The sequence below is a fragment of the Lactuca virosa genome, chromosome 1 (assembly GCF_052849685.1).
Source record: "Lactuca virosa cultivar CGN04683 chromosome 1, Lactuca_virosa_CGN04683_v6, whole genome shotgun sequence".
NCBI lineage: Eukaryota > Viridiplantae > Streptophyta > Magnoliopsida > Asterales > Asteraceae > Lactuca > Lactuca virosa.
The window spans coordinates 149,358,794-149,430,882 of record NC_136426.1 but is presented as its reverse complement, the minus strand read 5'-3'; the positions used below and the strand labels follow the sequence as shown (position 1 = coordinate 149,430,882).

The window sequence follows — 72,089 nt, the reverse complement described above, 5'->3', positions numbered from 1 at the left end:
TTCAAGGCGTTGCAAACTTGCGCGCTCGCTTTTGGTTCGTTTCTTGTCTTCCCCATCCAATTTCACAATCGGATTCAGAATTTCTTTTTAGCGATTTGGTTTTTGGTATGCTGCGATTCAAAAAAACTCTGAATAAATATTTCATAATCGCTTTCGGTTTGTTTCTTCGCTCTTTCCCAATTGAATTTCACGATCCAAATCCCATAAGCTTCTTAACAGGACCCTCACTTTTCATATCATTTTACTTATGAAATATTTATTCAGAGTTTTTTTGTATGTTGTTCAAACTTCAACCTTCTCCTTTCTTTGACCTTTAATATCCATTGATGAGTTGTTAAAGAAAATATGAAGTATATCAAGCACACCAGTTTTGACTGTTATAGGTACTAAACACACTGAAACTAAGTTTTAGGGATGATAATGCTAAAAATGAAACTAGTGCACCTTATCCATAAAAAGTGATATCCACACTCCCGATTTTTGTAGTTTTATACTTATTAAAGTACTTGATCGAAATCTGTGGACAGGAATAAAGATTCAATAATTATCTTTTACATATTCAGGTCTGAAAAAAATATTTATTATAATTAGAAGAAAAGTCCACAATATATGACTCTTTTGTTTAGAAGAAAAGTCCACAAGGTATGACTTTTATCAAAAGTAGTTGACTTTGGATTCCTATATAAAAGCCACTACTTACTCTTTAATGTGATTGTAGTCTTGTAGTCTCGTCTCAAGTTGCTCATCCCTTCCCATCACCCATAATGGTTGTTCTTTCTGAATATATTGAAGTATCATCTACTTCATCTTCTAAAGATCATAAATATGATGTATTCTTAAGTTTTCGGGGTGTTGATACTCGATATGGTTTCACTGATCATCTCCATAAGGCCCTCCTTGATGCCAATATCTCCACCTTTTTAGATGATGAAGAGATTGAAACTGGAGGAGATCTGAAACCGGAATTGGAGAGTGCGATTAAAGAATCCAGAGCTTCTATTATCGTGTTGTCCAAAAATTATGCTAATTCTTCATGGTGCCTTGATGAATTGGTATTGATCCTTGAGCAACGAATGACATCCAACCAAATTGTTATCCCTATCTTCTATCATGTGGAGCCCACCCATATTAGAAAACAAGAAAGTACCTTTGGACTTTCAATGGCTGAACACAAACTGAAGATGGATGCAGAGATAAATGAAAATAAAAGAAGTCATTTGGCTCAAAAGATTGACCGATGGATTAAAGCACTTACTGAAGTTGCTAATTTAAAAGGGGAGAATGCAAATGGCAGGTAACCACTTTCTTGCCTATATTTCCATACTCCAATTTTCTTTGATTAGCATAATGAAAAATCAATATTATCTTTTCTTTATGTATTTCAAATTTTCAATAAGCTTCTTTAGTATCATGAAATAGACATCAACTTACTATGTTTAAATTGGATACAGAAGATGACTAAAATTAGATCGAACTTTTCAATAATGTGATCCAATTAACTCGTATAGATAAGATTATACATCCTGATAACTTTTTGCAGTTATAATGAAATTTTGAACAATTTGCTCTGTATTGGAATGTAAATATTGTACATATGCATTAACCTAGTTTTAGCCCATGGGCCCGTAGGGTTTCATATGTCTAGGGATCCTGCCTCTTTATATACCCTGACATCTTCTTGTAATAAGTGTACAATTAACAAGGTTATTTTCACCCTAAATATATTTATTAGTTTACATGGTATCAGAGCGAGGTTTAGGGTTGGAGGGTTTTTTGCATTGAGAGATTACTGTTCACGAAGTACTGTTCATCGAGCACAATTCTGGTACTGTTCATCAGTGTTCCAGCACCTTGTGAGTGCACCGTTTTCTGATTAGGGCATCCTGTGAGTGCCGTTCTCTTTTTTTATTTGTTTCTAGTTCGTAAAGATGTCCGGAGGAGACGAATCATCTAGCAGCAGTGGTCCACGAGTACCTGAGTTGCTTCCGGTAATTGCTAGACTCACCGACAACAAACTTAATGGCTCCAATTTCTTTGAGTGGAACAAAACTATTCGGATCTACCTCCGAAGCATGGGAATGGCTTCTCATCTCACATCTGATCCCCCCAAAGGTGATGGTTCTGATTTGTGGCTACAAAGTGATGCTCGTTTGTATTTGCAGATTTGTGGCTACAAAGTGATGCTCGTTTGTATTTGCAGATTGTCAATACTATCGAGCCTTCTGTCTCTTCTCTGGTTAGTCATTGTGAATATGTGAAAGAACTTATGGACTATCTTAACTTCTTATATTCTGGACAAAGCAACATCTCACGAATCTATAGTGTTTGTAAGTCCTTTCATCGTGGGGAACAACAAGATCGATCACTCACCACTTATGTCATGTAATTTAAGAAAGTATATGAGGAGCTCAACTCCCTTCTTCCCTTGAGTGCTGATGTCCAAGCTATGCAAACTCAGAGAGAACAAGTGGCTGTAATCAGTTTCTTGATTGGTTTGCGACCAGAATTCGACTCTATCAGATCTCAGTTTTTGAATGACTCTGCCATTCCTTCCCTTCAAGAAACATTTGCTCGTGTTCTTCGAAATGAGAATATTCAGTCTCCACAACCTTCTGATCATAATAATGCTTTGGTTAGTCGAGGAGGATTTCATGGTGGCTCCCGAGGAGGATCTCGTGGGGGTCACAGAGGGGGTTCTAGAGGTGGTCATAGTGACCGAACTACAGAATCACGGGTTGCTATCTCAACTTCTGATGACGTTGAGTGTTATTATTGTCATGATTTTGGTCACACCAAACGCACTTGTAAGAAGCTCTTGTCTAGAAATCAGAAAAGCTCATCAGCACATGTTGCTTCTGCATCAGACAACACTATTACCATACCCGCAGAAGAATATGCACGCCTTTTAAAGACTGAGAACTCCACTGGTCCAACTGCTGCATTTGCTGAAAAAGGTAACCCTAATACATGCCTATTATCTTCTGCCTCAAAATGGGTAATCGATTCAGGTGCCTCAGATCACATGACATGACAGGTAATCATACCCTCTTCTCTAGTCTTGATAAACACACATCTTCATCTCATGTCACGATCGCTGATGGGTCTACCCCACATGTTCTTGGTTCTGGCACTATTGAACTTACGCCATCTGTTTCCTTATCCTCTGTATTGAGTCTACCAAATTTCTCGTTCAATCTATTATCAGTTAGCAAAATTACCCATGCCTTAAAGTGTTGTGTCTCATTCTTTCCTGATTATTGTGTCTTTCAGGATCTGTCGACGAAGAAGATTATTGGTAGAGGACGGGAATCTGATGGCCTATACATATTCGAACATCCAACACCTTACTCTTTGGCGTCATCCACTTCATCCCCATTTGAAGTTCATTGTCGATTAGGTCATCCGTCTCTGCAGAATCTAAAGAAGTTGTGTCCTGAGTTTTCTTATTTAACGTCTTTACAGTGTGAGTCTTATCAGTTTGCTAAACACCAACGTATTCATTTAAGTTCAAGAGTCAATAAGCGGGTTTCATCCCCATTTGAATTAGTCCATTCTGATGTTTGGGGACCATGCCCTGTTACTTCAAAACTTGGGTTTAAATATTTTGTTACGTTTGTTGATGATTATTCACGTACTACCTGACTTTATTTTATGAAAAATCGATCTGAAGTGTTTACACATTTTTGTTCATTCTATGCTGAGATTAAAACACAATTTAAAACCGCCATCCAAACCCTTCGTAGTGATAACGCAAAAGAATATTTGTCTCAAACATTTCAGTCTTACATGCTTCAAAATGGTATTCTTCATGAGTCTTCCTGTGTTGACACACCAGCCCAAAATGGGGTCGCAGAACGGAAAAATCGTCATCTTTTAGAGGTGGCTCGGGCTCTTCTATTTCACATGTCTGTTCCTAAAACTTATTGGGCTGATGCGCTTTCTACTGCTTGTTTTCTCATTAATAGAATGCCTTCTTTTGTCTTGGATGGTATGAGTCCACTCTCGGTTCTATTTCCTACAAAGTCATTGTTTCCTGTCGAACCAAAGATCTTTGGGAGTACGTGTTTTGTTCGTGATACCCGACCACACCTAACCAAGTTGGATCCGAAGTCCTTGAAATGTGTCTTCCTTGGTTACTCTAGACTTCAGAAAGGCTACAAGTGTTTCTCTCCTACACTCAATTGGTACATTGTATCTCGAGATGTTACATTTCATGAAAATATACCCTTCTTTCCTATGACCAATCGTTCCAACCCAAGTGTGTCTGATGATCAGTTGGTATATACCATACCTGCTCCTGAGTCTCCTAGCCCATGTAACTCCACACAACGTGAAGAGCATATTAAGCCACCAATTATTCACGTATATAGACGCCAACTACCTACATCAAATCCCGATCCAATACCATCTTCTTCTGCAGATCCAAGTACTGATGAGACTCCTGCTATGAGCGATTCATCACCTTCCGATACACGGGAACCTGATCTTGATGTTCCTATTGCCCTAAGGAAAGGTAAGCGTTCATGTACGTACCATATAGCCTCTTTTGTATCCTATGGTAAACTGTCTGCAGCTTCACGCTCTATGATCTCTACACTTGATACTATACATGTTCCTAAAACGGTTGGTGAAGCCTTGAACCATTCTGGATGGCGGGATGCTATGATTGATGAGATTAATGCTCTTGATCATAATAATACATGGGAGTTGGTAGAATTACCTGTAGGTAAAAAGGCGATCGGTTGTAAATGGGTATTCTCGGTGAAAGTCAACCCGGATGGATCTGTGGCTCGTCTGAAGGCACGGTTGGTTGCTAAAGGATATGCTCAAACTTATGGGGTTGACTACTCAGAGACATTCTCTCCTGTGGCTAAGGTATCTTCCATCCGCTTGTTCATTTCATTAGCTGCTACTTATGGCTGGGCCCTTCACCAACTAGATGTGAAGAATGCCTTCCTACATGGTGATTTACATGAGGAAGTTTATATGGAGCAACCACCTGGGTTTGTTGCTCAGGGGGAGTATGGCAGGGTTTGTAAGTTGCGTAAATCATTGTATGGTTTAAAGCAATCCCCTCGGGCTTGGTTTGGACGGTTTAATGCTGTGGTAAAAGAGTTTGGCTTACGAAGAAGCTCTTATGATCATTCTGTGTTCTTTGCTTCATCTTCTTCTGGATGCATTCTGCTAGTGGTGTATGTTGATGATATTGTGATTACTGGGAGTGATGGAACTGGAATCAAGAAACTGAAAGATTTTCTTGCATCTCGATTTCAAACCAAGGACCTAGGTCCTTTAAAATATTTTTTGGGAATCTCGTACTCGAAAAGGGATCTGTTTGTCTCAACGAAAATATTGCTTGGATATTCTGAGAGATTCTGGGATGATTGAAACAAAGCCTTGTGAGTCCCCAATGGTTCCGAATATGAAATTGAAAGCAGACGATGGAGATCCACTTGAGAACCCAGAGAAATACAGAAGAGTTGTGGGAAAACTTAACTATTTGACGATTACACGTCCATACATTGCTTTTCCAGTGAGTGTTGTAAGTCAGTTTATGTCGTCACCTCGAACTTCTCATTGGGATGCGGTTACTCATATTCTAAAGTACCTAAAGGGTGCTCCTGGTCATGGCATCCTATATCAAAATCATGGTCATCATGTCATTGAAGGGTTCACAGATGCTGATTACAATGGAGATCCTACAAACAGACGGTCTACCACAGGTTATTGTGTATTTGTCGGAGGGAACCTAGTTTCGTGGAAAAGTAAAAAGCAAAATGTCGTTTCACGATCAAGTGTCGAATCTGAATACAGGGCTATGGCTCAGACTACATGTGAGCTGATATGGGTACGAAATTTGTTAGGTGAAATTGGGTTTGCTCAATCAAAACCAATGAACCTGTATTGTGATAATGAGGCGACTATCCATATTGCAAACAATCACGTGTTTCACGAAAGGACTAAACATATCGAAATAGATTGTCATTTCACTCGTGAAAAGCTAGAAGATGGAACCATCTCTACTCCTCATGTTCGAACAGGAAACCAACTAGCTGATGTCTTTACCAAAGCTTTACCTGGTTTGCAGATATCTGCAATTTGTAACAAGCTGGGAATGTATAACATTTATGATCCAGCTTGAGGGGGAGTATTGGAATGTAAATATTGTACATATGCATTAACCTAGTTTTAGCCCATCGGCCCGTAGGGTTTCATATGTCTAGGGATCCTGCCTCTTTATATACCCTGACATCTTCTTGTAATAAGTGTACAATTAACAAGGTTATTTTCACCCTAAATATATTTTCTAGTTTACACTCTGCATTTGTTATTGGGCGAATTTTAGGATATAGCAAGGTACTTTTCCTGTTTTTACCAATATGGGGGATTTAATGGCAATGTACTTCAGTTTTTACCCATAGTAGCAATGTACTTACTATTTTCTACATTGTTCGCTCTGGTCGTATTATACATACAAATTACGACCTCATGCATTAGATGGTTACATGGTTAGAACTGAAAATATAATATACTTTTGATGCGAAAAATATTAGTTAAGCATAATAGCTTAATATACTATAAGTTTTACTTGGGTCTTTGGGTAAATTAAATATCTGAATCCGGTTTGTTGGTTTTGTTAGTTTGTGGTTCTTATTAAAATAATGTTTCAGGCCAGAGACCGAGTTCATTGAAGAAATTGTTAAGGACATCTACCGTAGATTACGTATATACTCACGGATTCCTTTGCAACAACTTTTCGGGATGGACACTTCCATCAAATTCGTCACTTCATGGTTAAAAGATGCATCACATACGACAGACGTTCTCACTATTTTAGGTATTGGTGGGATCGGGAAGACGTCTTTATCCAAATATGTCTACGGGTTACATTCTCATGAATTCAGCACAAGCAGCTATATTGAAGATATTAGTAGGAGATGTGGTCAAAATTTTAATGGGTTGCTTGATTTACAAAAACAACTCTATGATAACATTTCAAAGAAAAGTTTGATTCAAGTTCATGATGTTTCTATATACACCTTAAAGATAGAGAATGTGGTAGCTCGTAAAAAGGTGTTTCTAGTTCTTGATGATATTGATAGTCTCGATCAGTTGGACGCATTACTTGGAAGCAAACCTTTTCATCCAGGAAGCAAAATCATAATAACAACCAGAGACGCGTGGGTAACAGAGAGTTGTGCACTATTCAAAACAGTTGGTAAGCCCATGCATGCAAAACACTTGCTTCAAGGCTTATGTGAGAATGAATCACAAAAACTTTTGTGTTTTCATGCATTCATGTGCAACGATCCCAAGGTTGGTTATGAAGAGGTGTTAGAAAAGCTTGTGAAGTATTGTGAAGGACATCCATTGGCTCTTGAAGTTTTGGGTAAGTTACTACATAATCGAGATGTAGCTTATTGGGAAGGGTGCATAGAAGGGCTAAAGAAAGAAATCGGTTCTCGTATAAGAAATGTATTGAGAATGAGCTTTGACTCTTTGCCATCCAAAAACGATCAGGATTTGTTTAAGCATATTGCATGCTTTTTTGTTGGGATGGATAGAGATATTACTGAAACAATATTAAGGGCATGTCGTATGAACACAAGATCTGGGATCCCGAATCTCATTGATAGATGCCTTCTTAGTATCGGATGGAATAATGAATTCAAGATGCATCAGTTGCTTCAAGAGACAGGAAGATTCATAGTACATCAAGAATCGCCTGACAAGCCATGGAAGCGAAGTCGATTGTGGTGTCATGAGGAGTCATTCAAAGTGTTGAAACAAAAAAAGGTAAGAGGCCCTGTATGCATGTTTAAAGTATTTTTTATTTTTTAAAGTATTTTTAAGACGCCTTGTCTAGCATTTAAATTTTTGTTTTGACATTTTGTTTTATCTTAGGATAAGGGAAATCTTCTAGGCCTTGCACTTGACATGAGAATGCTTGAGAAAGAGACGTTGCGTGCATCGTTTGTGCTGAAAACAGATGCATTGAGTAACATGGATAATTTGAGGCTACTCCAACTCAATTATCTGAATATTAGTGGGTCTTACGAGAATTTTCCAGAAGAACTGAGATGGTTGTGCATGCATGGGTTCCCTTTAAAGTCTTTGCCTTTAGACTACCCGATGGAAAATCTGGTTGTTCTTGACATGTCATATAGCAATATTGAATCATTTGGCATTTATGATAGTAATCCACAAAGAGCCGAGAAGAGGCAAAAGGTAACTTATCAGCATCTATTATTTTTCAATGCCAAGTTGATAAATGTACTAATACTCTAACTTATTCCCATTTCAGCAGTTGACTGAATCATGCTTAAAAGACAAAAGGTTGCTTGGATCATTAAAGATTCTTAATTTAAGCTTTTGTGAAGAGCTTCGTAGTTTGGGAGGCTTTGAGGAATTCCCGGCACTTGAGAGGTTAATAGTTACAAATTGCATTGGTTTGCTTGAGGTTTGTGAATCAATTGAAGCATGTGTTGAACTCTTCCTAATTGATCTCAGCTACTGCAACAACCTTGAAAAACTTCCAAAAACCATAAATATGCTAAAGAAGGTTACAACACTATTGCTAGAGGGTTGTAATCTCGGTGAATCTCAAATGGAGATTATGGATATGGATTCACGAGAAATAGTCAAGGCTAAATCCTCTTCCTCCTCCGTTGTGGAAGCTATACCAAGTGATTTGAAGTTCTTTGCGGTTTCTATACCGAGCTCTTTAGTAAGGTTGTCACTTGCAAATAATAATTTTTCAACTGAATCCTTTCCCCTGGACTTCAGTTGGCTATTTATGTTGAAGGATTTAAATTTAGATGGCAACCCTATAGTTTCCCTTCCCAATTGTGTGAGAAGTCTTCCTAGGCTTGAGATGCTTAGTATGAGTGAGTGTAAATTGTTGACGTCAGTGGAGCATCCTCCATATACAATAAAAGAGTTGGACCTCGGTTTTAGCTCTAAAACTTTGCTAAGAAAAGTTGTTTTTGATCCAAAAATGTTACCACTCAAGTTGTCGATACTTTCAGATCACTTAGCACTTTCGTCGATTGAAATTCAAGGCATGATTAAAATCCAACCGATGGTTGGTGTTGAGGAAAAGGTATTATGTAGTTTGGGCTGGACTAATCTAGATTTCCTTAACATAATGCGTGTAGGAACTTATTTTCGGGGTAGAGGATCAGAGGAATCTGAAATCCAGGTTTGGATCTTGTTAACTATGTCTGTGTGTGTGTTTGTATATATATTATAGTGACTAATTAAGGTGGTTCTGTTTTGCAGATGTATTATGAATTTGGAATATTCAGCACCATTTATGGGGGAAAAGAGATGCCGAATTGGATTAGTTGTAGAAGCAAGGGGCCATCAGTATCATTTACTATCCCATCATCTCCTAACAATCTTAGAGGATTGAACTTCTGCTACGTGTACACGTTTCCATTTCCATATGACCAGTTCATACTTTTGCCAATGATCACAATTAGTAATCTAACGAAGAACTGCACCTGGATATACAATCATTATGTTTACAGAGTCAATGTACGTGAAGAATGTGTAATATTGTTAAGCCATTGGATGTTTGGGATGAATGAAATGGAAGGCGGAGATCAGGTTACTATTACTACTGTAACAGAAGAAGTAGAACAACTTACAGAGGAGTGTGGGGTGAGTTTTGTGTTTGATGATGGAAAGATGGATGAAGAAGAAGAGGATGTGTTGGGTTATTACAAGTCATGGAATCACATCATTGGTGGAGATCTCTCTTCTTTTCAAGCAACAACAGGAGAATACTACCTAAGCAGCAGGCGGCATCTGTGGCATGGTGGCACTGGAATGGTTCCATTTTATCGTGATGTTGTAAAAAAAGACAGCCCCAGATATAAAGGTAAATACTATATATTCTTATTAGATGTTATTTTGTTGTCTCTTATGTATTACTTATTATCTAGTATAGTAGTATTTGTAACCAAGACCATTATACAACCAACATTGTTTACTAATATCAGACCTGGATTTTATTCAAGGAGGAATACTTTTCTCCTTGCATAACAACAATATCCACTACCAATATATATGCTATGAATAGGTTGTCCATGAATCCGGTTGAACTGGATCTAGTACCAAAATGATCTGAACTATTAAATAGAATGATCATTAACCTAATTATTTTTAGTATATTGATCATGACCAAAGTCTACCTGTTTATTATTAGTTTATTGAATTCCAAAAAAAAAAAAGTTACTTTTTGTAGGATATGAAAAATAAAATTCATAGTTTATGTATTCAACGAATCAACCGAGCGGATCTGTCTAAATGGATCGATTGGTTGGTTCACTTAATCAAGTTTTATGATATATTGAATCACATAAATATACCTGATCGGATCTAGAACAAGACCCAATACAACTGCTTTGTCTAAGTGGATGTATGTGAATAGTAGTTAATGTATTAATTCTTATCTGTTTTCATCAATCATCAGAAAAGAAAGGTTGCTTTAGAGCTTTATCCCGAAGATAGTCCGACATATGTGATCACACACGTGAGGCATACTTTTTGACACCTAGAACTTTCTATATACTTGGTCACACACTTTGAATCATTAAACTTGAAAACTCTTGATATTTGTTACAGGGACCTGCAAAAAGTTTGGAAGAGCCAAAAGGTGAACTTTAAAGCTTATACTTCAATCTTTGTTCTTCTTCTATATTGCGTTAAGGCACCTAGCTGAAATTTTTTGTAGTGCTTGTATGTAACATGTTTCGTTTAATTATCTATATTTCAACAGCTGAATTGGTCATGGTCAAGAAACATAAGGTTGCTTGGATCGTTGAAGATTTTAATCTCAAGTGTTCTGCAGCTGATAATCATATTGTTGAAAAGGAGGCGTGGGATCACTGCATCTGTCCAACCCAGAAATAGATGGCATGATCAAGTTCAGAAAGAGGTATTGGTGGAGAATTATGGAGTTTGTAAAAAATCAGGAGGTGTAAGATGATGAAAACATGGGAGAAGATGCCTTGAGTTAATTACAAATCATGGAAGTCACTGGTGGAGATGTCTCTGGTTTAAAGCTAATAATATAATAAAATGCTCCCTATACAGCGATTTCTTTTGGGAAGATAACCTCTTCAATCTAAATGACAAAGATGCTCACTATAAAGTTATATGCCTCTTTCGATAAATATTTTATATGATGCTTTTTGTACCCAGCAGATATCATCACAACCAATTTGCAGTTTAAGAGTAACTAAATTGATAGGCTAAAATCCCCATACACAGCATCCATAACTTTTTTTGATAGTGTTATTATGATAAATAATTCATGTTTTTGATTATTTGAAATCATTGTCAAATCTTTAGTGTTTTTTTTTTCTCTCATGAGATGACCAAGTTCACTTTAGAGCATTATCTCATAGAACATCTCGTGTACCTGAAGGCCCCTAAGATACTTTTGTATCATTGAGATCCTGTCCTTTTCTCATTACATAAATAAATAACAGCACAACTTAATCGTTACATGCTGGTCTCCAAAATGTTTTCACGATGGAATGAAATAGAAAGATTTACAATATTTCAGAACCTCCTTGGGGCCAATTTAAAAGAATGTATCATATCCAAATTAGCAGAAATTGAAGCATTAGCACACTTAAGAAATCTTAACTATCAATAATTAATGTGAGCGTAAGGGACAATATAAGTTCTGACAACTCCTAGCATTTCTGAGGAGGATGAATATGCTAGCAAGATATATGAATGAGACTGAGTTTTTAAAAAGAAAAAAGACATATAAAGGTATGCCCTTTTGATAGTTACTGTTCTTGTGTCTTCTACTTAAGATAAAAAGAGATTATCTGGAATTTGCATATTTGAGAATAAACTAATTTTCAGTCATAATTCATAAAAACATATGTTCGTCTCAAGTTGTCTCCAATGTCAGGTTAAAATCATTATAGTATATTAGTAGGAAGTACGATTGTGGCTCATCCGGCCTTTGGTCATCTCTACAGCTCTGTGATTCTAAGCAGTCTTGTTTTCAGTTGGTTTTTATGTTTTCTAATGGAAATGAAGGTGCCTTTTGTCTTCGTGTTTTGTTGACCTGAAAAGTTATTCGAAACATTTGTGTTTGAAATTTATCCAATAGTGGGTTGGATCTATTTTTACCAAGACATATTGATCTCTTTTGCCAAAAACACAGCATATTACACATGAGATGATACTGTGACACATTTTTGTGCTAATAATCTCGTCTTATGCTTAAAATGTAAGGATAATGTCACTGATGCCCAACAAACTTTCTCGAATTGGTTAAATGGTCACTCATGTTTTTGTTTTTGTTTTGTTTTTGTTTGTTTTTTTTTTTTTTTTGCTTTATAGGAGTATAAAGTTATGTCGACATGTTTATTTGTTCCTCTTAACCTGAAATAATCGGTTCTATGTGCCAAACAATCAATTGAAGATGATGTGGCTCACAATGTTATTTACAATAGTCAAAATTGAAGAACTCAAACGGTAGAAGGGGACACATAAACACACATCCACATATACACCGACTTACCCCAACCATGGTTCATGCTCCGATCGTCACCCACTCTTTCCCAATGTTGTTACGCGAGAGCACAACCCCCTAACAAAGATCGGCTAGAGATCATGGTTGGAAACCGAAATCCCATCATTTACAAGCTTGAGTCAACATATGTAAACGCGAACTCAGACCTCCAAAAGTTGCTTATGAAAATTGTTCAAAATTCATTATCATAACCGAAGACATTGGTTGTTTTACAAATCTAATAAATCATTAAAAAAAAGTAAAAGGAGCGGGGGGCGGAGCAACAACAGTTCATTTGACGAAGGTTTTGATATGAGAATCGGCCCCGGAGCTATAGGAGGTCCTGACATTGCTTAAAAGCGGACAAATGGATATGCGCATCTTCATGAGCTACTATTCATTCCCGTCGGTGAAGATATGTTAGAACCGGATTATTGGGATAATTATGATGTGGATTTTCGTTTTGATGTCATGGGCATTTTGCTCCTTTTGATGATATTTAGATTTGTGAAATATTTTTGATATGTTCTATGCATTTGTCTTGTGTTTTGAAGCTATAAGAATGTCTTATATTGGTTTAAGAATGGAACAGAACTGAAAGATATGAGTTTGGGTTTGAAAGGCATTGAAAAAGGAATGAAAATGTTGTTTCCATCCTCATCACAGTGCGGTGAGACGCTTACACGACGAGGTGAGAGAAGCTGTGATTTGGGACTTTCTCTGTCGTAAGTCGTAGGCAACGTACTTTGGCTATGCGGTGTAGTATATGGGTGCCACAACGTGGTGGGAAAAATAGGTTGCTATGAAGAATAGTCGCCACAACGTGGCAAAAGGAATACCATGGTATCATTTAACCCACTGTGGCGCGATGAGGTATTCGTTACGACGCGGTTTCGAGTAGTGATAAATTCCGAGTTAGAGCTCATTTGTTGAAAATTGCTCACCAAGCCCTTGAGGGATGAGGTCCGAAGCTCTTGAGTTCTAAAAGACATCAAAGGTCGACTTAACTTTATTTGGACTAGGAAAGTCTTGGGTTATGAGCATTCTAACACTCCTAAGTGTACATGCAACCCTAAATACCTTGGATCTATGTTTTTCTCTATTATACATACAATTATGAACATCCAAGGTATTATCCTAATCTAGCATACAAAATAATAAATATAACAAGATAGAATACATACCTCTTTGATGTAGAATGTCATCATGAAGCTTGAGTGCCTAGTGCCCCAAGTGTAACACCTCAAATGGTTCACACAACACCAAATGCACATGGAATGACTTGAGAGAAAAATTGAACACTTCTTGAAATCGTGTAGCCCTCATACACACACACACTAGTCCACGATTTCTTGAGCCATGTGATTCTTTTATATGGTGGCTATTAGGGTTACACTATGTAACTCCTAACTTTACCCATTCCTTATGCTCCATGGATTTTAACCTCCATGGAGTATCCATGGGTCACCCCATGGACTTAGTCCAACATAAGGAATCTTGGATCACAAGCCCACATATATAAGAATGAATGATTTACACAATCAACCCATATATTTAATTAGTCTTCTTTTGATCACTTAATTAATCCTAGATTAATTCTTGATCAATACTAATTAAATAATCTTATTAATATATTAGAACTTATAATATATTCACAAACCTTAAGTGTTATTTCTCTCATTATAGTCTATCCAAATGCATGATGCCATGCAACCCAAATGGACCATGCCGAGTCGGGTCAAGTCTTACCAATTATAGTTATGGACTTAGACATTAATCCAACAGTCTCCCACTTGGATAAGTCTAAAACTATTATTGCAAGTATGACTTCAAGAACCGACTGGCAATCGTAGCTCTCAAAAGCTTCTGTCGAACCGTGACCTTGCCGATGATCTCTGACCTTTGTCAATGACTTGTCCAATAGATAAGGGATCATATATTCCTCCATTCTAGATATCATATGGACTGAGACATGGATTATAATCATTCTCTCTGTCCATTTGTTGTTTCCCGATTTCCGATTTATGACGACTGACTAATTGAACAAATCAAATCAGTCCTGGCCCAGCCGAGCACTTACATTTGTCATCACCAAATCATCGAGGGGCCCACAGATATCGCTTTTATCCCAAAGGTAAAAGGAATGGATAAACTTCGACTCATATGGCTTGTTCTACTACTTGTTGAATCATACACAAAGGCACGTTTTATAACATCGAGTTACCAATGCTTTTTCGTGCAATCAATGTATAACCAACTCATAGTAACAACTCATATCTCTAGGTTTGAAGAATATAAGATATTATCGTCTCATGATCACTCGTGATAAAATCCATGAAGTGATTCCAATGAGCGCGGGTTGAATCCAATACTCAGAACTTATGAGCACTCATGAGTGTTGTAGCCCTTTGTCCAACATCTTAGACCTCTACAAGCCAACCCATGACAGTCTTGATTCATATCTACTTCCAACATATGACCGACTGTGGATGGTTTGAATAACTTAGTCCATCAGAACAATGACCTAGTTATTCTGGAAGTCAAAACATGCAAAGTGAAACACAATAATAATCGAATCCAATATGGTCTCAGAACTTATGAATATAAATAAAACACCTTTTATTTATCACCATATGATTACACATTATTCATTGTATACTGTTTCACCTATCAACTTTATTCTTGAATTTAAAACAATAGTTGTCCCATGCTCCAAGCATGTACACTATGTTTTTCTAAACACCAGTCATGCCATACACCAAGTATGCATACTATGTTTGTCTATGATCTTTACTTTGTGAAATAGATCAATTGAACATAACTCCAACGATTCTCATTTCATATTCCCAATTCCTTACTGCAAATGCAAGAATTCCAAATTCATGCCATTTACTAAAATCTGTTAGATTCTAAACTTATATGCATTGATCCTCTTGTAATGATTATGCACAAAGTCAGAAAGATTTGACAACAAACATTACAGAGCATTCCAAAGGAGATCAACTCCTTGGAAACATCCTTCTTGCATTAAGTTTCCTAATCTTACACAGATTTATTGAACAATTTCTAACTTTGAAACATTTTCATATTCCATTTTGACTATCACTTCTGAACAAGAGTTGCCTCCTTACAGATTATGTCAATATGGTCCTTCCAGAATTAACATTATACTTCCAACTGTCCTTGAGCAACCAATCTTTGGTAAACCTTAGATTGTCCTCGACAATTGCTTAATCATTTTAGTCATATCCAATTCTAGACCTTTTTCCTTCATAATGCCCCAGGCATTTGGAAAATTTTAGAAAGGATAAATATAGCACATGTAATCGATCCTATATCCGAAGCATATGGGACACGATTCATGATGTCTCACATAAAGACTAAACCAGTCTTTTGCTATAATATTTCCATTTCAATTTGCCAAGTTCTCAAAATTCAGATTATGAAAAGGGATGCCGTAATCATAATCGAATTTTAGAACGCAAATAATGGACCCATATATAGAATTTCCTTATGTTGAGCCATTCCAACATGAAATTCATATATATATCCTTGATTAAATACGATTAAAATCTCAATCTAAGCTTTTAGAATTGAAATGAAGTATAATTTCCTCTCCCTTAATTATAGCAAAACAACTTTTTCAACCCCTGCAGCCTCACGAATTGAAACTTTTGTTTTCTATAATTAACATTGCTAACTTGCAACCTTTGTCATAATTATCATGCTCCCACTACCATGATGATTATTAGCATAACACTTATGCTCCCACTAGCTTTGACATGTACTCAGAAATCAGCTGACTTTCTTACCAAAGTTTAGATTTCTGATACTAGATTGTTTTGATAAAACTTTATCAAAATCATACACCTCTCTTAGATAGCTCACATGTGTGTCTAAACAATTTTAAAACTATGAAAAGGGATGTCGTAATCATAGTCTCAATTGTTTAGACCTTTGCCACTTCTCACAAGTCCATGTTAGTGTGCCGGTAAACCACACACGCTCCACTAACGACTTTGAGAATGCAAATATCACAATTGCTATCTAGCTAAAATCTACTTAGTGAAAGTGTTTCCTCACCATCATTTTCATGAATCGGAGAGAAACCTTATGACACTTAGATTTAATAGTGTATGTGTTCTTATCCATGTGAATTTGTCAAAACCATAATCACAAGACAAGGTTAGTGACAAATCCAAACTCATATTGATTAAACTTGTGCAATCTTAAATTCTTGCCATTTGGCAGCTCAGGTGCCTGCCATTGCTTCCAAGTAGTTGTGCAACCAATTGAGAACTCTCAGAACTCCTATGCAAAGCCAACTTGAATAGGCACAAAAATTTCAACACGATAGGTTATAAACCTCAAGTCGTGTGCTAGTGAAGGACTTTAGGTTTTATTCTTGATTAAGTCTTGAAACTTTCAAGAGCTTTAAGACTCCCACTGTCCTCTTGACATATAAGACTCCCTTGTCAAATATTCAAGAGATAGTGTGGATTCTTTATCAAGACTAACACTTTACACAATTGGCCTAAGTTGGTCTCTGTTTTATCCAAAACATCACAACTTACCAATTTCAAATGTACAAGAGTAGATAACCTTTTACTCTTACATTTGACTAGTGTTAACAAACCCTCTTTAAGATATGTCACTCAAGTTACAATCTTGGAGTATGACTCTAAGAATTGTTTTGGAACGAAGTATGACTCATCTTTTTTATTTAACCATTTCAACAATTCATGACTCCTCTTCTTAGTCATAAGAATGCACTAAGATGACTTTAGAGGACCAATTGTGATATGGTATCTTAATCATTAAGATGATCATAAACATGATACTAAAGTACTCTCCCATCTTTTCAGATTTGAGAAACTTTTATCTTTCTGCCCTACTTTGATTCTTCTTATTCGTTCTGTCTCACATTGAAACTTCTCCAATGCTACCGACTTATACTTAAACTTATAAGTATAACAATATTTACTGAACTTAAGTAAATCATGACGAATAGTCTTCTTGATCTTTTGTGGTGGACTTGACCAGTGCACAAGAATGTGTACTCGATCCCTTAGTCCTTTCCTTATTCACATAAGGAATTAGTCTTAATTTTCCAAGCTGAAAGTTCTCATTCATCATACTATACAACTTATATGATTCCAAGTTTCGGTCCAATTGAACCTTGGGTGATGAGAATCTTTCCTTATTTGGTAATATTAGACACTACCACAACCGAAAGAATCAAATCCATTTTTTCCAATATTGCTATCAATGGAATCTTATAAGCAACAACTTTTCACAAATGCCATTGTAAGGATACTTAAAATAAATAAAATCAAAACCCTTTTCTTTTATTTTAAAACTTTGCGGAAAAACTTATACTTACAATCCATATGAAAACCTTGTTGTTATCTATTCCTAAGCAATATAAATATCATAACTCTTAAGTAATAGCCCAAAATTCTGATCACCGAACCATGCGATTGAAATCCATCTTCGCGATCAGAATCAGCATGTACTTAATAGAGTTAGACAATGGACTTTACCTGAAGTAGAGCCAAACTTATTGACTTTAACATCCTTAGGTAAATTTGGCAGCTTCGCAACCAATGCCCCTTCCTTTGGCAATAGTTACCTATGGACCCTTGATAATGGGACTATCTCAGACTTCGCCTCTCTCTTTACCATTGGGTCAACCGAGTTGACTATGGCCGATCCCTTTCCATTGGGAAGAGAGAGCTTTACTGGATATCCAATGTCATCATTGTCAATGTCCATAGCGTTTTTAGGAAGTTGATCTTAGCAAATAGATAAGATCATTAAGGGTCTTGTCTTAGTCTGTTTCATAGGATTCCCAAAAGAACTCACTATGTGACTTAGAAAGTAGTTGAGCCACCAACTTTCTCAAGACTTTGACACCCAACTCTCCCGGCTTGTCAATATGTGACTGCATCTCCAAGATGTGATCACACCTAGACCTTGCCTTGCCAATAGGGCTTGAGTGACCTTAAACTTTTTAGGAACTTGTGGGTTAGGGAGAATAATTGGAGGAGGTGAAAGAAGTATAATATCCATGGGACATCATCTTCATTTAGGAAAGCTTGTTTCAAGAGATTTGGGAAGATCATAAATGTCTAGACCAGACATCTTTTTCGGAGATATTCAAGATAGTTGATTTAAAGTCCTTAATATGACACCCAATTTGAAATATTAAGGCTAGGACCCAACAAACTATTTTATAACTTAGAAGAGGGATGCCGTAATCCAAGCTATAAAATATTTGAAGGTAGGTGAATGACGATTCACCAATTTCCACCATGAAAAACGAAATAATTTATTAGGTTTTAATTGGATTTGAAAGTCCTAGATCTTTGAGATTCATTGAACTGTTCAAAGGCATGTTTCAATCTCGAGTGTGCCCTTCAGGTTTTGTGACTGGGATGCCGAGGATCACAAAACAAGGTGTGAATAACCATGCAAATATACTTGGTACCCTTAATATTTACCCCTTAATCGATGTGCCGGTTAACCACACACGCTCCACCGATACTATGATAAATATTAAGTTACCCTTTGCCTACCTTGTTAAGTCCAGGTTAGTGTGCCGGTTAACCACACACGCTCCACTAACGACTTAAGCAAAGTGCAAAGTGTAATTTCATGGGTTAGCACCAAATTCACATTTTCCTAAGTAACTAAGATTGGGTATTTATAAAAGGTTTAGTTACTTAGTATTTATCATTAATACTTTTAATGAAGGGAGATTTCTAGTCCTTGTCCTACCCATTCGGCTAACGACCCTCCACCAGTCAAGGAAGCGGTGGGTGAGAGTGGACACCCATTAAACAACCATTTTATAGGCAGTAACCTTATACCCCCCTTATAGACCGGCTTCGTGAATGAGGCCTACTAACGGTAAGACTGACTTTACTCTTATACATATATATAAATATTATTAACTTATAATATTATAAAGTATAAGGGTTGAATTTTAACTTTTAAAATTCTAAGGGCTAACTTGGAATTAAAGTATTCATAAGTGAAAACTTTTCAAATTCCAAAACTTGAGGGCAAGTTTTGAAACTATTCAAAACTAATTAATTTCATAACTTATGAATTTAAAGTAGTTTTAATTTAAAAAAAAACTCTTCAAGTTCCATAACTTGAGGACAAGTTATGGAAGACTTTAAACTAATTAAAAAAATAACTTTTTTGTTATTGTAACTTATGGAACTAATTAAGGTTACACCTTTTTTTTTAATTTAATGAAGAGACTCTTGAACCTCCATAACTTGAGGACAATTTATGGAGTCATAAAACCATTTAATTAGAACTAGACTCTTCATTTTGTAACCTTTGCCAACTTTTATGAGTTTTATGATTCTTAAATGTGACTTTTCATATAACTTGAGGACAAGTTACAAAAACACACTTTGGAATCAACTCTTAGATTAAAATGGATTGAAAACAACTATCTCATAATTTTTCCTATTAATCTAAACAAACTCATAAACATGAACATCCATAATCAACATTTTTCAAGCATCATATAAACATGTATAAAACTTGAAACTTTGATTATTATCCTTTATTTGGATGAGAATAAACATTACCATAGTATCAAAAAACAAATTTTATGAACAAAAACACTTTGCGGTAATGATTCTAATCCAAAACAGGCCAAAAAAAATTCGATTTTTTCCAGTTTTTTTTCCAGCAACTTGCATCAAGTATAATTGAAAAATAACCAGGTTCTGATACCACTGATGGGTTATGAGCATTCTAACACTCCTAAGTGTACATGCAACCCTAAATACCTTGGATCTATGTTTTTCTCTATTATACATACAATTATGAACATCCAAGGTATTATCCTAATCTAGCATACAAAATAATAAATATAACAAGATAGAATACATACCTCTTTGATGTAGAATGTCATCATGAAGCTTGAGTGCCTAGTGCCCCAAATGTAACACCTCAAATGGTTCACACAACACCAAATGCACATGGAATGACTTGAGAGAAAAATTGAACACTTCTTGAAATCGTGTAGCCCTCATACACACACACACACACTAGTCCACGATTTCTTGAGCCATGTGATTCTTTTATATGGTGGCTATTAGGGTTACACTATGTAACTCCTAACTTTACCCATTCCTTATGCTCCATGGATTTTAACCTCCATGGAGTATCCATGGGTCACCCCATGGACTTAGTCTAACATAAGGAATCTTGGATCACAAGCCCACATATATAAGAATGAATAATTTACACAATCAACCCATATATTTAATTAGTCTTCTTTTGATCACTTAATTAATCCTAGATTAATTCTTGATCAATACTAATTAAATAATCTTATTAATATATTAGAACTTATAATATATTCACAAACCTTAAGTGTTATTTCTCTCATTATAGTCTATCCAAATGCATGATGCCATGCAACCCAAATGGACCATGCCGAGTCGGGTCAAGTCTTACCAATTATAGTTATGGACTTAGACATTAATCCAACAGAAAGTTCATCTCAAACTCTTATGGAAGTTGTTTTCTCCATTTTTAAGCTTTTTGTAGCTTTAATGGTAGATTTCGAGTTTGTGGTTATTATGCTAGATTTCATCATGATAACTTGGTATTAATGCTTGATTTAGTGTTTTAGAGCTTAATCCTTGGTTTATATGAAGTTTTAATGGTTGTATTCCATGATTTAATTTAGGGTTTGAAACCCTAGGAATGGAGATGATGAAGAAGGTGTTTATATGTTATAATCTAATTAGGTTAAGTGTTTAGTTGTTTGATTGGAGTAGTTTGAAAAGCATTTTGACAAAAGATAGTCAAGTTAGGGTTTTTATCCAAAATATGTTTTTGTCTAAAATCACTTGTAATGTCTTAATGGATTAAGACATATGTAAGAGGCTTAATGTATGCGAATGTTATAGGTCGTATCAAGGAAGGATTTGGAACCTCTCAAGAGAAGCTTTGGAGAAGTTGGATCTATTCCACAACAAAAGGTGGGTTATACTTTCCCTTTAGAGTATAAATATGTGATATACAACATGTGCAAGCATGTGAATGTATAGATGTAATTGTTGATTACATCATTGTTAGATTTTGTTATGATAAATAACTTGTGGTATGTTTTATTATGTGTATGCACATGCATGCAAAGAGTTAGAGTAAGGGATCCTTAGGAAAAATTATGACTAGAGTTTTGCATTGAAACAAAGATGATGATGACCGGTTGTTTATCACCTGGTATATGTGTAGATGCTTGGTTAGTTGTGCGACAAGCCAGATATGTTTTGTATGATTATGTTGCATTTATGTTATGTTATAACTCACCAAACTTATAGTCGGACAAATATTGTTTCCATGTGTTTATAGATTTTGGTAGCAAGACGTAGAGTGTGAGGACTTAGTAGCAACAAAGACATCAGACTGGGCTTTTGTTTCAATGTTTATCCTTGTTTTCTTCACTTATGATTAAGATATGAATTGGTAACACTAGTTGTTGTATTTGGAATTACTTTTAAAATATTTTTTTTTAAACTATGGACTTTGGTTGATGCATGTAAACTCTAATATATTCCCATAAATGTAATGCAAAATGTTTATGAAAATTATGGGTCATTACAATTAGTATAAGAGCCATCGTTTAAGCGAATTAGGTTGGCTTGTCCTTACCTAGCCTTAAACTATTCGAGAAAAAAGAAAGAACCAGGGTGTTTTAGTGTCTTTTCCTTGAATACTTTTATGAATTTTAATTGTTAGATAGAATAAATCAGCATATTCTTATTAAGTGTTTTAAGTGGTTTATGGTTACAGAATGGTTCTACTAGAAACGGAGTAGATGCACAACAGTACAAAAAGACTTCCATGCCTAGGGGGGATCCCCTGCCAGTTACCGTGGAAGTTATTAAGAAGCTTCTTAATTGTAACATCTTGTTTCGAGAAATTTCTTATTTCGGGATCGTGGACAATAAATGGATCAAGTAAAGACCTTGGGCTTCAAGGGAATATGGTTTAGACCCTATTGTGTGTTGATAATATTGATTATGAGATCCAAACCCTTGGTTGTGTTTTGGAGTCAAAGGGTAAAATTGGAAAAGTGATATTTCAGGCTTCTTTCATGGAATAAGGATTTTAGTTCGGTATGTTTTAGCTCAAAAGTAATTAGATATGATTGTGGGTCTCTTCAATACCTTTCTGTACACATAAAGAACGCCGAAAACGGAGTTGAAACGAAGAAGTTATGATTGTTTAAAGTTGAAGGAAAAATTGGGAGCTTTTAGGTTACGTTGGGCGTAACTAAAAGCTACGTCGGGCGTAACGGGTTTTAATGAATTACGTTGGCCATAATTTAAGTTATGTTGGGCATAATCTAGGCAGATCAAAACCCTAAATCTTCGGTTTCGAGCCCTATTTAAGGGCTCTAACTTATGGGAAACCCTCTCATTACCAACCTCCATCACCTAAGATCATTCCTTGAGAAACCCTAGCCTCCTCTCACTTGTTTTTTAGCCTTGGCATCATTTATGAGCTTATTTCTCCATTGGAAGGTTGAATCTTGAAGAGCAAGGTGGTGGCAAAGAGTATTAAAGAAGAGTTCAAGTATAGCTCCAGCAAGATTACATCATTCCTGGACCATTGTGAGTAAAAAGCTTCTAACTTGCTCATTGGTTTCTTAGATCTAGTCATTTGTCACATTTGCCACTTTTTGGTCATTTTAGTGCATAAAGTTTGGATCTTGAAAGTGTGTGACTTTGTTATGGATAAAGTTGAGAACTTTATCCATCTAGACATCATACTGATTCAAATCTAAAGGTTGGAGACTTATAGTTAATGGATTAAGTTGAGAAAAACGCATTTTTGGTCCCTTTGAGACTTAAAGACTAGATCTTGGTTGTTTGGACCATCCTAATGGATAAAGTTGGAAACTTTATCCATTATGGAGCTAGTAGGAATTAGATTTGAGCTTTGAGTGAAAGGTCTTAATGTATTAAGTGCTTAAAATGAAGTGTTGGATCTGGAGGTGTATGCAGGGCATACTAAAGGTTACGCGGCGCGTAGCCTAGTTGGACCCTGTATTCCGAAATAAGGCTCTACGTCATGCGTAGAGTTGGAGTATACAACGCGTAGGTCAACGGAAATTGTCCTTGACTTTTTGACCCATTGACTTTTGGTCAACTGTTAGGGTTGGTCTCGGGAAGGTAAAATTGTCTTTTGCTCTTAGAAGAGTTAGTCTTAGTCTAAGGACTGGTTGGGTGAACTTTGTACCTTGGTTTTAACTTATGGATTTTGTGCTGAATTGATAGTGTAAGGAGTTTGGGAGTCAGTCGGTCTAGCTTGTGTTTTCACTTTGATAGCCGATCAAGGTGAGTCTCTTCACTATACTCGTGGGTTGAAGGCACCAATACCGACCCACTGGATTATGTTTCTAGGATTAGGGATGTCAACGGGGCCAAACGGGAGCAGAAATAGCTACCCCCGACCCCACCCCCGAAATTAGTTATTGCCTCGCCCCGACCTCGAATACCCAGTTTACATAGCCCCCGATCCCGCCCCCGAATACCTTCATCACCCCCGATCCTGCCCTCATTCCCCCGTTTTATAGGCTTAAAATTGATTTTTTTGCTAAATAAAATTGTTACATTTTTGGCTAAAAAAACTATTTTTCATAACTTTAAAAAGCCTAAAATCTAGTTTTTAACAACTAAAAAAATTAAATATCCAACATTATAAAACGACAAATCCAACAAACTTACAAATATAAAATACGACAAAACCAACATTACAAAAAAAAATATGACATATCCAAAAATATATGACCAATTCACTATCGTATCATCGTATGTTGTGAAGTGGAATGAAAATCAAGAACCCTTAAAATTAGATAATGCATTGTTTTGGTGATTGGAGGGATTGTAGTCTGTCCCTAAAGCTATCATTCCAGATACATTGTCTTCTTAGGCTCTTTTGGCATAAAGGTACCAACTTTATGGCCTTAGGGACTCTATGCATGCATTAAGTGCATTTTATGGCTCCTTTTGTACATTTGAGTCCCCTCCAAGCATATTTGAGAGTAAAGTTGGAAACTTTACGTGTGCTTGCAGCCTCTAAGGTTCAGATCTGCATTGAGGGGCTTCATTTTGGTGAATAAGTGCTTATTGGTTAAGTCTTAACCTTTTGACCTTAGGGTTTGGGTTCTTTATCCAAGAAGATGGTACTTAAGGGTAAAGTTGGAAACCTTACCCTTCTAGTCGATATTTTAGACCAGATCTGAGTGTTGGACCTTGTAGTTTCATAAATGGTGGCTTAATGGACTAAGAGGTGTGTTTCCTGAAGAACTCAGCGAATTCATAGGTGAACTCGGCGAGCTGGATCGATTTTTCCCGATTTTGTTGAAAAGGAAGAACTCGACGAGTTGATTCGAAATATCACAATCCTAAGGTTTATGGAAACTCGGTGGGTTGAAGGATAACTCGACGAGTTGAGTCAAATCCGAGCGATGAATTTGACTTTGACTTTGACTTTGATGTTGACTTTGACCTTGACTCAAACATTAACCAAAATTGACCCTTAAGGGGTTATGGGTATGAAATGGTATCAAGGGGTGTTCTGTTCAGGGGTTTGAGTAGATCCGGTCGCGGAGCAGAGACATTTCATCTATTCACCCGAGACTTGAGGTGAGTTTCCTCCTGGATTGAATGGGTCGAAGGCACCATTGTCGGCCCGTGTATATTGTATATGCTTGATTAGTAGCTAAGTGTAGGAAGGGACCGTATCTTTGCATTACTTGAATATGGATATGAAATGGATTGTTAGGTTTGTTATACTTCTTTTCTGTGTGATACTTGTATGTGTTTCTTAGTTAGTTGAGTGTGGGCGGGGCCCGTATCTCACTATTAGTTGAGTGTAGGCGGGGCCCATATCTCTTAGTTAGCTGAGTGTGGGCGGGGCCCATATCTCACCGAGTGTGGGCGGGGCCCGTACCTCATAGGGCGGGGGCCGTTATCCAAGTGTGGGCGGGGCCCGTATCTCATAGGGCGGGGGCCGTTATCCAAGTGTGGGCGGGCCCCGTATCTCCTTGAGTGTGGGCGGGGCCCGTATCTCCTATTTGCATGATATGTGCGGTATGTGGTAGTTTGGGGGAAATTCACTAAGCTTCGTGCTTACGGTTTTTAGTTTTGGTTTCAGGTACTTCCGGTAGCAAAGGGAAGAGCTCGGGATGACTGCATTGCACACACCATGATGTTTAGGCTGTGATGTTTACTCTGATTGTATTGTTTTGGATGCTTGACTTATGTTTTGACAGGATGTTTTGATAACTACAATTTTATTTAATAATTAAAAATGAAATTTTTGGCACCATATTTTGTGTATGTTACAAGTTGGTATCAGAGCCTTGGTTTGAGGGATCCGGGTACACTCTTGGGTGTGTCTGAACTCAAACTGAGGACTTGGTATGAAAATTTTTTAAAAAAAATTATCTTTATAATAAGGATTTTAAAAGAGAAAAGGGTGTGGTGCATGCAGTCATCCGAGATCAAGTAAGTTCTCCCAAATTACCCATACATGTTATGTTGTGATATGAATTATAAATATGTGAAGTGCATGCTAGATTAGGGCTAAGGATCTAGGAAGGATGCCTTGTATGCCTACTGTATGAACTTATTGAACCGCATGCTAGTACTGATTAGTCAGTGATATGATGGCCTGATTAGGATATGTCGGGCTTGGTTACTCAATGCTTGAATGTTGCTTGCTTTGTGCTTTTAGGAGTTCTAGTTATCTTTAACTAACTAGTACAAGAATACGCTAAGTTACATATTATGAGGACTAAATAATTTCAGAAGGTTAGGTTTAACCCTATTGCGCAGCTCTTGTTTGAGTCCAACCGTTGTAGGGTAGGACCTCTCATTCCAAGAATTATTTGGTCTTAGTAATATATAATGGTATCTACGAGCTAGTTAGGGGGAGATAGCAGGGACTTCTTATGCAGCTGATGGCAGAGAGTGGGTTGGAGATTTCCCTAGGGTAAGCCTAAGATGAGATTACTGCGGAGAGAAGTAGTAGAGAAAGGGACTTGGTGAAGTCAAGGCAGTCCTTGAGGAAAGTACGAATAGATGTGGAAGGTAGTGGTACTACTGAAAGCAGAGGATTTGTACTCAAGTCAAGGAGAGCTGATATAAAACCAAGGAACTTGTAGTGTGTGCGATCCCTCGATATATGACGAGTATTTTGACGATTGTTATGGTGTATTTTCAGTATGGTGACGCTACGTGGTAGACCAGTTCGCAGTTCTAGTGCCGGCGAGGGATCAGGCTCAGGCTCTGGAGCCGAGCAGCTTCACGACCAGATGAGAGAGTTCATTTAATCTGAGCTCACACGCAATATCATTGACCAGACCCCTGTGATCTTCGGTACAGTCAAGGAGGACATACTGGAGATTCTTGATTAGAGGCTGGGCGCATTCCGTACTGAGATGCCGGCCATGATTGGGGCGCGCACGTTGACATTCCGGGAGTTCCGAGCCTGCGGAGCTCCAGACTATTAGGGGGCTAGGGACCCCATTGATAGCAGTAGGTGGTTGGCCGATGTCGCCAACGCCTTCCGTACTATTCGTTGTCCCGAGGGGGATAAGGTTCGACTTGCTTCATGTCTCCTGAAGGGCAGGGCACGTGATTGGTGGGAGGAGATTGGGCATGCGGTTGGTGATGAGGCCTTTGATACTATGACCTGGAGTGATTTCATGACTAGGTTCAGGGGCGAGTTTGCACCTGTGATCGAGGTGCAGCAGCTTGCGCTGGAGTTCCAGGATCTCCAGCAGATGACCGAGACGGTGACGGAGATCACTGCCATGTTTAGGAAGAGGGCCCTTCTCGTTCCGCAGTACGTGGCAGACGAGGAGATGAAAAAGGTCCGGTATCATGAGATGCTGAGGAGCGACATTCGCCAGTTTGTGAGTTGATCCAGCTGCAAGATGCTGGAGGACATGATAGTGATGGCTCGGGATAGGGAGATTGATTTAGAGATGGAGAGGAAGAGGAAGCCAGATGCGACGTCTAGTGTTGAGGGTTCGGGCAAGAGGCCCAAGGTGGATTCCCGAGGGAAGGGCCAGCAGGGGCGAGGCCGATGTAGCAAGTGTGGTAGGACGCGCGAGGGAGCGTGCAGGGTGGGTGGTTCTGGCTGCTTCAAGTGTGGTCGGACTGGTCATGTCACTAGGGATTGTACTGTTACCACCACCATCACCCCGGTATCTGATCTGATTTGCTTTCAGTGTAATCAGAGGGGCCACAAAAGGGCCCAATGTCTGAGTTTGGCTGTAGTGGGACCAGGGCCGGGCCGACGTGCCATTGGCAAAGAGCTGGGCCTTTCATCTAACAGCAGATGAGGCGCGTGCAGCTCCCGATGTGGTGACGGGATCGTTCCTTGTGAACGGTATATCTGCCATGGTATTATTTGATTCGGGGGCTACCCGATCCTTCGTATCGCTCACGCTTAGCAAGCGATTTGGTGGAGCTCCAAGGAGTTGGACTGTCCTCTTGATGTAGAGATTGCGGATGATAGGTGTCACACCCCGCTAAAACGGAAACACGAGGTGTGGCAGTACAAAGGGTTTCATAGCAAAAGTTTAAAGACAACACCAACCATAGTATTAAAAATCATTACAAAATTACAATGGGTTTGAACAACTTTTAAAAGAAATTACAATGTAAATTGAAATACAACACATGCAAATGCTCCTAAAAGTGATGTGTCCCTAAGTGTCACTTACTCGATGATTCCTGAAAAAGCATGTAAAACGAGCGTCAACTATAAAAATAGTTGGTGAGTACTCACAGATTAAAAATAAAATTGGTTTCAAGAATCAAAATAAAATTTTTGATAAAAGTTTCTATAAATAAAACTATATTGCTAAAATGAGTTTTCAAGAATCGAAATAATATCCATTGTTACCAGGAGCAAACAATTTCATTGCTAAAACAAGTATATAAGTTTTCAATAATAAAGGTTTGTTGCTATAATGAGAAACAAAGTTCATTGCTATAATGTGAAACAGAGTTCATTGCTATAATTAATAAACAAATTTGTATGTATATGAGCAAACAATGAGTTCACAACCAAGCCTATGACTGATGCCCTATCAAGATCTATGATTATCGTTCCATAGATTATATGGTATCATGCACTCAAGAAATCGGGCGAGTGAGGAGTTGTCAATTCCTAATAGCGCTATCCACAATGACCATTGGCTTAAAGAGTTAATGGTTGGAGTAAAGTATAAGGGAAGGGACTTAAGACGATAAGTTCTCATGTTCCATGTTGCATAGACATACATAGCAGAATATAGCAAATTATAGCAAAATATAGCAATCGAGTTTGATACGAATCAATTTAAATACAACGAACAATAAGTAGTTTTTTTAGACATGCTTTTCCACCCCAAAACATAAAAACCGAAAATAGGGGAGTGGTGAATACTCACAATGCTTTGAGATGATGCAAATGATGCCTTGATCTACGCTCCACTCGTACCATTATCGTTTTCCTACATCGATGTTACACACTAATGAGTCTCTAATTGAAATCTAATACTAGTATACTTACTACTACAATAGAATTATGCCAATAATGTGTCAAAATTTAATATTGTTATCTTACAAACATTTTTCTTAAATGATGAAATTTTTTAACTCATGTGATTAAGATAAATTTGGATATTATTCTTCATAATTTTGTAATATTAATTGAGGGTATTTCAATACACTTAAAGGTGTTTTAAACTCCTCAAAATCCAAAAATATTATCAAACAGTTTCCAAAATTCATCAAATTTTACATTTTCATTCTAAATACAGTAGAGGTCTTCCAGAAATTTTCCTTTGGATTTTTTATATGATTAACTATTTTTCCAAAATTTTAAGCCTTTATATCAATATAAATTCATGAAAAATAGCAGCCAAATGATTAAAATTCCCAAACTTTTTATGATACTGCCATTAGACATACTTAAGCTAGGAAAAATATAAAAATGGATTTATAAACTGTTTAACCTAATTTTATGATTTTTTGTGCTATTATTCTAATAAAAATGGAGATAAATAGAAAACAATTTCCAAAATTACCCAAACTTTTTATAATATTGTTATTAGACATTCTTAAGTTGGGAAAAATAGTAAAATGGATTTATAAACTGTTTAACCCAATTTTATGATTTTTGTGTATTTATTCTAATAAAAATGGAGATAAATAGAAAACAGTTTCCAAAGTTATCCAAAAAAATTTTGTAACACTGTTATTACATATATAGAAGCTGTGAAAAATATAAAAGATATTTTTCAACTAGTGTTGCTATTTTTCCTTGTTTAATCCTCTTAAATAATCATTAATTGAATAATAATTATTAAACAGTTAAATTAAATTACCAAAAAAAATTTAAACTTCATTTACAGTGTAAATAATCTGGGAAAAATACCAAATGTGGTTTTTATATACTGAAATCCGATTTTGGGGATTTAAGTGTATTTAATTATAGAAAATAGGAGAAAAACAGTATACTTAATAGAAAAATCATCAAAAATTTTATTTAGAGTTCTAATACATTTTAAGGTCCTCTGGTAAATTTTCATGAATTTTGCATGAGTAGAACTATTTTTCCTATTTTTAGTCCATTATAAACACAAAAATCGGGGAAAAATAGGAATGCATTATGAAAAATTCTGAAAATATGTTTCTGAGTCTTACACATAGGGTAGGCGCTGCGAAAATTATTAGATACCCTTTTCATATTGTTTAAAGTGGATTTATGATTTATTGGGGCTAAACAAAAAGAAAATTCCAAACCACGCTAAACAGTAACAAAAATCAATGAAACTTAATGAGAAGTCATTATTTAGCATAACGGTCATCCACGAATTTACCTAGGATTTATAGACCTCAGAAAGTATTTTATATGATTTATTGCTCTATTTTATTGCAATAATTATAATAACTCGAGAAAAATGAATTATTCTCTGAAAATTTGTAGAATATCTCATTTTGTTGGTGGAATACAGGGAAAAATCGGATTTGATCAGAAACGTTGTTTTAGATATTTATTTGGGAATAAATCCTTTATAAACCTATTTGAAAGCTTTTTAACAACAAACTTTGATCATCAAGCATCTAAGCTTGAAGATCATCACATGCATGTTGGTTTGAAGACCATTCATGAGTTTTAAATGTTCAAAAATCGTTTTTGATAGAAAACTTTGGATGCATGTGGTGTTTTTCACACAAAACTTGTAGAAAAAGTGCATTATGTTGATTTTGACTTAGGTTTTGGTCCTTGGATTTCACCATTTACAACATGCATGTTGTTTTTGGGTGAAATCCTACCACCATCATCATCAAAACCGTGAGTTTGAGCAAGTGTTCATGATTTTACCATAGAATGGAGTAGAAGAAGGAGAAAGTGTAAGAAAAACCTTTAAAACTAGAAAGAAAAGTGAAGGAGATTGAAAGATTTTCGGGTTTACCTTTAAGAATACTTTAAGATGATGAAGATTTCATGATTATAGGTGTTATTTGATCTTAGTTTTCCAGAAATTTCGTGGGTTTGTGAGAGGTAAAGAGGAGAAATGGAGTGGTGGTGATGAAGAGTGTGAGAGAGAATGAGAGGTAGAGTGAATGAGTAAAATTGATTAATGACATGGGAAAATGGTGTATTGGGGGGATGAGTCCGATTTTTGGGAGGAGGAGAGAGGATTTCTCTCTCATAAATCCCATTCAAATCATTTTCCCCAATTTTTATAAATTTCTAAAGTTTTTATAAAATATGCTTAAGCTTTACCTTGTTTTATAAAATCCTTGGTTTTCCACTTATAAAATAAGGATAGATGTTATTACATTAAACTATGATTTCCTTGACTATATTTCCCAACTTGATTATTTTAAGATAATATTATAAGTTTCATAACTATTTTTATATAATTCTTGATGTTAAACTTTATAAAATTTAGGTTTTAGGGTTTTTAGGGTTTTTGGAGTTTAATAAATCTTTGGATATCAAAGTGAATTGAATTTTTGAGACTTCAAATTATTTTATGGTATTATAACTCTTTTATAGTTATAAATAATGTTTGTAACTTATTTTATCGGTTTATTGGCATTCTATGTAGTGGTTTCGAGATTCACGCGAAATTGCAGAATCAAATATACTAGTCTTAGTTTTCAACTTTGACTTAAGTTTCTATGAGACTTTGACCTAATTTCTACTACAAAGTCAAGTGCACAATGTGTGTATATGATTCATGAAAAGGTGTTCGAGTCAAAGAGTGACCCGAATATGGATAGTCTCTACAGTTAAGTAGTTATAGAATTCACATATCAATGTGAAATCTAAGTACACCATCCATTGTATTCTATCTGTTTCCAAGTTTCTACTAGGTTATAACTTAGCTTGTAGTTACTAAGTCTAGTATGTGTTGTGCCTATATGTGCAACTAAGTTTATCAAATCTAGAACAAACTTGAATTTTTACGGTTGTCACAGTCTCCCCCGGTTGAAAGAATTTCGTCCCGAAATTCAATTCGTGACACATTCTATTATAAATCAGCCGAATACAATTGTATAATTGGAGAGATGGTGAATTGAAGAGCTCTTTGATTATTTTGGGTTAATTCCTCAAGGGAAGAGCCCAACTCTTTAGCTATAATTAAATTAATGTTTCCTTAATTCGAGTTCTACAGTCTAGATTGCGAGAAATTAGGATCATGGAAATCATGATCCAACCATGGCGACCTAGTTGAAAAAGATTATATAGTTAGATATTATCTAACTTAAAAGAACGTTATAAGTTTTGCTGAAGCACCAACCGCATTGAGTGTTAAATCTGCATTGATCCTCAAGTCGCATTCTAAATTAGCATTAAGTGTAAATTCGCCGCCTAATAAAGAAGAGATTAGGAACAATTTGTTCACTTCCGGGTTGGCTACTACATCTGGAAAATATATATTCCGAAATAAGAAGGGGTAACACAAATGAAAGGGAAGCGATCGAGGGTAAGTTCCTAAAAAAACGTACTAAGGGTAGGCAACGAAGTCTTGGTACATCTCCAATGTAAAGGCTATTTAAGTGTCGTTTACAAAATAAATTACGAAATGATTGAGGATCTCCGGTGCTATAATTACTACTATGGTTACTCTTACAATAATAGAACTATATTCGAAGAATATATATATTTAGAGAGTCAATGTTGCAAATGGAGGCGATTAAATCACATTGTGTAGATAGCATTTTAAGTGTTTAGAAGTGATAAAAATCTCACTGTTATCAAAATATGTAATAATTCCAAGATAACGAAAATACATGTGTGGCGATCAAACGAAGTAGTAAAATAATATAAAGATTAATTAAGGTTACAGGTTTAAGTCATCAATAAGGGAATTTATACAAAAATATTTTGATTACTCTTTTGAACAATTGTCTAATTCTCTAAGTCAGGACAAATTCAAGCTTATGAGTCAGAATATTTATAAAAACAAAGTTGAGAGTTTAGGAACTCAATGAAAATTACAAAGTAGAATGCTATTTTAAGAAAGGTGTAAAAATATCGATCGTTGAAAATAGTGGATTCTTAATTTAGTGTTTCTACAAAAACAATCATTTAGAGAATATATAATAGTGAAATTCAAGACTTTTGATGTATTTAAAGAAAAGAAGAAGCATAAGAAAATGTATTATTTCACATATATTTTATGGATTTAGAAAAATGATAAGAACAATGGTATTCTTCTTGTGTATTAATTGTAAGAAAAATACAATGAAAATTACATTTTAAATCAAGTTTCCGAATCTAGAACAACAGAGCAAATGTAAATAAGGATAACTTGTTTATTGTAGATTTCAAAATAAAAACAAGATGTAAATGGTAAAAGACGTAATTGAATATATCAAAGTTGACTAAATCAAAATTATGTCTCACGACTATACACATATTAATTGCTCAAAACGAAAGGGTAGACTTCTAGTCTACATGTATAAGAACATGGTACCAAGAGAAGCAAAATATAAAAAAAAAACAAAGTTAGACAATATATTATGTTATTATTATGGCCGTGCGAGATCTAAAATCCGAAGGAGATCGAGAAATCAAGTGTCGGGGAACGAAAGTCAACGTTCAACTTTGACCATTCTACCCTTCCCTGAACTCTCCTGAATCAGTCTTGACCAGAACCCTAAAGTCAACGAAAGTCAATGTTTAACTTTGACCCGACTCGTCGAGTGCACAAGGGCGACTCGGCGAGTCCATGCGGGTCCTCTGAATCCTTTCAGTCTCTCTTGGCTCGTCGAGTCATCCTTCTACTCGACGGGTTACACCTGTCACGAATCGTGGGGCAACCCCGACTCGACTCGTCGAGTCCACTTATGGACTCGGCGAGTTGCTTCCATGTTCTTACTCAAATGACATTCTAAGGTCATATCTGCTTCTCTAAACTATAGATCTGGCCTTCAAGTGCTCAAAGGTCACGTAAAGGTGCAACCTTTACGTGCATGCAACCCACATCAAGTCATAAATGGAGAAATAACTCTAAAAATGGCAACCTAGTCTCCAATCCTCCATGAACAAGCATAAAGCAGAATGGGAAAGGTTTTCTGGACCTCTATGGGTCCAGATCTGAGGTCTAACCCAGCAAGGGACCATAACCTCAACCTTTCAAGCCTAAAAAGGTTTATAGAAAACCCTAAATCATAGATCTTAACCCAAAACAGAATGGAAGTTCGATTTGATACCTCAATAGTGTAGATCTGAACTTGAAAACCCTGGATCCACAGCTCCCTTGACCTCCTCTTGTTGGAAACTACTTCTCTTTTGCTAAAACACACAAGAAATGGTGAATTAGCCTTCCTCTTGCACCACAAACGTTCTCTTTCTCTCTCTAGGGTTTCTCAGGGGTGAAGTTGCCGCAATGGAGGCTATAAAGGCCTTTAAATAGGGCACAGGCCCCGAGAATTAGGGTTTCACTTAACAGCGCGGACTCGCCGAGTCCACGCATGGACTCGTCGAGTCCTTCATTAAATTAGACCAAAATGCGCGATCCCACTCGGCGATTCTGAGCGCCTACTCGCCGAGTCCCTCTCTAAAATTCAATATAAATACTTAAAATAAGATACCTGGGAATCCGGATGTTACAATTCTTCCCCACTAGAATCAGACTTCGCCCTCGAAGTCCCACTCGGTAAACAACTCTGGATGCTGCTCCCGCATCTCCAATTCCGGCTCCCAGGTCAGCTCGGACCCTTTCCGATGTTGTCAGTGGACCTGCACCAGAGACACTTCCTTTTTCCTCAGAACCTTGATCTTCCGATCCCGGATCGCGATTGGTCTCTCAGCATAATTCAGGCTCGCATCCACCTGAATATCCTCCAGGGGTACCACCGCCGACTCGTCGGCTATACACTTCCTCAACTGAGACACATGGAAGGTATCATGAATCTGGCTCAACTCCGCAGGTAGCTTTAACCGATATGCTACCTTGCCCACCCTCGCGGTCACCCTGAACGGACCGATGTACCGGGGCCCCAGCTTTCCCCTCTTCCTGAATCGGATCACTCCTTCCCAAGGGGACACTTTCAGGAGTACGAAGTCCCCCACCTGGAACTTCAGCTCGGATCGTCGCCGATCCGCATAACTCTTTTGACGACTCTGAGCCGTCAGTAACCTCTGTCTAACCTGTTGTATCTGCTTTGTCGTCTGAAGCACTATCTCAGTGCTACCCGTCACGCGCTGCCCTACCTCTCCCCAACAAACGGGAGTCTGACACCTCCTCCCATACAACAACTACCTCGGCCCAGTGACACTCAAGTCACGAAGTTCGCTTAACCCTAAGCGAATGCTACCTTCCCAACCGGAGATCGACTCAACCCCGACCTCTATCATCTGATACCCATCGTTCCATGCAACTTGCGGTACCACCCGTACCTGAGTACTGACCGATACAGGTCTAAGACATCATATGACAACAATATTCCTCAACATGGAACCCACCTCAGAATCCAGAATCTCATCTCGCCTATCCAACGCACCACCAGAGCCAAACTCAACTCGAGAGTTTGGTCCGTCCAAGAGTTGAAACCACTCGTCCCAACGAAGCACTCAACTCAGAACTCATTTCTCGTAACCCATGCGTACCTCATTTATCCCATTCTTTCGGATTGTGATGACCACACCTCACTCCGACCATAATGACTCCCTATCATTGAGGAGACCCCGGTCTCGCCCCTGGTCCAACCACCAGGTGCCCAAAACTCATAAATTAGGGCCATCCCATGCCTAAAACTCTTCTGCACCATGCTCTGATCAAAGAGTACTTTATAATGACAACTTCTCGCTGACTAGCATGAACTACGTTTCCCCCGTAGCATCACATCAGCTTCTCATTGACTGGTGAGTACTACGGCTTCCCGCGGTATCACCACAACCTCTGACTAACTAGTACTACGGCTTCCCATAGCATCATAACAACCTCTGACTAGTGGGTACTACGGCTTCCCGTAGCATCATAACAACCTCTAGCATCACAACAACCTCTGACCAGTGAGTACTACAGCTTCCCATAGCATCACCACAACCTCTGACTAGTGAGTACTACGGCTTCCCGTAGCATCACAACAACCTCTAACTAGTGAGTACTACGGCTTCCCGTAGCATCACAACAACCTCTGACTAGTGAGTACTACGGCTTCCCGTAGCATCACAACAACCTCTGACTAGTGAGTACTACGGCTTCCCGTAGCATCACAACAACCTCTGACTAGTGAGTACTACGGCTTCCCATAGCATCACAACAACCTCTGACTAGTGAGTACTACGGCTTCCCGTAGCATCACAACAACCTCTGACTAGTGAGTACTACGGCTTCCCGTAGCATCACAACAACCTCTGACTAGTGAGTACTACGACTTCCCGTAGCATCACAACAACCTCTGACTAGTGAGTACTACGGCTTCCCGTAGCATCACAACAACCTCTGACTGCAATCGTCATTACAAAACACCCTTTCCCAGCAGCTCCTGAAGCTACAATGATAACTACTGCGTCTCTGGCGGCGCAAGGTGATAAGGTGCCTTGGCGATAGGCGATGCCCCTGGAACTAAATCAATGTGGAACTCTACCTGCCTCTCGGGAGGCACACCCGGCCACTCCTCGGGAAAAACATCTGGGAACTCACGCACTATCGGAACGTCATCCATTGAACTTGGCCTCCCAGCGGCCTCTCGTGTGTCCATCACATATGCTACAAACCCGCTGCAGCCCTGCTGCAAACTCTGTCTCGCTCTGGCGGCAAAACAAAACGCCGACCCACATCGGGTACCCTCGCCGTACACCATAAGTACTCCCCCACTGGGGTCTCGTATCGTCACAAACTGTCGCTCGCAGTCTATGACAGCCCCAAATCGGCTCAACAATTCCATGCCCACTATGACACATACGTCCCCCAATGCTATCGGGAACTCAACGCCGAAGATCTCGAGTACACATCCTCGAATCACATCCGTAGCATACACCGCTCGCTCGTCAGCTATGGAAACTCGTAAAGGTTGTCTCAACGCCTCTCGTCGGCTACTGATGTGTCGACTAAACGCTATCGACACAAATGATCGACTCGCACCCGAGTTAAATAACACTAAGGCAGGTACAGAACTCACAAGAAAAGTACCTATGCATAGCACAATATCTCATCCCGTCATAAATCAATAAGAATACATACCCGCCACTACATCGGGCGCTGCGCGGACCTCCTCCGCTGTCAACTGGAAAGCTCTCCCGCGAGCCTTCGGTGCCTCGGCGTTCGCTGGCCGAACCTCGGTAACCCTAGCAGCAGGTGCAGATCCCTGTGCTGATCCCTGATGTAACTGCGGGCACTCGGCCTTCCGATGGCCAGTCTGGTTGCAATGAAAGCAAACCATAAATCCCTTGGGGCAATCCTTGGCGATATGCCCCTCCTTGCCACATTTTTATCAAGCACCTGATCGACAGACCCCATCATGTCCCTTGCCGCACTTCCCACAAGTGCGGCCCTTCTGGCCTCCAGATCTCGTATCAGCGGACTTTGCCCGCTTGGCTGCTGGCTGAGACTGTGCCGGCCGCCGATCCACCCTCTGAGACTCGGTCTCCTCCCTGGCCTGAGTCTCCAACTCAATCTCCCTCTTCCGGGCATTTGCCTGGAGCTCAGCAAATGTCTGGTAAGTCGAGTTCGACACGAACTCCCGAATATCCCTCCTCAAAATTCCCAAATACCGGCTCATGCGTGCCTGCTCAGGGCAGAACATCGCCCTCTCATGAAACTTCCTGGTAACCACAGTAACCGAATCAGTACCCTGCTTGAGGGTCAAGAACTCCTGAACCAACCGTTCCCTCTCCATCGGGGGAACATACTCGTCTCTGAACATGGTGGTGAACCTCTCCCAGGTCACCGCTGAAATCTCTGCAAGAGTGAAGCTCGCCGTCACGAACTTCCACCAATCCTTCGCTCCCAAGCGGAGCTGGTTCAATGCGAACTGTACCCTCAGATGCTCCGGACATGAACACGTATAGAAGCATCCCTCGATATCAAAAATCCAGCTCATCGCAGCGATCGGATCCTGCGTCCCATCAAACTCTGGTGGCTCCGTGTTCCTGACTCTCGAAGCAACAACGAGTCACCTCCCTGAGGTCTGGCAGCAGCCACTGCTGCAGCAGCAGCAGCAGCAGCCGCAGCCGCAGCCTCAGTCACCTCTGCATACCGCTCATCAAAAGTCTCAATCAATGTGGTCTTGCTAGACCCAAACATCTCCGGAATTTCGGCTCGAATTGCCGCTGCCACCTCATCGTGGATCATCTGACAAAGCTCCTCGTCACTCACGCCACTTGGCTTAGGTCTGTGACGTGTCCCAACCATGATGTCTCTCAAATACAATATAATAATATCAGAGACTCGCTCGAGCATACTTGCACTCGATAACTCAACCATACTTGTTCTCTTATACCCAAAGGATTCTTACTTAGAGTGCGCACTGCTCCGGTGTCTTCAGTAGTACGGGCCCTATACTACCATCCACACCGCATCAGTATTCACCCTAAGTCCTCCTCCTTGGATCATAGATCACAAGTACTCTATATCATACTGGCATAGGCTACCCTTCGGTAGACCTCTCTTCATCTCCTCACTGCTACCTACTCGCTCTCAAGCATCACATAGCAGCAAAATCCTTCCTAGGCTAAGGCATCACAAATCAGGCCACACTAGTCCTAATATGAATACCTAGCCTACTCTAGCATGCATATCATATCATAACATATCTCATAACACATAATGTAAGGGTATTTTGGGAAATCAACGTTCAGGCGCTGGCTGATCGTACACACTGCTTCCTTCTGCCTTTCTCAAAATCTTTTACTCTTTCAGAAAAATTGTTTATTTTATGAAAAACTTTCTCAATTCCTCAGTTTGAGTTCAGTTTCATCCGAAGATGCACCCGAATCCCTCAAACCAAGGCTCTGATACCAACTTGTAACAACGTAAATTTTCAAAACAATTTTTCATTTTAAAACATACTTTCATTCATAAAATATCATAGTAATCCAATGTATGACATGTTATCACAATAAACAAATCCCAAGGTCCTCAAATACATAAATCCTCTCAGTGTGTACGGATCATGCCTGCGCCTCCCTGCGATCCTCGCTAGTACCTGAAACACATAACACAACAACTGTAAGCATAAATGCTTAGTGAGTTCCCCAAAATACCACACACCACACATACGCCTTTCCAGGCCATAACCCTGTAGGATCTTCCGATCCATGTGTCTCAAGGGACTTCCGTCCCGAATCCCAGTAGACCTTCCGGTCCTACCCGTATCGACCTTCCGGTCCGTAACCTCTTGACCTTCCGGTCAATATCATCTTGACCTTCCGGTCCATATTATCTTGACCTTCCGGTCCATATCACCTTGACCTTCCGGTCCATACCGTACATAACATACATAGCACATACATATCACATAACCGCATATAGCACATACATCTCATAGCATACAAGACCTTCCGGTCACCCATATCACATAACCGCGTATAGCACATACATCATAGCATACAAGACCTTCCGGTCACCCATATCACATAACCGCGTATAACACATACATCATAGCATACAAGACCTTCCGGTCACACATAGGTACCCTTCCAGGTACAGTATAGTGAGAAGACTCACCTCAATGAAGTCGGATAAACTCTCGTGCTCAACATCCCAACTTAGCTTCCTCCTATTATTCAGATAACATCTCCGATCAATATTCTCTCATGATCTCATCTCTACAGATTGGGTAGAAGGCCATTCTACCCTTCCATGAACTCTCCTGAATCAGTCTTGACCAGAACCCTAAAGTCAACGAAAGTCAACGGTCAACTTTGACCCGACTCGTCGAGTGCACAAGGGCGACTCGGCGAGTCCATGTGGGTCCTCTGAATCCTTTCAGTCTCTCTTGGCTCGTCGAGTCATCCTTCTACTCGACGGGTTACACCTGTCACGAATCACGGGGCAACCCCGACTCGACTCGTCGAGTCCACTTATGGACTCGGCGAGTTGCTTCCATGTTCTTACTCAAATGACCTTCTAAGGTCAGATCTGCTTCTCTAAACTATAGATCTGGCCTTCAAGTGCTCAAAGGTCACGTAAAGGTGCAACCTTTACGTGCATGCAACCCACATCAAGTCATAAATGGAGAAATAACTCTAAAAATGGCAACCTAGTCTCCAATCCTCCATGAACAAGCATAAAGCAGAATGGGAAAGGTTCTCTAGACCTCTATGGGTCCAGATCTGAGGTCTAACCCAGCAAGGGACCATAACCTCAACCTTTCAAGCCTAAAAAGGTTTATAGAAAACCCTAAATCACAGATCTTAACCCAAAACAGAAGGGAAGTTCGATTTGATACCTCAATAGCGTAGATATGAACTTGAAAACCCTGGATCCACAGCTCCCTTGACCTCCTCTTGTTGGAAACTACTTCTCTTTTGCTAAAACACACAAGAAATGGTGAATTAGCCTTCCTCTTGCACCACAAACGTTCTCTTTCTCTCTCTACGGTTTATCAGGGGTGAAGTTGCCGCAATGGAGGCTATAAAGGCCTTTAAATAGGGCACAGGCCCCGAGAATTAGGGTTTCACTTAACAGCACGGACTCGCCGAGTCCACGCATGGACTCGCCGAGTCCACGCATGGACTCGTCGAGTCCTTCATTAAATCAGACCAAAATGTGCGATCCCACTCGGCGAGTCTGAGCGCCTACTCGCCGAGTCCCTCTCTAAAATTCAATATAAATACTTAAAATAAGATACTTGGGAATCCGGATGTTACAAGAGATCATACTAGGATGCGGGATTTAGGACCTAGTCGACGAGTTGGAAAGCCCAACCCGACGAGTAGGCGTTGTGAAGGAAAATCCTAAATTTTAGGGTTTGCACCCTATATAATCTCCTTAAAGACCTTGAGGTTGGCCTTCCATCAGCATATAAACCCTAAGAACATCAGTACTAAACCCTAATCCCCATTTTCTCTCATATTGTGAGCTAGAGTGACTTTTGGAGCTTAAGAAGAAGAGAATAGTGAGAAGAAGGAGGAGATCCAGCAAACAAAGCCCTCACTCTTGAGCTTGACCATCTTGTGGACTATTTTAAGCATTCAAGATTAGATTTTTATCTTAGAATATGACTATATCTTGAGTTTACTCTTCATTTCCCATCATTCTTGTCGATTGCATGCATGGGGTTCATAAAGTTTGCAACTTTATGAATCTCCAGGGCAAAATGGTCCCATGGTGAGCTAGATCTAGCTTTTCGTCAAGCAAGGATGCCATACATGGATTTTAGAGTATATTTTCCCTTTTTGGCCATTTTGACTTCAAGACATGCATTGGACATGCATGTCCATAAAGCCTCCATATTTGAACGTTTTGAGGACTAGAACCTCTTCTGGAAAGGAGGGATTCTAGATCCCTAGAGTCTTGAACCACATGGCTAAGCTTTTGAGCTTTCCAACATTTGCTAAGGGCTTTAGAGCATTCAGACTGGTTCTAGAGGATAAAGTTGGAAACTTTATCCTTCTAAACACATTTAGGTTTCAGATCTAAGCCCTAGAGTCCCTGCAATCGAAGTATCATCGGAATAAGCAAACAGGGGGGAAATTGACTGTCTTACGACCTGGTACATTGCCAACCAAATTCCAAACTTGATTTTCATACATGGACTATATCTTGCTGTCCATTGCCTCTTTCCATTTAGCAGACTCGTGGCCTGCCATGGCGTCCGTGTAGCTGTTAGGTTCATCCAAACTTACCAGTATACTATCACTGATAAGTGTATCACCTTCCGCAGTAATATGGAAACCATAGTAATGCTCAGGTGTATTCCTACCTCTCATGGAGCGCCTCAGAGGTACAGACTCGTCAGTTGGATCAACAGGAGTTTCCTCTTTAGGTTGATTGCTAGGGTTTGAGGTTCCTTCACCACTTGACTCTTGAATTTCTTCAGGGTCAATTTGCCTCCTACTGTCTCCTTGGCTTATGAACTCTCTCTCGCGAAAGACTCCTCTCCTTGCCACAAAGACCACATTATCACTGGGTCTATAAAAGAGGTAACCAAAGGATTTATGCGGGTAGCCAATGAAAATACACCCCTCACTCCGAGCTTCGAGCTTATCGTGAGTCTCGCGCCTCACGAAAGCCTCGCAGCCCCAAATCTTGATGTGGTCCAATTGGGAACTTTCCCAGTCCACATCTCGTGAGGTGTTTTGGCAACCTTTTTGGTAGGGACTAGATTAAGAATATGGGCGGCAGTCTCTAAGGCGTACCTCCAAAATGAGATTGGTAGCGAAGCTCGACTCATCATGGAACGAACCATGTCCAACAAGGTTCGATTACGCCTCTCAGCCACACCATTAAGCTGTGGTGTTCTGGGAGGTGTCAATTGAGAGACAGTCCCACATTCCTTAAGATAGTCAAGGAACTCTGTACTAAGATACTCACCACCTCGATCGGATCGAAGCATCTTAATGTTCCTTCCCAGTTGATTATCCACTTCATGTTTAAACTCTTTGAACTTTTCAAAGGTTTCTGACTTATGCTTGATTAAGTAAACATAACCATATCTACTGTAATCATCAGTAAAAGTCACATAGGAGCGGTTAGCATCCTTTATGGCAGTTTTGAAGGGTCCACACACATATGTGTGTATGAGATCCAACAAACCTTCACCCCTAGCACAGGTACCAGTGAAGGGTGACTTTGTCATTTTTCCAAGTAAACAAGATTCACAACTATCATCTGACTTTAGGTCAAGTGACTCCAAGACTCCATCCTTTTGGAGTTGGCCTATGCGTTTCTTGCTAACATGTCCAAGACGACAATGCCATAATGATGCTTTATCCAAACTAGTGGAAGAATCAATACACAACACATTATTTCCTAGGTTATCTACAACCGGCACAGTTTCATATACACCATCACAAGGTAATGCTTTAAAATAAAGAACATTATCATAAAAAGCATTAATACCACCACATTCATTATCAAATGAAAAAGTAAATCCTTATTTGTACAAACCGTGAAAGGAAATAATATTTCTCGCCATTTCAGACGAGTAACAACATTTATTCAAATCTAACACTAACCCACTACTTAGCAACAAAGAATAAACTCCAATCTTGGTGACAGGTGTAACTTTCCTATTCCCGATGATCAAGTTTATCTTCCCATGCTCCACATTCTCACTTCTTCTTAGTCCCTGCAAATCGGAACATATGTGAATACCACAACCTGTATCGAGGACCCAAGAATTAGAATATGGTGAGTTATTAGACAATATAGTGTAAATACATGTATGGTTGGGTTTCACTTTCCCATACTTAACATATTGCAAGTACTTTGGGCAGTTTCGCTTCCAGTGCGCCTTTTCATGGCAATGGAAGCATTCAGCCTCTTTAGGGTTCGCAGAAGGAGTGATAGAACCACTTTTGGTTTTACTTGAAGAGGAGCCATCAAGATACTTTCCCTTGGTGCCCTTTGAAGGGCTCTTCCTCTTCTTCCCTTTACCTTACCCGATAGCCAGAACAGGGGCGGTGGTAGGAGTAGAAGTAGTAACAACCGATTTACCTTTAAGACCACTTTCGGCGGTCTTCAGAAGTCCTTGAAGTTTGCTGAGTGTGACCTCCTCCTTGTTCATATGATAGGTCATTCGGAATTGATCATAACAAGAAGGTAAGGAGTGTAATATGATGTCAATTCCCAACTCCTCGGGGGAAGTTCACATTCAACTTCATCAGACGGTCCACAAACCTTTGCATTTTCTGCATGTGGCCCATGATGGGTTCACCATCCTTCATTCGGGTTGTTATCATGGAGGAGATTATTTCATATCGCTCTTGACGAGCACTCTGATGGTATCTTTCCATCAGATCCTAGTGCATCTCAAAAGGATAAAATTCCTCATAGGACTTTTCTGGAGCTCGGTTGTCATCGTGGCCAGCATGATACATGCCACTTTAGTGGCATCTCTCTCATGAATCCTGAAGTTAGTGATCTCCTCTGGAGTAGCAGAAGACTCATCAAGTTCCTTCAGCTCCTTGTCGAGGACATATTCCTTGTCCTCATAGCGAGTGACAATGCTTATCTTCCTAATCCAATCATTAAAATTAGTCCCATCAAAGATGACTCTCCCACAAAGGTTCATGAGAGAGAAGGAGCCGGTAGGGTTTGAGCCAGAAGCAGCATTGTTGGAAGACATTTGAAAAGGAAGAAAGACAAGTTTAAATTAGATATTAAAATAGTCCTTAATAAGACACCCAAATGTAATATTAAGGCTAGGACCCAACACAATATTTTATAACTTAGAAGAGGGATGTCGTAATCCAAGCTATAAGATATTTGAAGGTAGGTGAATGACGATTCACCAATTTCCACCATGAAAAACAAAATGAATTATTAGGTTTTAATTGGTTTTTGAAACTCCTAGATTCTTTTGAGATTCATTGAACTTTTCAATTGCATGTTTCAATCTCGATTGTGCCCTTCAAGTTTTGTGACTGGGATGCCGAGGATCACAAAACAAGGTGTGAATAACCATGCAAATTTACTTGGTACTCTTAATGTTTATCACCTAATCGATGTGTCGGTTAACCACACGCGCTCCACCGATCTATGATAAACCTTAAGCCACCCTTTGCCAACCTTGTTAAATCCAAGTTAGTGTGTCGGTTAACCACACCCTCCATTAACGACTTAAGCAAGGTGCAAAAGTGTAATTTCATGGGTTAGCACCAAATTCACATTTTCCTAAAGTAACTAAGATTGGGAATTTATAAAACATTTAGTTACTTTATAATCATTATACTTTTAATGAGAATTAAATTCATTGTCCTACCCGTTCGGCTAACGACCCTCCACCAGTCAAGGAAGCGGTGGGTGAGAGTGGACACCCATTAAGCTGCCATTTTATAGGCAACAACCTTATACCCCCCTTATAGACCGGCTTCATGAATGAGGCCTACTAACGGTAAAACGACTTGTTCTTATACATACATATATATATATATATATATATATATATATATATATATATATATATATATATATATATATTTGATCTTGACTCTATATATATATATATATATATATATATATATATATATATATATATATATATATATTATTAACTTTTAATATTATAAAGTATAAGAGTTGAATATTAACTTTTAAAATTCTAGGGGTTGGAACTAAAGTTTTCTAAAGTGACTTTACATGTTCCAAAACTTGAGGGAAAGTTTTGTAACAATTCAAAACTTTTCAACTTCATAACTTATTAGTTAATGGTTTATTAAAATGAAGACTCTTCATTTTATGTAACCTATGTGTTCTTTAATGGACTTTAAAAGAAAGACTTTTGGTAATCCATAACTTGAGGACAAATTATGGATTCCATTAAAAGCATTTAGATCAAGAATTAAACTAACAAACAATTTTGCAAATAATTCCTATGATCTACCAAACTCATAAGTGTATGAACATTCATATCAATAATTTCAAGAATCATATAAACACATATAAAACTTGAAACTTTGATAATAACCATTGTAAATGGATTAGCATAATCATTACCACATCAAAAACAGGTTTTATAAGTCCAAAACAGTTTAGGGTAATGATTTTAGTCCATTTCCAGCAGCAAAACTCGAAAAACTGCACTCTGGGCCTCCTACTCGTCGAGTGCATGAACCTACTCAACGAGTAGGATGAATATATGCATGGACTCGGCGAGTTCACTCAGCAGAATGCAGAAATTTCGACTTTATTCAACAATTTGCATCAAGTATCAAGAAAATAAGCCTAGGCTCTGATACCATTGAGGGTTTTGAGCATTCTAACACTCCTAAAGTGTACATGCAACCCTAGAAACCTTGGATCTATGTTTTACTAAGATACATGCAAATTTGATTTTTCCAAGGTTCTTAACCTAACTAGCATGGCATGGGGAACTTGAAACATAAATACTAGTAGAAGAACTTACCTTTCTTGTTGCTTGGATTCCTTAAGAACTTTGTGAGCCTAGCACCCCAAATGTGATGCCTCAAGTGTTTCACACAACACCACAACTCTTGGAATAACTTTGAGAGAAGTACACAAACACTCAAAATTGGCTAGCCCTCTTGTTCTTTACTTAGTGCCGATTTTGGTAGTCCATGGGGTCTTTATATAGTGTGTCACAAGTAGGGTTACACCATGTAAACCCTAATTGACATGGATTTTCATTTCCTCCATGATCCATGGGTTTTAGCCTCCATGGAGCATCCATGGAGCACCCTATGGATTTAGCCCAATCCAATAAACCATGGATCATTAGCCTACTATATAAGAATGGATGATTTACACAATCAACCCCATATATTTAATTAGTCTCTTTTTGATCACCAAATTAATTCTTGGTCAATACTAATTAAATAATATTATTAATATATTTGAACTTATAATATATTAATAAACCATAAGTGTCCTTTTCTCATTTTGTATATCCAAGTGTAATGATGCCATGCAACCGAAATGGACCATGCCAACCGGGCCAAGTACATACCAGAAATAGTTATGAACTTAGACACCTAATCCAACATTTTGAGCAGCTCACTTCCATATTGATCAATGTACTATCACTGACCAACGTGCTCTGCCTTTTGTAGTCAAATGAGAACCATAACACTCATAAGCATTGCCAATTCAACTGGAAGATGCACATAAACGATAATTTGTCAACTTAACACGATAGGTTATCAACCTCAGGTCGTGTGCTAGTGATAACTAAAAAGTTTATTCTTGATTGACTCCTGAAAATTTTCAAGATTAATAAGACTTCCACTAACTTCTTAACATATAAGTTTTTCTGTTAAGAAACATTCCTCAACAACCAAAAACAAATATTCAAAAGTTAGTGTGGATTCTTGTCAAGAAAACACTTCATTGAATTGGTCTTAGTTCATCCTTTGTTTTTAACCAAAAACATCACAACTACCAATTCCAAATGTGCCATAGTAAGAAAATATTACTTCTCCACATTTAATGAGGTATTATAAACCTACTTAGTTTAGAATAAGCTTCAAGATACGATTCGTAGTTACTAGAGTATGACTCCAAAACTTGATTGGAAACGAAGTATCACTCCTCTCTCGATTAAACAATTTCAACAATATTTGATTCCTCTTCTTAGTCAAACAATTGCACTAAGATGTTCTTCGAGGATCAATTGAGAGATAGTTCCACAATCATTAAAGTGATCATAAATCACGATACAAAAGTACTCTCCTATCCTTTCAGATTTGAGAAACCTTTATCTTTCTGCCTAACATATTCTTCATATTCATTCCACTACTCTTTGAAACTTTTCAAAGTGCTGGAATTATGCTTAGTTTTATAAACACAACCATATTTACTGAACCATCAGTAAATCATTAGGAATAGACTTATCGTCCTTTCTAGTGTATCTAAATAGTCCATATCAATGTGTACTAGATCCTTTACTCCTTCACTTGACTCACATAAACATGTGATCAAAGAATTAGTCTTAATCTTCCAAAGATATAGATTCTCATACATCACACAATTTGAATTGCATGACTCCAAGTTTTTATCCAACTGAAACTTGGGTGATGACAATTCCTTTTCACTTGGTTGATTATGACATTTCCACAAACGAAATAATTAAGAATCAAATCCACTTTTAACATTGCTAATAATATAAAAGTAACGACCAATTTTCATAAATGCCATTGTAAGGAAATATAAAATAAAAAATTCATTTTTATTAATAAGCAGAAAAAATTTGTCCTTACAATGCAAATATATGAAAACTATGTTTCTAGAAATTTCCTAAGCAATCTATTAATATATCATAACTCCTAAGAGCAGCTTCCAAAATCTGATCATCGAACCATGCGACCGAAATCCATCTCTCACGATCAGATTTAGCTCACTCTTCTTAATCTTCCTTCCTTCTCTTAGATCCAACAAAAATTCACAATATGACTATCACATAATCTATTAAGAATCTATGAATAAGAACTTAATGGAGTTACATAGTAGATATACATGAAATAGAGTCACACAACTTGACTTTATTATCTATAAAATCTTTCAGGTAGTCTGGGCAGCTTCGCATCCAATGCCCTTCAATAAGCAATAGAAACATATGGACCTTTCAGGAATAGCACATGGGACTATCTCAGAATTAGCCTTTCTCTTTACCATATGATCAAACGATTTGACCTTGGCCGATCCCTTTCCATTGGGAAGAGAAACCTTTTTTGGACTACCAATGTTGCCATTGTCAACGTCCATGGAAATTTTGGAGATAGATCCTTTAAACGTTTTTGCTTGACTTGTGCTCTTAAGCATTTCTGCTTCAGCATCAATCAACATATATGTTAGATCAATTAGGTTCACGTCGTGGTCCCTCATATAGTAGTCTTTGATGAAATGACTATATGATTCAGGAAGCGAAAGTAAAACAAAGTCAATGGCCAGCTCCCTTGGGAAAACAACACCCAACATCCCCAATCTGTCAATGTACGATTTCCATCTTGAAGTTTACATGCCAATAGGGCTTGAGTGACTTCGTATTTTTCAGCATGAAGAAGACATGACTTAGGGAGAGTCACTGGAGGAAGAGTTGGAGAAGCATTATTTCTAGTTCCACTAATGCGTGAAGAAGGGAACATTCTTTCACCTTGATCAACATGTGGAAGATCATCTTCAGATAGAGAAGGAAAAACATTTTCAAAAGGACGAGGAAGATCATTTATGTCTGAACTCGACATCTTTGATGGGAGAAAAGAGAATTCAAGTTAGTTGATTTTAATCCTTAATTATTAACCCAAATTTTAAATTAAGGCTAGGATCCATATTTTCGATTTGAATTCTGAAGAGGGATGCCGTAATCAAATTCGAATCTATTTTAGGTAGGTAAGCATTTACCAGTTTCAATCTAATGAAACTCCTAGATCTTTGAGATTCATTGAACTATTCAATGGCATGTTTAATCTCGATTATGCTCTCACTTTGTAACTGGGATGTTGAGGATCACGAACGAGATGTGAATAACCATGCGAATTATCTTGGTACTCTCGATGTCATTTATCATCTAATTAATGTGACGGTTAACCACACACGCTCCACTAACGACCAATAAGGTGCAATGTGCAATTTCATGGATTAGCATCAAATTCACATTTTTTCTAAAGTAACCAAGAGTGGGATTTAGAAAATAGTTTAGTTACTTTATATCATTATACTTTTAATGAGATTATGTCCTATCAAACTCGTTCGGCTAACGACCCTCCACCATACAAGAGAGCGGTGGGTAAGAATGGATACCCAATGACGGTCATTTTATAGGCCGATTCCTTAAACTCCTCTTATAGTATGGCTTTGTGAATGAGGCGTACTAGCAGTTTGAATGACTTTTCTTATACTAATAATATAGTTTAAACTTTTAATTATATACATAGTATAAGGTGTATTTTAAACATCTTAAAATACTAGGGTTTAATCTTTTAATAAATTAAACTTTTAATTTAATTAAATTTAAACCAATTTATGGATTTATTAATTATATTTTAATTAACCACTTATTTAAATTAATAAATAAATCCATAATGATGTAGTTTAAACTTTTAAAAATACTAAGGTTTTAAATAATCTTTTAAATTTCGAAAATTAAAACATTTTAATTTATATTTAAAAGAAATTGATTTAATAATTATCTATTAATTAAACCTATAATTAATTTATTAAATCAAATAAAGATTAGCCAATTAAATTAATCAATTAATTTAACCTAATCCACTCCCCCAATTTCGAAATTATGGGAGGGATCTTACAAAATCTTGCAATTATCTTAATAAACAAGTAAGAAGATAATTACAAAAAATAAGAAATATGAAATCCCACCAAAACCCTAATTTCCAAAATTTAGCAAATCTTGGGGAGGAAGGCAAGGATTTCAAATCCTTGCCATATTTCGAAATCCTTGAGGGTAAAGGAACCCTTAATTCGAAATTTAAGGGACAAGGGAAAGGATTAGAATCCTTTCCATAAATTTCGAAATCTAGGGTTCAAGAACCCTAGAATTGAAAATCCTATGTCCCGAAAAGGGTTTAATTTCCATAAATCCTAATTTGATCAAGTTCAACTAATTGTATCAAATTCAATAGAAAACAAATCTTAAGCTATGATACCACTAATGAGTTTTGAGCAAAACAAACAATCATATGTGTGCATGCAACCCTAATTGTCGCGATCTATTTTTTCTCTAATTGAACATACAAGTATCTGAACATCAATTGGGAAACCCTAGGAAGCCTATATTATTTTCGAAAATAACATATATGGTTAGTAAACATACCTTTGATTGTTATGTAGTAATAACAATCTTAATCCAAGCTTAAAAACCTTTGGTAGCAAGCGCCACAAGTATCGTGCGTTAATGGCTCACAAACAAACCCTAGCAACCGAGGAAAACTATATATATATATATATATATATATATATATATATATATATATATATATATAGAGAGAGAGAGAGAGAGAGATAGGGGGGAAGGAACCAAGATTTCGTGCAAGGCACTTAGAAAGAAGGCATGGATGAAATTCAACCCTAAGGAGAGTTTATATAGGTGTTAGAAAGGTATTGGATAAGACAGATATCTCTAAGATATCCCTAATCCCTTCACTTCCTCCCTAATTCATCCAAGGCACCCTTAGAGCCCAAGGAAACCCTAGAGACACTCTAGATTTCGTTCCCCCCTCTTTAGGAAGGTTCTATAATTGCCCAATGCTCAACTATTGAACATTGTCACCTTTAGTCTAGGGATGAGATTTAGAACCGGAAAATCGGACCGGAACCGGAACCGTTAGAACCGGAATATATAGAATCGGTTCCGGTTCCGGGTTTAAAAATTAGATTTATCCGGGTTCCGGGTAATCCGGGTTTGGGTCCATCGGGTCCGGGTAAACCGGGTCTAAAAACCGGAACCGAAACCACTTTTACGGCCGGAACCGGTTTTTGTGAAACGTTTAAAAGGTGCATATCTCATTCGTTTCAACTCCGATTAACATGCGGTTTTTTTCAACGTGTAGTGTAGAGTTTGTACATGTTTTTAGACTATAAATTTGCCATTTTTATTTTTATATTCATTGACTTACAGTCCCTTAAAGTCAAAATATCAAAGCTGAAAGTTTTTAGTTTTTCAGTTTTTTTGTATTCTGTGAAAGTTTTATAACATGCATATCTAATTCGTTTGAAGTCGGATTGACATGTGGTTTTTTCTAACTTGTATTTTACAGTTTGTACACGAGTTTAGACTATAATTTTATCATTTTTGGTTTAATATTCAATGATTTACAGTCCCCCGAAGTCGGGATATCAAAACTGAAAATTTTCAACTTTTCATCTATTTGTTTTTGTACTTTGTATTCTGTGAAAATGTTAATACATGTATATCTCATTCGTTTAAAGTCGGTTTGACATGCGGTTTTTTCCAGATTGTAGTTTAGAGTTTGTACATGATTTTAGACTATAATTTTGTCAATTTTGGTTTCATATTCAATGAGTTACAGTCCCCCAAAGTCGGGATATCAATATGAAAATTTTCAAAGTTCAACCCAGTAAGTAGTAAGTAATTACCAAAAAATTCCGGGTTTTCCGGTTCTAAACCCACTTTATCCGGTTCCTACATACCCACTTTGATGTTTCCGGGTTTTCCGGTTCTAAACTCACTTTACCCGGAACCGAACCGGAACCGGTTCCTATATACCGGTCCGGTTTCCGGTTCTACAAAATCCCGTTAACCGGTTCCGGGTTTTCCGGGTCCTGGTCCATCCGGTCCGGGTTTGGACCCACTTTCATCCCTACTTTAGTCCCTGCACTTTTAATTAATTCTTTTAATCCCAAAATTAATTCCAAATTATTTTCTATTTAAATATTAATAAAATAATATGATTTCTAATTAATATATTATTTTCATAATATATTAATAAATCATTTATTTCAATTTATTAATCAAATAATAAATTCATCATTCTCTCTCTTAAAGTTATCATATTCAATTGCTAGGTTTGAATGCAACTCAAAAGGACTGAAAAGCTAGTTGTTAGCTTATAAACTAGCTGATAAAAATGATGATTGGTAAAACTAATTGATAAGCGAGTTGAAATATATAAAATGACATTAAAATACATTTAAAAGTATATATTTCTATAACTAGTTATGGGTATATTTGATGATTTTTAAAAAAGCTATTAAATTTATTTAAAAAAACTTCATCATTTATTAATATGTATAAAAAAAATATTGTACGAATTGAGAATCTTAATCGATGCACTTGATATTAAGTTTTGGATGATTTTTAACTTTTGATAATTATAGTTTAGAAAAATTAATTTGTCTTAACTATATTCCAATTTTAATTTATATCCATATGCTCTATTATGTAGTTTTACTTATTTTAAATATTTTCATCTACTTATGTCGAACACCCTTATAAAAATAAAAGATACTAATTGATGTTTTTTTTTTTTTTTTTTGCCAAAAACGAGTCCAAACCATTTATATCCTTTATATGAGAGCATCTCCAATGGTAGTTTTTGATAGCTTATTACTATTTGTTTAAGTGGTCAAAATAAGTAAACATCATTGGAATGTATGACTTACTTGCTTATTTTTATTGACAACTCTATATATATATATATATATATATATATATATATATATATATATATATATATATATATATATATATATATATATATATATATATATATATATATATATATTGAGTGGTCAATATAGTTTAAAGGTTTGAACAACCAACACCTTTCTCTTTAAAACTATTACATTTTCTACCTTTGATTTACTTTGATTTATTTATTATTTATCTAAAATTTATAGATAAACAAATATACAATATATAAATATAAATTATAGTAATATGTAAATCGTTTGTGCGTGAATGAATGTTTATATTAAAATTTGATGTGTTTAAAAAAGATTAGTTAAACGAGGGGTTTTATATAATATTTTAGATAGATAATGATAAAAAAAGTTAAATTAAAAAAAGAAAATGTCATAAAAAAGTTTAACCATTGGAGAAACAATTTAATTAGAGGTTAATAAAAATAAAGTAGTGAATTGACAATATTTTTGACCTATGATATAAGTTTACCATCGGAGATGCTATGTCATTAAACAATCCTTTCAGTAGTACTTCCCAGCATGACGTGAACATCTTAGGATAACGAATTACATTTTGGCATCCTGTGTATCATCCGTTTTTTACTTGATGATCATTTTACTTAACGATTTTTTTGTATGTTTTATATTTTTTATAATTGTATATTTAATTTTGACATCATTTGGTTTTTTGGACCGATTTGGTTTTCCAAACATTGCAAAAAAAAATCTAAGGATTAAAATAAAAAAAAAAATTGTTTTTTCTATTTTACATATAATTTGTGAAAAAAATGAAACATTCCACCCTCCTAACACAACCCCTATGATCAATGTCATTGGTTTTTTTTTTTTTTTGGCAAAAAAATGGCTCAACCTCTTATAAAAGGTCACAGTGGTGTTTTCTGACCGCTTCAGCAAACTAAATGATACAACGAGCAAAAAAAAAAAAACTTCAATAATATTTTTTGACTATACAGACAAGATAGTTATCCTCCCGAGTGATTTTCACAAACAAATATGACTTGTAGAAACTATTCATTAGACTAAAATAAAATTTATTTATGTAATTGTATTTTGTAGAACGAAATAGTAGGGTCCAATAATTTTAAATTTTGTGTTTTTTTATTAAAACTATTTGTCTACTAATAAATGGTAATATTTATGGGAAATGTTCAAATCCTCAAATTCAAGTACCTGGGCCCCGTTTCTTATTCATCCATCTTTTCAATTTCGTGACTTATGAAGTTTCCAGGAAAATTCCACATCGTTTAGTAATCCATCATCTGAATTTCGTTATCCATCATTTCGATTTGGTGACTTATGAAGTTTCCAGGAAAATTCCACACAGTATGACTTTTAGTAAAAGTAGTTTTTTACTTGGACTTCATCTATAATAACCACTATTGTAAATCTATTCTCAAATTGCTCATACATTCCCAACAATTAGTATGGCCGTTCTCTCTGAAATTATCGAAGGATCATCTTCTTCATTTACTAATGATCGTAAATATGACGTGTTTTTAAGCTTCCGAGGTGTTGATACCCGTCATGGTTTCACAGATCAGCTCCATAAAGCCCTCCTCCATGCTAATATTTCTACCTTTCTTGATGATGATGAGATTGAAACTGGAGGAGATCTTAAACCCGAATTGGAGAGTGCGATTAAAGCATCCAGGGCTTCTATTATTGTGCTCTCCAAGAATTATGCTAATTCTTCATGGTGCCTTGATGAATTGGTACTCATCCTTAAGCAACGGAATACATCCAACCAAATTGTTATCCCGATCTTCTATCATGTTGAGCCCACCCATGTCAGGAAGCAACAAAGCACCTTTGCAGTTGCAATGGCTCTGCATCAAGAGAAGATTGGAGCTGAGCCAGATGCAAATAAAAAATGTCAATTGGTTGAAAAGATGGACAAATGGAACAAAGCACTTAAAGAAATTGCTGATTTAAAAGGGAAGGACGTAAAGGACAGGTAACCGGCCACTTTCTTACCCATACTTTCAATTCTGTTTGGTTAACCATGAAATTTCAATGGCATATTCTTGAATGTTATGTTTTATTTAATTTTAGAAAAAAAGACATTGCTTTATATATCTCAATTGGACGAAGTGTATGAAGCTGAATCTGATTTTCAATTACATGATCTGATAATTAAATTAATTCATCTAGACATTTAAGTTGGATAAACATTAGTCTGATTCATTTAACCAGTTTCATAATACTATTTAACATGCCTTTGGTTAGAATCAAAATTGAATAATTTGCTAAACATCTATTGTTAGTATGTCCTGGTTTTTGGTCACTCCATTTGATATTGATACCATTAATTAAAAAACTGATAAATCTTCATAAATGGTCTACGTGCTTGAATTTCAAGCTTAGTTCCTAATTCTTTTTACCTTTTTCTTTTTGGCTAATTGAAATTAAAATTAATAATTATATTATTATTAAAACCAGAATTCAGAAAAAGCCTAGACCAGACCCACCCTTTTTCCTCTTTCTTCTTCCACCACCACCACCAGAACAGGCTTCAACCATTACCACCACCGTCCACCACCATGGCACCATCATCCCCACCGTCCACCACCACCATTGTCTATCACAGTAAAACACCATCACCATCCACCTTTTCCCTCTCCCTTCTCCTAGTCCACGTTCTTGCTACTGCCTTCAACATCAAATGAACAAAACCACCATCAAGGGAACAAAACCCATAAATTTAGAGCTTAAAAACTAACCAGATATTTAGAGCATCAAATGAACAAACCCACAATCACGTTGATAACTTTGAAGCTGATACACACTGGCTGCCATAACCTCCAATTTCATTGTTGATAGCCATAACCTCCCCCTCACCTCTGATCATCGAATCATCTAATTGATCATCATTAGCTCTACAAAATCTGCTTCAGGCTAAAAAAGTTTCCAAAAAAATAATAATCAATGAACATAGTTTTATAGGTTTTTTCCCTTATGTCTCGACAATAAAAAAAAAATCCAGATTCACATAGAGGCGACATGAACTTCAATTGGGGCGAAGAACGGATGAGGGAGAAGCATTGCAATTGGAGCGAAGAAGGTAGTTGCCACCATCCACCACTATCTTTTTAACTACCATCGCCGGTGATGACTTGTAAGAAATCGATCGCTGGCGATGGTGGGAAAGAAGCCATGCCCACAATGGTTTTTGGTCGTGATTTAGGGTTTAGACCTTAAGGAGACGAAGCGGCGACATTTGAAACCAGTGGATGAAGATGATGGGGTAAACGTTGTTTTGTCTCCCGGTGAGTGAGGGTGCCGATGAACACCCTTGGCTGGAGACGATGGTTGCATCGGAGACAACGGACACGTCATCGGTGATGTTAGAAGAAGAGATGGAAGCGACCAAAATTTTGAAGAGGAACCGATTCGTGAAAGGAGTGTGGTTGTTATTTATTTTAGACAAAACTTCAAAAATGGTCCCTGTGGTTTTCAAAAATATCAAGTTTAACCCCTAAGTTCAAAAAACCTCACGGATCGTCCCTGTGGTTTCAAAACTTTTAACAAATGGTCCTTTTCGTTAACTCCGTTAGCTTTTGGCCGTTAAGTGAAGGGCATTTCAGTCATTTCACTACTACACGGACCATTTATGAAGTTTTGCCTCATTTAAAAAAAAGAAAAATATATATAATTATTTAATATGAAGGGGGCCCACCCACTTCTCTCTCTCTCTCTCTCTCTCTCTCTCTCTCTCTCTCTCTCTCTCTCTCTCTCTCTCTCTCTCGCTCTCTCTCTCTCTCTCTCTCTCTCTCGTTTTCTTTTCTGTCTCACGAACATCACAACGAAACCAAATATCCACCCACTGCTATTTCCCTCTCGTTCGTATCTCACCGGCTGACCAAATTCAGGATTATATTGAATGATCAATGATAATCAAAAAGCATAAGGCTATCGCACCAGAGAAAAAAAAAACCAATTTTCGTGGTAAACAAGAAACAAATAACAGTGGTAGGGATGTGTGTAACTATGTGTCTGCTGGTGTGTGTTTCATGTTTTCTTTCTTGAAGCAATTACCAACTAGTCCTCCTTATCTCTTGTGATACAACATCGATGGTAGATCCAACTCCAAACAGAGAAGAAGACCAGATCCACCCTCCGCCTACAAGCTCGATGGAACCTAGATTAAAGCAATAAAAACCCAGGTGATACCCAAACGATACGCACCTGTTGTAAGGCGCGTCAACCTCCCTGATCCTAAATCAAGCCACCAAATTGAGAAAAAATAAAGAAACCCATTCATAGATTGAAGCAACGGATGTTGATTGGAACACATAAAACAAACACTAAGTAAATATGAAGAGAAACATTGAAATCATGAACACCCATTTCAATATAATCACTTAAAATAAAATAAAATGGTTATAAAAAGTCATTGTAAAGATTGGATGTCGGATATAAGAACAGAGCAAAGAAATAGAATTCTGGTATTGCAGAGAAGATGAACACCTAAGTACATATTGGTTCCGATGAGCTCCAAATGTGTTTTCCGACATATGAACAACTAGTTCGGATCAAGATGGAAAAAATTAGATGCAGTCATTTGTAGTCCTCAGAAATCAAATGCAGACCTTCGGTTCCTTCTTCATCATCGATTTAGATGTGGAGTTTTGATTTTCTTCACAAACCACAAACATTTGGAGTAACGATGGTTGATATTCCATCTGTGATTCTTGCTTAAGTCAAAGAGCTTTAGGAGGAACAATTGTTCATCGAGTTTTTTATTTCATTGCAGATTTTTATGGGTTTATTCAATTTTGTTGATTTCACATGTGTTTGTTGACATAATTTTTGGGGAAGAAGCCACTAAAGATGGTGAAGGAATGAAAGAAGAAATGGGCTTTTACGGTGGGGAGAGAGAGAGAGAGAGAGAGAGAGAGATGGGTGGGTGGGTGGGTCCCCATTATATTAAATAATTATATATATTTTTCTTTTTTTTAAATAAGGCAAAACTTCATAAATGGTCCCTGTAGTAGTGAAATGACTGAAAATGCTCTTCACTTAACGGCCAAAAGCTAACGGAGTTAACGAAAAGGACCATTTGTTAAAAGTTTTGAAACCACAGGGACGATCCGTGAGGTTTTTTGAACTTAGGGATTAAACTTGATATTTTCGAAAACCATAGGGACCATTTTTGAAGTTTTGCCTTTATTTTATGTTTCTTTTTTCTTTTTCAAAATAGATTTAATTAAAGAAAATCAAAATTAAATAAAAAATAATAAATAAATCTTTTTTAATGCTTTTTTATTGGGTCATTCCAACCACAGTATAAGTTAATATCCATATTTTTTTTTAGGGAAAATGACTCTTGAGGGTAATTAACTTTTGCGTTTGTACTTATTTGGTCCCTTTCCTTTTTTTTTGTATTCAATATACCATCGAACTTGTTGTTTGTGTTCACCATAACCCTTTTGACCGGCTTTTGACCTGCGATAGACGGTCAAAGGGTTATGGTGAACACAAACAACAAGTTCGATGGTATATTGAGTACAAAAAAAGGAAAGGGACCAAATAAGAACAAACTCAATAGTTGGTTACCCTCCTGAGTCACACGTCATCTCATACTGATATTAATGACTTTATGAGATTCATTCTTGCTTCTCTTCAAAACATAACCCACGAAAGAACACTATTCATACATGTACAACTTTGTAATGCACTTGAGTATTTATTAGGGGGATCTTGACTAAGCAGGCGCATTTCATGACTGCATTTACATTTCCAATCGAATGATTTATCGTATCATGGATTCTAGACAAGTCTACAAACGAGTGGAATCACAAGTGCTTTGATTTTTTAGTTTACTTAGCTTTAAGATCGAATTCATGGAATGAGATACAACATCAATATGTACAATATCATGCTGCTTTTGTAGACACATCACCATAATATACCTTGAGGTAAACGTTTATGCTGATAAATATACCTCTCATACACAATCATATCCTTTTGAAGAGAGGTGTTGACAGCTAACCACAGTAAGCATAGCATAGACCATGTTTTAACGAAGTTACCCCTCTGAAACGCTCTTCATATACGTTATAGCCAATAAAGGTTGCAGTCTTTGATAATTTTGCAACTTTAATTTCATTTAACTTTTCGGGGAAAATGACTCAGGGGGGTAACCAACTGTTGAGTTTGTTCTCATTTGGTCCCTTTCCTTTTATTTTGTACTCAATATACCATCGAACTTGTTGTTTATGTTCACCATAACCCTTTGACCGGCTATCACCGGTCAAAAGCCGGTCAAAAGGGTTATGGTGAACACAAACAACAAGTTCAATGGTATATTGAATACAAAAAAAAGGAAAGAGACCAAATGAGTACAAACGCAAAAGTTAATTACCCTCAAGAGTCATTTTCCCTTTTTTTAAACTTATTTTGAAACTCATATATTACATTGGTTTATTTAAAAAAAATTAAATATGAATGACTAAATATTTGAGAAAATTTTGAATTTATAAGAAAAATGAGAAAAATATTGAATTATTAAAATTCAAGTGTTTTTTTTTTTTTCTCTTTTAGATTTCAACATATAAGTTAAATAAATAAACAAAGAAAACTAATGAGACTTTAATTTAAAAATTTAGAAATTAAAAGGTAAATATGTTAATGAAATTGATATATATTTATTATTATATTTATTGTAGTTATTACATATAAATGTTATGTAGAATTTAATAAGATAGAAAATTTATAAAATGTAATTTACAATAAGTATAAAATGACATGTGACAAAATAAATGAAAGTGTAAAATGTGGCAAAAGATCTATTTATTAGAGTAGATATAGGTAGATTGTCAAAAGAGTAACCTCTCAATTTTTTTGCTTTTTACAAATTTGTATTACATCTTTTTCGTTATAAAAGATTTATAAGATATATTATCATAAAGTATTTAAATTGTTAAATAAATTCAAAACATAATGATTATCACAAATTTATTATCTCAAAATATTTAATTTTATAAAAAGTAATAAATTTGAAGCAACTTTTGAACATAAAGATTAAATTTATATTTATGATCAACTAATACAAATGTAACTAATAATTATTACATCTAAAATATAACAAGTCAGTTAAGAGGGTGTTTGAGTATTTGAAAAGGGTTTTGAAGAAGATACAATTTATGACTTTTTAGAATGACTTATGACTTATTAAAATAAAAAACAAGCAAAAGTCAAAGCAAAAGTCAATAAGTTAACCAAACACTTTTTAACTTATTGATTTATTGACTTATTGACTTTTGTCACTAAAAATCTAATAAAAACACTTTTTTAAAATCTCATTTTCCCAAATTAATAAGTCAATAAGTCCTTTTAGAAAAAAGTCATTTTTAACTTCAAAATGAAATCCCAAATACCCTCTAAAAAACCATAAATATATAAACCAAAAATTTGAGGGCCCAAAATTGTCACATGAAAGTTTGATACCACTCTAATGTAAAGGAATAATATAGCTCCAAATTTGATGTTATAGTATTGGTTTACAACAAAATGATGTTGCGTTGGAGAGAAGTGGTGCAGAATATTGAATTTTTTGTTGGGTTGGAGATGCCCTATGTATACCCAAAAGCAAGTATTTTTTGTATGTTTGTGAAACGTCAATAACTGAAACTCACAATACCTGTATGCGGAAAAAAATTCTAAAAAAGAAAGCCTTGATGAACTAAAAAATTTCATTTACAATATGAAGCATTTTTTTGGAAATTTTGGGCATAATTCGATAGAAAGGAGGCACATAATACAATTGAAACAGAGCAGCAACTTTCTATTGTACTATCCTCATAATCCTATATTTGAGGACTGCGGAGAGACAAATGGGACTCTGCACCAGTTTAGTATCCCTTACTAAATATCTTCTATTAGAATATTATACCTATATAATTCACTTCCATTTTAATGGTAATCTTGCAACCCTTTTCATGTAAGCTCCAAGACTCCCGAATCCAAACTTCAGTTCACTAAAATGCATAAATGATGTCAGCATTCTCTTTCAATAAAAAAATTATGTCAGCATCAGCCTCAGGGAATAAAATTTTGAAATCCAGAAGAACTTCTAACCATATTGAGCTTCACTTTAAAATGCGGATCTCCTCAGCTTGTATAGATCTTCGTTTGGTACCAACTATACCAAACAGTAGCTCAGAATAGCAATGTTTTATGTATGTGTAGTAGAGTGCAAGCCAAAGACACTGCAGATGCAGAACACCCCACTTCTTTGTATGACTTCCAAGTCTTTCATTTTGATCCATAGGGTCACCAAAATCTGCTAAGCATTGTCAACCATATATAATTTTACATTGAAGGAAATTACACACACCACAAAGACAAACACCTCGAAAAAGAATGCCCCTGATTTAAATACACAAAACGAAAACATAACCGCAAAAATGTCCTCAGCAGCCTCAGGGAATAAGTCAACCATTCTATTGTAATATCATACTAACTGTAAATCATACCATTGATCATAGTATAACCTGGCATGGTGTTTGGATTCATGCAAAACCACATCAAGATTTTAGTTTAATGGAACTCTAGAAACATAATGAAATTTGCTGGCCCACTAGAGATATCATGTATTAAATTGATGGATCTGGTCTTATTTTACACTAAAATTATGACCTTATATATTAGATGCATATATGGTTAGAAGTGCAGATATGTCATAACTTTGATGTGAAAAACATAACCAAACAGATTAGCTTAATATGATATAAATTTGCTTTAGATCTTTCGATAGAGTAAATCTCCAAATATGGTATTTTAGTTTTATTGTTTGTGGTTCTTATTAAACTCAAATTTCAGGCCAGAGATGGAGTTTATTGAAAAAATTGTCAAGGATGTCTACCGTAGATTACGTATATACTCAAGGATTCCTCTGCCACAACTTTTTGGGAGGGATGATTCCATTAATTCTGCTACCTCATGGTTGAAAGATGCATCCTCATACACAGCAGACGTTCTTACTATTTTGGGTATGGGTGGGATCGGGAAGACGTCTTTAGCCAAATTTGTCTATGTCTTACATTCCCATGAATTCGACAGAAGCAGCTTCATTGGAGATATCAGTAGGAGTTGTGAAAAATTCGATGGGTTGCTTGATTTACAAAAGAAACTATGTGATGACATTATAAAACAAAGTTCTTTTCAAGTTCGTGATGTTTCTCTATACACCTCAATGATAGAGAATGCATTGGCTAGTAAAAAGGTGTTTCTCGTTCTTGATGATATTGATAACCTCGACCAGTTGAATGCATTAATTGGAAGTAAAGGTTTTCATGCAGGAAGCAAAATTCTCATAACAACAAAGAACGAATGGTTGACAAAGAGTTGCGCACTTTTCAAAACAAAGGTTAAACCCAAGCATGCAAACCATTTGCTTAAAGGCTTGTATGAGACTGAATCACGACAACTCTTGTGCTTTCACGCATTCATGTCTAATGATCCCCAGGCTGGCTATGAAGAGGTGATAGAGAAGCTTGTGAATTATTGTGAAGGGTATCCGTTGGCTCTTAAACTTTTGGGCGAGTCTCTGCATAACCGTGATGTGGCTTATTGGGAGGGGCTCATAGAAACGCTAAAGAAAGAAAACGGTTCCCCTGTAAATAATGTCTTAAGAATAAGCTTCGACTCTTTGCCATCCGAAAATGATAAGGACTTGTTTAAGCATATTGCTTGTTTTTTTGTTGGAACAGATAGAGATTTTACGGAATCAATATTAAAGGCATGTAATATAAACACAAGTGTTGCATTCACGAATCTCATTGATAGATGTCTTCTTAGTATCGGAGGGAATAACTGTTGGAATCTCCTCACATGCCTTCCTCATCTATACTTGCTTTATTAGTTGGCATAAAGCAAATACACCTACAATCTAGTTGTGCTCCATGTGCATTCATGTGCATGAAGTTTTATAAGATTAGAAATAGCTTTTCTATCCTATATATAATGCATGTATCGAGCTATGATATAAACACCACCAAAAATTATAATACAATCTCTTTTTCTTGAATTGGTATCAGAGCGTGTACGACAAGGGAGGTGTAGTTCATTTTGCAGCCTCAGTTTCTTGATCGGGGTTTGTTCAAACGAGAGACTAACCGGTGGTGCGTGATAAACGGACGGGAAGATATCAAAGCAGGTGGCTTTGATTCGGTTCGTTTTGCGGGTGTGACGGAAGACGGTGAAGGTGGGTGTGACCTTGTCTTGTCAACCGGTGGAAGAGTGCTCTCCGAACAAGCTTGATCAAAGAGGTTGGGGCTGTCAAAAGGGAGACTAGAAAGACGATGGCACTAGCTAAAGAAGGAGGTTCGATGACGTATCAAATCCCCGTTTTAACCCAAATAAATTATCCGGTGTGGGCGTGTTGAGTATGAATCCACAGAAATGTTGAGTGTGAATCCACAGAAATGTTGAGTGTGAATCCACAGAAAAGCTGGTCAAAAATGGCAGGAACAATGTGAAGTTGTGAAGCCACAATTGTTGAATGAAGACCCAGTTGTGTTTTTTGACTACTTCTGATTTCCATCTCTATATAAGAGATTATTCTGTATTTGTAAAACTTGTATCTAGTGTAACACAGAAAGAGTGCAGATTAGCACCAAGAAATGTAAATTCCTAGTTACCGGTGGACGTAGGTCAGAGAAGGACCGAACCACGTTAAATCCCTCATGTTCATCCTTGTGTTCTTGTTTTTCGTGAGTTGTGTGTGTGTTTAGAGTCGTGTGTTAAGTGTCTCGATCCTAACAAGTGGTATCAGAGCGTTGGTTTAGCTCCAGAGGGTGATTTTCTGTTTTTTGGTCGAAATTTTTTTTTCATCAAAAACGATTTTGGTGTATACCGTTGGAAAGGTCTCGTTCCGAAGATTTCGAAAATATTTTTTTCTGAATTTTTTGACCACCGGAAGATGTCCAAATCGCCGGTCAAAGGTTACCGGAATAGTTACCGGAAAAAACCAGTTTCGCCGGAGAAGACGACACTGTAGCACCGAAGTTCCACCGGAGAAGACGACACTGTAGCACCAGAGTTCTGCCGGAGAAGACGACACTGTAGCAGGCACTGTAGCACGACGTCAGCGGTGACGTCAACAGAACTGTAGCAAGCACTGTAGCACGACGTCAGCGGTGACGTCAGCAAGCACTGTAGCAACACTGTAGCAGATTTGAAAATTTGCAGTTTAGCCCCTGAACTTTCAGAAAATTGCAGTTTAGCCCCTAATCTTTCAGAAAATGGCAGAAAGCAATAAGCTTCAGATTGAGAAGTTTGATGGGAAAGATTTTGGTTGGTGGAAGATGCAAATTGAAGATTTGCTCGTGCAGAAAGACTTGGACGCAGTTTTAGGTGAAAAACCAGAGGCGATGACACAGGCAAACTGGGAGACTTTGGATAAGAAGGCCAAGGCATTTATTAGACTGACGTTGTCAAAGGATGTTGCCTTCAACATTTTGAAGGAGACCTCGGCAAAGGGAATCATGGAGGCATTGTCTAATATGTACGAGAAGCCGTCGGCAGCAAATAAAGTCTTCCTGATTCGGGAACTAGTCAACACGAGGATGAGGGAAGGAAGTTCAGTTACAGTACACATCAACAATTTGAACTCGATTTTATCCAGACTTGGGTCAGTGGGAATAAAATTTGAGGACGAAGTTCAAGCTTTACTACTGTTATCATCATTACCTGACAGTTGGTCCGGAACAGTTACAGCCGTTACTAGTTCCGCAGGATCGAAAGAGCTCACTTTTGAGGGAATTCGGGATTTAATTCTAGGCGAAAACGTCAGACGAAGAAATTCCGGGGAATCATCAAGTGAACAATTGAATGCGGTCAGAGGTAGAAGAAATAACAGAGGTAGTGGGAGCGGGAACAGGAGAAGGAGTCAGTCGAGGACTCGAAATGATGTGACTTGTTGGAACTGTAAAGAGGTTGGACATTTCAGGAATCAATGTCCAAAAGACAAGAAAGAAGTTAACGTTGCAGTAGACCATTCAGATGATGATGTTTTGATCTGTAGTGTGGAGAGCAATGTGGATTCCTGGGTTATGGATTCGGGTGCTTCATTTCACGCTACCCACAGCCGTGAAGCACTGCAGAATCTGAAAGAAGGAGATTTTGGTAAGGTAAGACTGGCGAACTATGAGGTTCTTGATGTGACGAGCATAGGTGACTTGGATTTGAAGACTCCAGTTGGTCCATGGACTTTGAAGGATGTCCGGGTAATTCCAAGTCTGAAGAAACAATTGATTTCTGTTGGGCAGTTGGATGAACAGGGACACGAGGTTAAGTTCAGGAATGGGCAGTGGAAGGTTGTCAAAGGAAATCTTGTGATAGCTCGTGGACATAAGAGAGGTTCATTATATATGGTCAGTTTACCATCTGAGGGAGTAACCGTCCCAGTTCAGAAAAAAAACAAAATCCGGTTCATAGAGTCTCGTGGACAGAAGAAGGTTTGCTTTGCAGATGGCAAACCCAGAGTCACAGGTCAGATTCAGGTTGAACGTGTTTGGAACGGTTCAGAAAAACCAGTCAAGGGCATTCATAGCAGTGGGAGCATGGGCTTTGTTTCAGCTAGAATACCCAGAACACAGTGGGTTAAGAGAACCAGTATTCCATCTGTAAAAGTCTCTCCAGATTATCTGTTTCACATGGAGAGTGTCGTTTGTTCTCAGGATGTTCCAGGATCGGGCAGTTCATTTCAGTGGGAGCCGATGGAGACAGAGAACAGGTCAGTGGCAGACTTAGCCATGACTGATGTGTTGGAGCTAACGAAAGCTTCAACTGGCCTTCAGGTTAATTGAAGAAAAGGACAGGGTAACTAGGAAGGAGTTAAGATCAAATACAGATGCACAGTTGAAGCACAGGTGAAGATTGTTCCGTGGCTTCAAGTGGGAAATTGTTGAGTATGAATCCACAGAAATGTTGAGTGTGAATCCACAGAAAAGCTGGTCAAAAATGGCAGGAACAATGTGAAGTTGTGAAGCCACAATTGTTGAATGAAGACCCAGTTGTGTTTTTTGACTACTTCTGATTTCCATCTCTATATAAGAGATTATTCTGTATTTGTAAAACTTGTATCTAGTGTAACACAGAAAGAGTGCAGATTAGCACCAAGAAATGTAAATTCCTAGTTACCGGTGGACGTAGGTCAGAGAAGGACCGAACCACGTTAAATCCCTCATGTTCATCCTTGTGTTCTTGTTTTTTGTGAGCTGTGTGTGTGTTTAGAGTCGTGTGTTAAGTGTCTCGATCCTAACAGGGCGGTCAAAGTAAAATCCATTATGGATGCTCACGGCATATGGGAGACGGTCAATGTAAGGGAGTTAGGCGAAGAAGCGGATTCAAAGAAGAAGAAACAAGCACTTGCTTTTTAGTTTCAAGCTATACCGGAAGAGATGGTGTTGCAAATGGCGAGTTACACAGATCCAAAACAGGTGTGGGATGGTTTGAAGACACGGTATTTGGGTGTGGATCGGGTGAGGACGGCTCGAGTTGCAACCTTGAAGAGGGAGCTTGAAGGTTTGCGCATGAAGGAGGATGAAACGGTTGATAATTTTGTGACAAAATTATCGGGGTTGGCCTCAAAAGCAAGGAGTCTTGGATATGAGATTGAACAAGGTGATTTGGTAAAAAGGTTGTTAGACTCGATGCCTAAGTCGTTTCTTCAAATCGTGGCGTCAATTGAACAATGTTTCGAGTTGGATTCAATGTTATTTGATGAAGCCGTTGGTAGATTGAAGGCATACGAGGAGCGTATAAAAGGAACGGAAAAAACGGAGGACGTTCAAGGTAGTTTATTGTTGGCTAGTGGAGAAAATTCGAACGTTTGTAAGCATTGTGGCAATGGAGGTTCAAATCGGGATGGCTTTGGACGTGGCCGGGGAAGAGGCCGTGGGTCCGGGAAAAGTCGGGATGGGGAACGTTTCCAACGGGATAAAAGTCACGTTAAATGTTTCAAGTGTGGCGAATTTGGTCACTATAGCAATGAGTGTCCTAAGTGGGAAAAGCAAGAGGCAAATCTAATTGAAGATGAATCAGCAGTATTTTGATGAAAGACTTTGGATGTGACCGAGGTAGAGGTCGGGTGTCCGGAAAAAGTCGAGAATCAAAGTCCGTTCAAATGCTGGTTAGTCAGGTTGATGAATAATAGAGATTCGGGGGTGATTGTTGGAATCTCCTCACATGCCTTCCTCATCTATACTTGCTTTATTAGTTGGCATAAAGCAAATACACCTACAATCTAGTTGTGCTCCATGTGCATTCATGTGCATGAAGTTTTATAAGATTAGAAATAGCTTTTCTATCCTATATATAATGCATGTATCGAGCTATGATATAAACACCACCAAAAATTATAATACAATCTCTTTTTCTTGAATAACGACTTAATGATGCATCAGTTGCTCCAAGAGATGGGAAAAACCATAGTACGTGAAGAATCACCAAACAAGCCATGGAAGCGAAGTCGATTATGGTGTCATGAAGAGTCATTCGAAGTGTTGAAACGAAAAAAAGTAAGAGGCCATGTATACTTGTTCAAAGGTTTTTTTTATATGTATAAATGGTGATGACATTTTTTAATTCTTTTGCATTGCCTTTCTTCTTAGGGTACAGAAAATGTTCTAGGCTTGACACTTGACATGAGAATGCTTGAGAAAGATAAGTTATGTGGATCAATTGAGTTGAAAACAGATGCACTGAGTAACATGGGTAATTTGATGCTACTACAACTCAATTATGTGAAAATAAAAGGGACTTACAAGAAGTTTCCAGAAAAACTTAGATGGTTGTGTAAGCATCGGTTTCCTTTGGAGTCTATACCTTCAAACTTAGTGATGGATAATCTTGTTTCTCTGGACATGTCATATAGCAAGATTAAATCATTTGATGTTTGTTATCGGCTTCCACAACGACCTCATAATAGGTTGAAGGTAACTTATCTCCCTTTATTATTATCCCATGTTGAGTTGATGAATTTCATTATTGTTCTAACGTGTCTTCGTTTCAGAAGTTGTTTAATTCATTGTCAAAAGACAAAAGCTTGCTTGGATCACTGAAGTTTCTTAATCTAAGTTTTTGTGATCGGCTCACGAAGCTGGGTGGCTTTGACAGACTTCCTTCACTTAAGAGTTTAAAAGTTCGAAGTTGCAGTGGTTTGCTTGAGGTTTCTGAATCAATTGAGCAATGTGTTGAACTTGTCCTTGTTGATCTGAGCTACTGCAACAAGCTTAAAAAACTTCCAAGAATCATAGGCATGTTAAAGAAGATTAAAACACTATTGCTAGATGGTTGGTGAATCTCGAATGCTCAAAGCTAACAAAAAACCCTCTTCCTCAATTGGTCTGGGAGCTCTACCAAATAATTTGAAGTTCTTTGAGATTTCTTTACCGAGCTCTTTAGTAAGTGTGTCACTTGCACATAATAATTTGTCCACCAAATCCTTTCCCATGGACTTCAGTGAGCTATCAATGTTAAAGGATTTATGTTTACATGACAATCCTATAAAATCTCTACCCAGTTGTGTGAGAAGTCTTCCTAGGCTTGAGATACTTAATATGAGAAACTGTGAAATGCTGACGTCAGTCGAGCATCCTCCACATACGCTAAGGAAATTAGTCCTCTCTGGTGACTCTTCGCTACAAAAAATTTTATTTGATCCAGGAATGGGCCCGCTCAGTAACTTCTCAGTACCATGGGAAGCGTTTCTTTCACCATTCGAAATTCAAGGCTTGATCAAAATCCAACCAATGAAAGATGTAGAGGAGAATGTGTTACACAGATTGGGCTGGAATAAGTTGTTCACCCCAAAGAAAAAGGGCATGGGAACAAAGGAATTTCATATTCAGGTTTTCTCTAGTTAAGTATATATCTTTGTGTGAAGATGTATATATAATTTATACTCATGAGTTAAGCTTGTCTTTTGCAGATGTATTATGAATTTGGAATATTCAGCACAATTTATGGAGGTGAAGAGATGCCAAATTGGATTACAGATAGAAGCAAGGGGTCAACAATATCATTTACCATCCCAACATCTCCTAACAACCTCAGAGGATTGAATTTCTGCTGTGTGTTGATGTGTAAACATCCGAATTCTGGGTACCACTATATTCCGGTGATTGTTACTACTAATATAACGAAGAACCTTACCTGGATGTACCGTCATTGGAATAATAAAGTCATTGAATGTGGAGAGTGTGTTATATTTTTAAGCCATTGGATGTTTGGGATGAATGAGATGGAAGCTGGTGACCAGGTTTCTATTACTATTGTAGAGCGGCCAAACTATCATGTTACAAACGAGTGTGGGGTGAGTCTTGTGTATGATGATGAAAAGACATATTAAAACCATGTATTGGGTTATTACAGGTCATGGAATCACATTATTGGTGGAGATCTCACTGGATTTCAAACAACAACAGGAGAATACACTCTAGACAAAAGATGTATTTTGTTGCCTTACAAAGTATCTTTTACTAAAGACTTTGGTTCTCACGTCCGCTATACAGGTACATATATATATATATATATATATATATATATATATATATATATATATATATATATATATATATATATCAGTGTAACAGTGTTTGTGGTGTCTGACATATAACTTCTTAACTAGCGTTTGTGTGCCAAGGATTCATTGGTTTTATTGACCTCTATAACAAGAGTTTATTTTATAAAGTAAAAAATTATTTTGAACTTTTTAAATGTATCCAACCAGATGGACAGTGGATTGACCCTAGTACTAGCTAATCCGTCAAAATCAGTCGATTGATTTGTTGGTTCAGTTGATAAAGTTTTCTGATATGTTGCATAATGCATCATATATATATATATATATATATATATATATATATATATATATATATATATATATATATATATATATATATATATATATATATATATATATATATATATATATTGTCAAATCTAGATGAAGACACAACTCGTTGAGAGACCTAGCTACAACTACTTTCTCCAAGAGCATGTATGTGATAATTAACCAAGTATTTTTTTTCATAATGAAGATCTAGTACCCTTTAGAGCTTTATCAAAAAGGAATTCAGACATGCTTGATCACACCTGAGGTATCCTCTTTGACACCCAAACCTTTCTTTTTGTCACATGAAGAAAACGCACACACAACCAAATATGCTATCATTGAAATTTTTAATTGGTCTAGGATGTAAGAAAGCAAGAGTTATAATCTAGCAATGGATGCTTGGAGATCCCATCATCAAAACGTACGGGTATGCTCCCACCCTCACGGATATATGAGAAGGATCATGGAAAATGTGGAGGGAAATGTACCAAAAAGCTTCAAAGGGACGCTGGAACACAACACTAAAACCAGATGGTGTCTTGGTTTGTGGAGTCTCAATACCACTTTATACTGTTTATGCTCATAGCTTGGAAGTCTTATCAATACCTTGTGTCTTTCTATCCTGAATTATATTTGTACATACTTAATATATCCATATTTTGAGGGGCTCACATTCGATGCATCCAAACGTTTGATTAATATATCTGGAGCAGAAATTTATAAATATATACCTTCAAAGAATTCAAATTTATAAATGGTTGCATCACAATCAAATTTATGTCTGTAGCGGCCCCCAATGATGATGTACCTTGTTATTTTTGTTTTGAAGAATTGTTAATGATTAAAAAAATTGTTACATTAATTCTTCTGTATTCAAATTACAACATCCATCTTCCCTCCTGGATCAGTGAGAACACTCTTAGAAGTGAATTTTTTTGTGAAACGAGATCTCACAAAATTCCTATGGTTTTCCCATGTTGACCAATATATAACGATGATGGTTGGTCTCATTAGAGAATCACAACCATACCTAACTAGAGTAGACAATTAAACTGTTTTGATGGAAGAAAAATGTTGTTAGCGTGCCATTTATACAAACAGATTGTGCACATATCAATCTGTTTGTATATCAAACATCTCAATAGCCACTTGTGCAATTACACAAACAGATTGAGTACATATAAATATTCCACAGGACCCTTTGTATTGTGAGAGAAAAGAGAAACTGAGCACCATATGGTTTAACAAACAAATTTGCCATATAAGTTTACACTTAATTCAGAATGGAAGGGAAAAAGAAACAGAGCACCATATGGTTTAACAATGGCACTCAAGCAACTACTATGTATTTGTAATAAAAGACAGAGATGGAATTTGGAACCCTCAAAAGAATTATTAAAAGGTACGTAAAATATGTACCTTATGCCAATATGTCCGAGTCAGGTTCTTGAAGTTGGGAAGTTTGAACCTTAAGAAGAAGGAATTACAAAGTATTAACAGACAGATGGCTCCTCTATTGTGTTCCAGCCTCCAAAGCTACAGTAGCCTTCATTGTTGACAAAATGAAACCTACGGGACAAGTTTTTCTTCCCACCCTATGATGAACACAATTAATGAAGGCAACTACAATGGTGGCTGCCAAGAATATAAATAGAGACTTCATTCTTTAGTTGTATGCATCCCAAAGAGAAACATAAAGTATAACACTTAGAGTGAGAGTGTTAGTGAGAAGGTTGGTTTTTTGTAATAGTTGAGTGTGAGAGTTGCTCCTCCTATTGTAATTCTATTTTAGTGTTTAATAGAAGATTTTTCCAACCCCCAACAACTGATATCAGAGCCCCGTTTGGTGTCCAGGGAATCCTTTACGAATTTCTCTGTTTTTTCGTCAAAATTTTTTGTCTCAAAATCCATTTTTGAGTACACCGTTTGAAAGGGCTTGTTTCAAGGATTCCGAAAATATATTTTTCGTAATTTTTTGACCACCGGAAGGCCCTCAAATCGTCGGTCAAAGTTGGTCAAATCTCGCCAGAAAAGTCGCCGGAAAAACCAGGTGGCCGGAGAAGACTGCCGGAGAAGAAGAAGTGACGGCATCAGTGACGGCATCATTGACCAGAATTTCAGGAAGTTGCAGTTTAGCCCCTGAAGTTCCAGAAAGTTGCACACAGGTCCCTCTGTTTCTGAAAACTACAGTTCGGTCCCTGTTGTTCGGAAAATAACTGTTTTGGTTCCTGAAGTTCTGAAAAGTTTCAGAAAGGTCCCTGGTTCGTAGAAACATTTCAGATTGGCCCCTGTAAGTTCCAAAAATTACACTTTAGCCCCTATAGTTCTGAAAAGTACAAATTAGCATATAACTTTTCAAGAAAGTATATTTTGAGCCC

At 37.3% G+C, this 72,089-nt stretch overlaps 2 protein-coding genes and 2 long non-coding RNA genes across 13 annotated transcripts in view; 2 read left to right on the top strand and 2 right to left on the bottom strand.

The window, feature by feature from the left end:
* LOC145160103 (uncharacterized) overlaps window positions 1-872 on the bottom strand; it is a 1,356-nt gene extending 484 nt beyond the window's left edge. Inside the window, exons 1-2 of the long non-coding RNA XR_013738016.1 lie at window positions 701-872; window positions 1-517 (exon numbers count right to left, since the gene is read on the bottom strand). The exon at window positions 1-517 is cut by the window's left edge and continues 484 nt beyond it. This is a non-coding gene — a long non-coding RNA (uncharacterized LOC145160103). The remainder of the gene's footprint in view (window positions 518-700) is intronic.
* LOC145160064 (disease resistance protein RML1A-like) overlaps window positions 1-11,343 on the top strand; it is an 11,738-nt gene extending 395 nt beyond the window's left edge. Inside the window, exons 1-9 of one of the 6 annotated variants that reach the window (XM_079079146.1) lie at window positions 1-34; window positions 719-1,294; window positions 6,672-7,797; window positions 7,906-8,229; window positions 8,306-9,202; window positions 9,283-9,886; window positions 10,481-10,540; window positions 10,633-10,663; window positions 10,787-11,343. The exon at window positions 1-34 is cut by the window's left edge and continues 395 nt beyond it. In XM_079079146.1, coding sequence (XP_078935272.1) covers window positions 1-34; window positions 719-1,294; window positions 6,672-7,797; window positions 7,906-8,229; window positions 8,306-9,202; window positions 9,283-9,886; window positions 10,481-10,518 — 3,599 coding nt within the window. In that variant the 3' untranslated portion in view covers window positions 10,519-10,540; window positions 10,633-10,663; window positions 10,787-11,343. Of the gene's footprint in view, window positions 35-563; window positions 643-718; window positions 1,295-6,671; window positions 7,798-7,905; window positions 8,230-8,305; window positions 9,203-9,282; window positions 9,887-10,480; window positions 10,664-10,786 lie in introns of all 6 variants that reach the window. The other 5 variants (XM_079079156.1, XM_079079176.1, XM_079079184.1 and 2 more) reach the window with 5 other exon arrangements.
* A 42,768-nt stretch (window positions 11,344-54,111) lies between these two features.
* On the bottom strand, window positions 54,112-56,249 carry LOC145160059 (uncharacterized). 2 transcript variants are annotated; one of them, XR_013738014.1, is made up of 2 exons: window positions 55,337-56,249; window positions 54,112-54,716 (listed from the first exon to the last, which is right to left on the bottom strand). It is a non-coding gene; the product is annotated as an uncharacterized LOC145160059 (long non-coding RNA). The 2 variants fall into 2 exon arrangements; XR_013738013.1 differs by having other exon boundaries at window positions 54,112-54,694.
* On the top strand, window positions 54,293-70,410 carry LOC145160035 (toll/interleukin-1 receptor-like protein). 4 transcript variants are annotated; one of them, XM_079079108.1, is made up of 7 exons: window positions 54,293-54,822; window positions 61,692-67,393; window positions 67,487-68,725; window positions 68,806-69,135; window positions 69,249-69,388; window positions 69,917-69,976; window positions 70,072-70,410. In XM_079079108.1, the coding sequence occupies exons 1-2, from the start codon at window positions 54,293-54,295 to the stop codon at window positions 62,731-62,733; spliced, it is 1,572 nt and encodes a 523-aa protein (XP_078935234.1). In that variant the 3' UTR covers window positions 62,734-67,393; window positions 67,487-68,725; window positions 68,806-69,135; window positions 69,249-69,388; window positions 69,917-69,976; window positions 70,072-70,410. The 4 variants fall into 4 exon arrangements, with proteins under 4 accessions (XP_078935234.1, XP_078935224.1, XP_078935226.1 ...); XM_079079098.1 differs by having other exon boundaries at window positions 68,806-69,388; XM_079079100.1 differs by having other exon boundaries at window positions 67,487-68,735; window positions 68,806-69,388.
* The last annotated feature ends 1,679 nt before the right edge of the window (window positions 70,411-72,089 follow it).

Bases quoted from the DNA above. Each gene is read 5' to 3' on its own strand.
- LOC145160035 (XM_079079108.1), top strand. From the start codon at position 54,293: ATGGCCGTTCTCTCTGAAATTATCGAAGGATCATCTTCTTCATTTACT. The intron at 54,823-61,691 runs GTAACCGGCCAC...CTCAAATTTCAG, and splicing joins GGGAAGGACGTAAAGGACAG to GCCAGAGATGGAGTTTATTG.